The 60948-nt window shown below is 39.2% G+C and overlaps 1 protein-coding gene across 2 annotated transcripts; it reads left to right on the top strand.

Moving 5' to 3' along the window:
• The first annotated feature begins 387 nt into the window (after nt 1-387).
• AKAIN1 (A-kinase anchor inhibitor 1) lies at nt 388-55168 on the top strand. 2 transcript variants are annotated; one of them, NM_001330553.2, is made up of 2 exons: nt 388-627; nt 52324-55168. In NM_001330553.2, the coding sequence occupies exons 1-2, from the start codon at nt 591-593 to the stop codon at nt 52515-52517; spliced, it is 231 nt and encodes a 76-aa protein (NP_001317482.1). In that variant the 5' UTR covers nt 388-590; the 3' UTR covers nt 52518-55168. The 2 variants fall into 2 exon arrangements, with proteins under 2 accessions (NP_001317482.1, NP_001138666.1); NM_001145194.2 differs by lacking the exon at nt 388-627 and adding an exon at nt 822-1041.
• Nucleotides 55169-60948: the final 5780 nt, after the last annotated feature.

The following is a 60948-nucleotide window of genomic DNA, read 5'->3' as shown; positions in this document are numbered from 1 at the left end:
GTGGGCTGTTCACACTGCACAGACATTATTAGGGAATAGATACCTAAAGTGAGCAATGATTAGGAGGATGAAGTGAGCATAAGGCAGTCCCAGTACCTTTAAGGTAGAACTGGGTGTATGAGCGGGGCATGCAGACAGTTTTCAGCTGGGTGAGGATAGGGGAAGAACTGATGTTTCTTGATTGATCTCAGGGCTGTTCTCACACTTGCAGGGGGCTCTGTTGGCTCTTCCTTGTGAAGGGTGTATGCGTTATCTTTCCTGTGCCCTGGCCGGCCTTGCTTTTTCTAAAGTGATGACCTTGAGGACCTTCAAGCTTAGGAGCTTTCAGAGCCGGATTTGCCACCTGGGAGCGGAACCTGATAGTAGCGCCCTCCTCGAGCGCTCCATAGTCACTGTGTCCTTCCTCTTGCTCTCTTCCTGACGTTAGCAGAGGACTGGGACTCGCGAGAGAGGACTCACGGACCTCCAGGACCTATTAACTTGACAGACCCGCCCCTCTATTCGAGCCAGCCCAACTCGGAGAACTCAGAGTCATCCTCGAGAGTAAAGAAAGCTCTTAGAGTTTTTTTTTTTTGACAAATCTATCTTAAATGTCAGTCCAATATCCACGGCGACGAGCCACAGCAGGTAATTAAAAGCAATTCACTGTCCCCTGCCGGGAAGTTTACCTTTCTCTCTCTTGCTCTTCCGACCTTCGTCGCGTGAAAGCGGTGGAAGTGCTTTGCTCCCTAAGCAGCAGTGTACGTCGCCGAGCTGGCACAGGAATGAGGGATGGACTGAGCGGGGATTCACCCTCCTCCTCCCGCCGCCGCTGTGGCCGCATTGTGGAGGCAGAGCGCGCGGCGGCGGCTGGAGCTGCGGCCCCAGGATCTAGCGGCGGGAGCTGTCCGGGGTGCTGACCGCCCCGCCCGCCGCCCGCCCAGCGCGCCCTCCTGCACCGGACCCCGCCAAGTCCGGCCTTCTTCCCATCCTCCGTCTGCCTGTCTTTCTCTCTTAATCTGGGGGCGTAGCGGCTGGAAGAAATCATGGTGTTCGCTCCAGGTACACCGCACCTTGCTTTTTCACCAAGTGTCTAGGAGGGGAGCAGGGTAGAGGACGGAGAGGAGAGGGAAAAAAGGCCTCTTTACCTTACGGCCCATCTGCGCGTTTCGGAGTTACTGTCTGTGCTCATGGGGCGGAGGAGTGCCTCGGCGCGTCGCCTTCGCCCCTCTCCCCAGTCCCGCCCCATCTGTCCTCTAACAATCTCCAGCCCTTCCTCGCCCTCGTCCCGCTGCTTCTCTTCCCATCTGGCTCCTCCACACCCCTTCCGAGCTCAGGAGCCTTAAGAACTGGGACTTTCGCCAGCAGCACCGGCACCTACACGGGCAAGAGAGTGGAGAGGTGGGGCAAAGAGTAGTGGGCTTCGGGCTACTTGCGTGGGAATCTCCCTCACTGCTACTTCCCCCTCCGCAGAATTGGCAAAGTGACCCGGGTCCTCCTGGCCTCCCGAGGAGAAGGAGGCGAAGTGGGCGAAGCCAAGGGGAGTAGGACGAAGGGCAGAGGAGCGATACTTCTTAAGGAATTAGACCTGAAACTCCGACCGGAGGCTGCAGCACAGAGGCAGCTACTGCGGCGCCGCTGGAGGTTGCCGTGTCTTTTTGGAGCAGGCGGTGAAGGACCTTGGTCCCTTTGCTGCTCTCCGTGGCTACTAGTTGGCGAAGAGTCAGATTTGTCTGCGGTTGACCGGCTTGGCGGCGTGTGCGTGCGTGCGCATTTGAGTCCGCCCCACTGGAGCAAGGGAGGCCAGGCTAATCGAGGAAGCGGGGAAAAGCGTGGTCGTTGTGAACGTCCGACGCTGTCTCTAGGGGTAGATCCAAAGTATTTCTCTCTCACGCATTTTAGGGTCTGATTTCGTTAAAGACTGCTGTGGAAAACAGGGAGTGGGGAAGGCTGGAGGGGCCTAGAACTCTCTAGCTTTGTTCCTGGGGTCTTTAACTTGAAAGATTGGCATGTATTTGCTGTGGTCATGGGCTTCAGATGGCTGGGGAGAAAAGGCGTAATGCATTTTTTTTTAAAGGGAAGAATTGAGTCTTTTCTTCAAAAAATTCAATTAGCAAAACTTGAGAAGAGCAAGTCAGTCCCCTCCCCCTCCCCCTCAGAATGCTAGCTGGGGAGGGAGGGATGAGTTTCTGTAGGCTCTGGCTTTACCACAGGCAGTGGTTCTTAGAGGAACGCCTTAAAGGAATGCCCAGGAGCTCTTCCCATGCCCATCCTAAATAACTCAAGGGAGGAAATTGTTCCATATAGCAAAGGACATTCAATCAACACTGGAGCAAGGAAGTTGGAAAACAGCTCTTTGCTGCATTTATACAGCACTTAACACTTTACAAAGCAGTTTCATGCTGCTATCTCATTTGATCTCCTAATTACCCTGAGAGTTAAGGAATATCATTCCTACTCTACCATCCCCAGGGAGGCTGGTTCCAGATAATCTTGCTAGTCTCTAATGGAGTTTTCTGACCTCGAATTCTGTCTTTTTCTCCCACAACCTTTCTTCCTGACAAAATATCTCACTGGCTCCAGGGGTAGATGATTTTTGGTCCAAGGTCAGATGTAGCCAGAGACTCAGCATATCCTTTCCATTCCAAGGAGGGGAGGGATATGGTGTTGTACAAGAGTTAGGGTTGTTGCGTGATGTTAACTAGGCATTTTCTAAAAGCAAGATCGTGAGTGATGGCCACTGTAATGAACAGTGGGGAATTTCTGGAGTAGACTGGCTTGGTTTAAAGAGCCCACAATTTGGACAGGACTTTACTTTTCCATTTTACTTTCAAGTTTTGTATTAGTGTTTTGTTCTGTGTGGAAAGTAGAAGTTATTCATAACTGTCAGAGATGGCGTGAATTGACCTGGATAGGATAGATACAGAAACGTCTGGGGAAACTTTTTTTTTCATCACTTCTTCAATTTTGGGGTTCTCTTGAAAAATCATAAGCATTTGGGACAATAAGAACAGGATGCTAAAAATACTGTGTCAACTTACCTTCTCATCTATGGATCATTTGTTTTCTAATTCGTATAGTGATGTGTATTATTCTGAAAGAAAAGCAGAACAATGAATTGCTTTTGAACTCCGCCAGATTTTCAGCACTGCAACCTCATTTCTTGCCTATTGCTTTTCTAAATCTCTATAATAATCTGGGAATCCAGATGTTTTGTACTAGTTAAAGGAAATACACTCCCACCCCTTTCTTTCAAGCTAACCTAACACTCAGAAAGGGAAGAAACAGGGTCATGTGCTAAGATCACTCCAAAATTATTAAAAGGGTGTTATATAAGCCAAGATGAATATAACAATAAATTAACAAGGAGCTATTCATAAAATTGGGTCAGTGGGTACTGTGCCCTTCAAAACACATTGTAGCTTTTTTGGATTTTAGCACAGGAGGGCAAGAACCCTGAGGTACAGTTCTGAACTTGCCTCAGCTAACTGGTCTCCCTTTGAATGATTCTCCTGGCTCTTTACCTTAAAGGCAAAGGTGAAGAGTGACAGATATTTGTAGAACAAGTTCTAGTCCAGAAGTACAATGGAATGAGGGGGAATTAGAATGAGACTTTATTAACCCTATTTAGGATTTAGTCTTATATGCCATAACATATTCTTACATTTTTTTGTTTCAGTTAGTCTATAGATTGTAAAGAATACAGCTTAAATTGGACAGGGTATTTGGGTTGTTTTTCAGTTTGCATGAGGCAGACAGTTCAATTCTATTTTTTCCTCTTTCTCTTATTATTAATAGACTATAATTTAGGAGGGTTTTAATTTTGTGCATGCCAGTTTTCAAACCCCTTGAAGGTAAGGGGCATGACTACTAATTTTTTAAGGAGTTAATTACTTGAAGCCCATCATTTATTTATGCTTCTGTCTAAAGGAACTATACGAAATTATTAACAGTTAAATGAGGTATAAAGTATACATATATATTAATTTCTGTGTAAGTACCATATATACCTAAATAGAAGTTAAACTAAGCTAGGCTACATGACTTAGGCTAAAGACTAAAATGAGGCCTCTTGCTTCCTTTTCCTAAATTGCTTTATTCCTCCTCCTCCCACCCCCATAAACTGAACGTAGAAAATTTCAAAAGCAATATGAGAAAGCTAAGAAGCATACTACCAGGGCCAAAGGAAAGGGGGTGACACAACCAATATGGAGAAATATATTTGTCCCATAATACTAAACTGATCCAGGTTATTTAGGCTGTGGCTATAGCAATATCTTACATTCAGGAGGAAAAACATTTCTGGGAGGAGTTCTGTACTTCTAATACAGTGCTCTTGGTTTTGTGGGGAAATATCAAGGAATTATTACTAATTTGTAGGCAAAGTCAATGAGGAACAAGGAAGAAAGACCACTGACCATTGGTATTAAAGGTGACAAAGTACACAAGAGAATGTCAGGATATTTCTTGGCCTAATTCCAGGAAGAGAAAGAGGGAATGTTCACAAATTCAAATGCCTTTTCAGTACCATGGTTTCACCCAAAGAATTCCAGACTCTGAACAATCAGGTTTCTTTTCCTAAATTCCTTCTTCCTTGAGGAAGAGCTAAGAAGAAACAGAGTGTGAGGTGGAAAGTGAGGGCAGAAGTTACCTTATCCCTGGGCCATTCCCCACTTTCTTTCATGATTAATATATAATTCAGGGATTAGTCTATCTTTCTTGTGGATAGGCCTAATATATACTTGATTTGCTTGGATTGCCTTCAAGTCAGGTGAATTGCCAACATAAAAATATTTCTTTTCTTGCATAAAAATTAGGCAAGGTATGATAACAAGGATTTCATGGAGGAATAAAAATGGTGTAATTGTAAGCAAAAAGACAGCCAGTCTCTTGACATCTAAGCTTCATCTGAAAAATATTTCGCACCAATATTTCTAGAAAGAATTTCCAAATACATATAAGAAAGTATTTATTGCAAGGTATTTATAACTTTTATTCATTTATATAAACCTCTTAACAAATTCCTGACACATTGATAAATAAACAAATTATATATCTGACTGTCATAACTGTGAGGTTTACAATGTGCCAACACAAAAAAATTCTTTTCTGTTAGCATAGTCTTTCAACTTCTATTTATGTATTATTTTAAAAATTAACATACAGAAAAATTGGCTTTTTTGGCATAGAGTTATATGAGTTTCAACATATGTATAGATTCATGTAATGACCACAAAACAGTTTCATTGCACTTAGTTTTTCTCTTGTGCTACCCCTTTGTAGTCAAACCGTTCCCCCTTCCCCCTCACCCCACCAATCTCTGGTGACCACTGATCTCTTTCCTATCCCCATGGATTTGCCTTTTCAGACTGTTGTATAAATGAAACCATACCAAGTTTTAGACCACTGGGAGTGCTTCAACCCCATACCGTAGATAGAATGGCTTACAAATCATAGAAATTTATTTCTCACAGTTCTGGAGGCTGGAATTCCAAGTCCAAGATGTTGGCAGATTCGATGTGTGGAGAGGGCCCACTTTCTCATAGACAGCACCTTCTGTAACCCCAATACTTTGGGATGCCAAGGCAGGAGAATTGTTTGAGGCCAGGGAAATTTTAGAACATAGTCCTTGTCTCTACCAAAGAAAAGAAAAAGAAAGAAAGAAAGAAAGAAAGAAAGAAAGAAAGAAAGAAAGAAAGAAAGAAAGAAAGAAAATTAGCTCTGTGTGGTTGCACATGCCTGTAGTTCCAGCTACTAGGGAGAATGAGCTGGGAGGATCCTTTTTGAGGTAGGATTGAGCCACTGCACTCCAGACTGGAAGACAGAACAAGATCCTTTTCCTAAAAACAAACAACAACAAAACCTAATTGACTATATTTATGAGCATCTATTTTTAAACCTTTAGTCTGTTGAATTAATCTATATGTGTGTCCTTTCATTAAGACCACACTGTCTTTATCACTATAGTTTTATACAAGTGGAGCATGCCTAATCCAAAAATCTGAAATCCAAAATACTCCAAAATCTGAAACTTTTTTGAGCACTGACATGACGCCACAAATGGAAAACTCCACACATACTTAACACAAACATTGTTTGATGCACAAAATTATTTAAAATATCATTGAAAGCTACCTTCTGTGCGTATAAGATGTATATGAAATATATGTGTATAAGAAATATATGCGTATAGGCTATGTGCATAAGATATATATGAAATATGAATGAATTTTGTATTTAGACGTGAGTCCTAGTCACAAGATACCTCATTATGTATATGCAAAGATTCCAAAATCTGAAAAAAATCCAAAATCTAAAATGCTTCTTGCCCTTAGCATTTTGGATAAGGAATACTCAACCTGCAGTAAGTCTTAAAACCAAATAGTGTAAGTCCTCCAACTTTTTTTTTTCAACATTATTTTGGCTACTGTAGTTCCTTTACCTTTCCATATAAATTTTAGAGTCAGGTTGCCTATATCTACATAAAATCCTGCCTAAATTTAGATGGAATTTCCTGAAATCTATGGATCAGTGTGTGGAGAATGAACTTCTTAACTATGTTGAGCCCCAATTCATAAACAGATGTGTCTCTTAGTTTATTTAGCTCTTCTTCATTTCATCAGAATTTTGTAGCTTTCAGCATACAGATCTTGCATATGTTGCTATATTATACCTAAATGTATCTTTTGGGGGGAGCTATTGTACATGTAATTTAAAAACAATTTGATGTCCGCACATTCATTGCTAGTTTATACTATGTATGGTTCAATTTTGCATGTTGACCCTGTTTTCTATGTTCTTGCTTCACTCTTTTATTAGTTGTAAGAGATAAGTTGTAGATTCCTTAGGATTTTTAAATGTAGGCAGGTACTTTGAAAAAAGTTTTATTTCTTCTTTTCTAATTTTACGCCTTTTTGTACAGACTAGTGCTTCTAGTACAATATTAAATAGGAGTAATAAGAAGACATTCTTGCCTTGTTTACAATCTTAGGGGAAAGCATTCAGTCTTTTACCATTAAGCATGAAATTAGCTGCAGTTTTGTTTTGTTGTGGATACTTTTTATTAGGTTAGAGAAGTTTCCTTCTATTCCTAGTTTGCTGAGAGATTTTATCATCAATAGATGTTGAATATTTTCAAATGTTCCCTCATCACCAATTTACATATTGAAACCCTAACCTCTACTGTGATGGTATTTGCAGTAGGGCCTTTGGAACATAATTAGGGTTAGAAGAGGTCGTGGGGGTGGGACCCTTATAAATGGAACTAGTAACTTTACAGAAAGAGACATGAGAGATATTATCTCTTTCTCTGCCATATGGGAATACAGGAAGAAGGCATTCATATGCAAGTTAGGAAGAGAGCCACACACCAGGAACTGAACTGGTTGACACTTTGATCTTGGACTTCCTAGCCTCTAGAACTGTGTAAAATAAATGTCTAAAGTTTAAGCTACCCAGTCTATGATATTTTTATTATAGTAGCACAAACAGATTGGGCTACTATTAGAAAATGATGTGAATTTTTCAATTTTTTCTGCTTATATAAGACCGATTGTATAATTTCTTTTTTAAATGTTTCCGTCACCAGTAAAACTATATGGTTATAGAGTTTTGTTCATAGGGAGGTCATTAATTATAAATTCAATTTTTAGTAAATATAGGTTTATTTTGTTTATCTTGAGTGAATTTCAGTAGCTTTTTAGTAAAGTTGCTTATTTCATTTAATTTGTTGAATTTTCATGAATACAGTTGTTTGTAATATTCTCTTTTCTATTTAATATACATGGGTTCTATAGTAATAGCCCCTGCAAAACTCATGTTGAAATTTAGTTGCCATTATAACAGTATTAAGAAGTAGACCTTTAAGAGGTGATTAGGTCATGAGGATTCTCCCCTCATAAGTGGATTAATACCACTATTGCAAGAGTGAGTAATTAGTTATCGCAGAAGTGAGCTGTTGATAAGAGGATGATTTCAGCCCCATTACTCTCTCTGTCTCACATGCTTGCTTTTGCCTTCCACCATGGGGTGACCCTTGCCAAATATGAACACCATACTCTTGGACTTCCTGGCATCCAGAATCGTGAGCCAAATAAATTTCTTGTCCGCATAAATCACTAAGTCTGTTGTATTTTGGTATGGCAACACCAAATGAACTAAGACAGAAAATTGATACTGAGAAGTTGGACTGTTGCTATAAAAATACCTGAAAATATGGAAACAACCTTGGAACTGAGTAATGAGTAGGAGCTGGAAGAATTTGGAGGAGCAGACTAGAAAAGTCTGTATTGCTGTGAACAGAGCATTAAAGGTGATTCTTGTGGGGGCTCAGAAAAAAAAAAAGAGAGCTGTAGGAAAAGTCTGAAATTTCTCAGAGATTGTTTAAGTGGTTGTGACCAGAATGTTGGTAGAAATATGGATGGTAAAGGATAAGGCCTCAGATGAAAATGAAGAACAAGGGGTTGAAAATTGGAGTAAAGGCCATCCTTGTTATAAAGTAGCAAGGACATGGACTGAATTGTGTCCATGCCTGAGAGCTTTACAGAATGCAGAATTTAAGAGTGATGAATTAGGATATCTGGCATGGTTACTTTTAATAGCATACAGTGAGATGTAAGAGGAAAGGAATGACTTAAAGACAAAATTTATAATTAAAATGGAAGCAGAGCAGAAAAATTTGAAAAATTAAGAGCCTGGCTATATAAAGAGTGAAAAAGTGTGTTTGTTAGAGAATGCAGAGGGCAGAATGCTGTGGCCAAGTCATCATTTGCTAGAGAGATTACAATGGATAGAAGGATGCCAGGTGCTATTCATAAAGACAATGGGAGAAAGATTACAAAGGCATTTCGAAGATCTTCTAGGTTGTCCCTCTTATCCCTGGCTGAGAGCTTTAAGAGGGCAGAATGGTTTTGGGGGATGGGGATGAGGTGCCCTCCACAGGCTTGCTGCACAGAGTTGTCTTGGGTCTCTGCTCCCTACATTTCAGCATAACTCTCCTTGGCTGCTCCAGCCATGGCTCAAATGGGCTCAGGTGTAGCTCTACCTGCTGCTCTAAAAGGTACAAGCTGTAAGCCTTGGTGGCATCTACATGAAGCTAATTCTGCGAGTGCAAGAATACAAAAGCTGTGAAGGCATGCATTTTTCCACCTAGATTTCAAAGAAAGTCATAATTGTAAGGTCAGCTGAGAGAGAATGGACAAAAGAGAGAGGAGACCCAAGTTCAGGCAAGCCTTTATTAACCTGCTGGCTGCCCTCTTAACAGTCAGAGGAGCAGCTCTGAGCTTACAAAATGAGGGGTTTATATTGGGTAGGGGAGTTTGGGGGAGTTCTTTGGTATGGCCACATCCCGGGGTTGTTTGCTGGTTAATTTTGCCACATATCACTTTGTGACATTTATGGTAGAATTTACAGGAGGGTGTAGGTAAAATTTGTTTATGCTTCCCATGACATCCCCCTGTGCAGTCTGGATGGCTTGTAATTAGGGTTACAAGCAAGGGTTTGCAGCAAGGCCTGATAGGTAAAGTCTGCTGGCTTCACTGTGGCACCTACATAAGGGCTTAGAAGTGTAAAGGGGCTCAGGGGGAAGGATGGGTGGCACAGAGAAGAGTTGCAAAGCATAATGGGGAGGGGTGGGCAGCACGGAGAGGTTTAGGGGAAGTGTCAGCTGTACCAAGAAGCTTTTTTGGGGAGGTTTGTCCTTAACAATAATCAACCTTGGTGCCCAGGAAGAAACTTGCCCATGGGTGGAGCTGCCATAGAATTCCTCAGTAGGGCAATGCCAAGTGGATCCATGGAAGTGAGGCCACCCCTGAGACCACAGAACTGTAGGGTTACCAGCATAAAATGCCATCCTGGGAAAGATTCAGGCAAAAGACTTCAACCCAAGAGAGCTGAAGCATGAACTGAGCCCACCAAAACCATGAGGGAAAGGTTGTCCAAAGCCTTGAGGCCCAACTCCTGTCCCAGGGTGCCTAGGATTCAGGACATTGAGTCAAAGAATATTATTCTTTGGCTTTAACATTCAATGTTGTTTTCTGTTGGGTTTTGGACTTACATGGGGGTCAGTTAACCCTTTTTTTCTGGCCTATTTCTCCCTTTTGGAATGGGAATGCCTATCCTATGCATGTCCTACCATTGCATTTTAGAAATAGGTAACTTGTTTTGATTTCACAGGTTCACAGCTAGAGGGAATTTGCCTCAAGGTAAATCACACCTTGAATCTCAGCCATCTTTGATTTAGATGAGACTCTGGACTTTGAACTTTTGAATTGATGCTGGAATAAGTTAAAACTTTTGGGACTATTGGGATAAAATGAATATACTTTGCATTGTGAGAAGAACATGAGTTTTGAGGGACTAGGGGTGGGATCCGGTAGTTTGGATGTCCCTCCAAAACTCATGTTTAAATTTAACTGCCATTGTAACAACCACATTAAGAGGGGGGACCTTTAACAGGTAATTAAGTTGTGAAGTTTGTGTCCTCATGAATGGGTTAATGCCATTATTGTAGGAGTGGGTTAGTTATTGCAGGAGTGGGCTCCTGACAAAAGAATAAGTTTGGCTCCATTTCTCTCTGTTTCATATATGTGCTTCTGCCTTCCACCTTCCCACCATGGGATGATCCTCACCAGATGCCAGTGCCATGATTTTGGACTTCCCAGCATCCAGAACCATAAGCCAAATTAACTTATGTTCTTTGTAAATTGCCAAGTCTGTAGGTATTATGTTATACCAGCAGAAAATGGACAAAGACATTTCCCTTTCATTCTGGATATTAGTAATCTGTGTCTTATCTGGTTTTCCTTGTCTGCGTGGCTACAGGTTTATTAGTTTTTAAAATCATTTCAAAGATACATCTCTTAGTTTCATTGATTTCTTTATTGTTTTTCCTGTTTTCAATTTTGTTGATTCCTGCTCTTTATTATTTCCTTTTTTCTTCTTGCTTTGACTTTGTTTTGCTCTTGTTTTTCTTGACTTAAGACAAAACTTATATTGTTTATATTAGATCATTCTGTTTTCTAAAATAAGCAAATTTAATGCTATAAATTTCCAGCTAAGCATTGCTTTAGAGTATTCTAAAAATTTTGATGTTGTATTTTCATTTTCATTCATTTCAAAATATTTTCTAATTTCCCTTGAAACCTCCTTTTTGTCCCATGGATCATTTAGAAGTGTATTGTTTAGCCTCCAATTATTTGGGAATTCTCTGGATGAATTTTTGTTATTGATTTCTAGTTTCATTCTATTATGATTGGATAATAAACTTGCAATTGTTTCAGTTGTTTTAAATTTGGTAAGGTATGTTTATAAGCCAGAATGTGGTCTATCTTGGTGAATGTTTTACATGCACTTTAAAACAATGTATATTTTACTCTTTCAGGTGGAATGCTCTATAAATGTCATTTTGATACAGTGAGTTGAAGGTGTTGTTTACCTCTTTTATATCCTTACTGATATTCAGCCTACTTGGCATATTAATTACTAGAAGAGGAGTACTAATACCTCTAGAAAAAATTGAGGATTTTTCCATTCCTCATTTTGGTTTACCACTTTTAGTGGTATGTATTTTGAAGCTCTCTCATTAGATGCATGTACACTTGAGATTGTTATGTCTTCTTGGTGAATTGGCCATTTTATTGTTAGAGAGTGTCCCTCTTTATTTCTAGTAACCTCATTCTGAATGTTATTTAGACTGATAATAAATCCAGTGCTTTTTTTCAACTTTTATTTTCAGTTCAGGAGTACATGTTCAAGTTTGTTACACAGGTAAACTGCATTTCACAGGGGTTTGGTGTACGGATTATTTTGCCATCCAGGTAATAATCATTGCACTTGATGAGCAGTTTTTTATACTCTCCCTCCTCCCACTCTCCACCCTCAAGTAGGCCCTGGTATCTGTTGTTCCCTTCTTTGTGTCCATGTGTACTCAATATTTAGCTCCCACTTATAACTGAGAACATGCAGTATTTGGTTTTCTGTTCCTGTGTTAGTTTACTTATGATAATGGCCTCCAGCTCCATCCGTGCATCTATGGAGCTCCAGCTCCTACAGCTCCAGCTGCATCCATGTTGCTGCAAAGGACATGATGACATTCTTTTTTATGGTTGTGTAGTATTCCATGGTGTATATATACCACATTTTGTTTATCCAGTCTACTGTTGATGGGCATTTAGGTTGATTCCATGTCTTAGCTACTGTGAATAGTGCTGTGATAAACATACACCTGCATGTGTGTTTATGGTAGAATGATTTATATTTCTTTGGGTATATACCCATTAATACGATTGCTGGGACAAATAAGTTCTTTGAGAAATCACCAAACTGCTTTCCACAATGGCTGAACTAATTTACACTCCTACCAGGAGTGTATGAGCATTCCCTTTTCTCTGAAACCTCACCAGCATCTGTTATTTTTGTCTTTTTAAGAATAGTCACTCTGATTGTTGTGGGATGGTACCTCGTTGTTTTAATTTTCATTTCTCTAGTGATTAGTGATGTTGAGCATTTTTTATGTGCTTATTGGCTACATGTATGTCTTCTTCTGAAAAGTGTCTGTTCACTTCCTTTGCCCACTTTTTAATGGGGTTGTTTATTTTTTGCTTGTGAATTTGTTTAAGTTCCTTGTAGATTCTGGATATTAGACCTTTGTTGGATGCATAGTTCGTAAATATTTTTCTACCATTTTGTAGGTTGTCTGTTTACTATGTTGATAGATTCTTTTGCTGCGCAAAAGCTCTTTAGTTTAATTAGGTCATGTTTGTCAATTTTTGTTTTTGTCGCAATTGTTTTTGGCATCTTCTTCATGAAATCTTTGCCAGGGCCTATGTCCCAAATGGTATTTCCAAGGTTATTTTCCAGGGTTTTTATAGTTTTAAGTTTTACATATAAGTCTTTAATCCATTTTGAGTTGATTTTTTATATAATGCAAGGAAAGGGTCTAGTTTCAATCTTCCACATATGGCTAGGCAACTATCCCAGCACCATTTATTGAATAGAAAGTCCTTTCCTCACTGCTTGTTCTTGTCAACTTTGTTGAAGATCAGGTGGTGGTAGGTGTGCAGTAATATTTCTGGGCTCTCTATTCTGTTCCATTGGTTTATGTGTCTGTTTTGGTACCAGTATCATGCTGCTTTGGTTATTTGCAGCCTTGTAGTATAGTTTGAAGTTAAATAATGTGATGCCTCCTGCTTTGTTCTTTTTGCTGAGGATTACCTTGGCTATTCAGGACCATTTTTTGGTTCCATATGAGTTTTAAAATAGTTTTTTTCTAATTCTGTGAAGAATGTCATTGGTAGTTTGATAGGAGTAGCATTGAATCTGTAAATTGCTTTGGGCAATATGGCCATTTTAACAATATTGGTTCTTCCTATTCTTGAGCATGGAATGTTTTTCCATTTGTTTGTATCACCTCTGATTTCTTTGGGCAGTGTTTTATAATTCTTGTTGTAGAGATCTTTTACCTCCCTGGTTAGCTGTATTCCTAGGTATTTTATTCTTTTTTGTGTCTATTGTGAATGGGATTGCATTCTCAATTTGGCTCTCAGCTTCGAGGTTATTGGTGTATAGAGATGCTACTGGTTTTCATGCATGGATTTTGTATCCTGAACTTTGCTGAAGTTGTTTATCAGAACTAGGAGCATTTGGGCAGCGACTACAGAATTTTCTAGGGATAGAATCATATTGTCTGCAAACAGACAGAGTTTGACTTACTTTCCTCCTATTTGATGTCTTTTATTTATTTCTTTTGCCGATTGTTCTGGCTAGGACTTCTAGTACTATGTTGACTAGGACCGGCTTTCTTTTGGTTAGTGTTTGAATGATATTGTGGATCCTCATTATTTGTGAATATCATATTTGCAAATTTGCCTACTCCCTAAAATTTATTTGTAACCCTCAAATCAGTGCAGCACTTTTGCTGTCATTGTGGGGCATGTGCAGAGTGGCAAAAAAATTGAGCCACCTAACACATTCCTAGCTAAGGTTGAACACTCTCTCTTTGTTCCAGCTCTGATACTATAAACAAATGTTCTTTTCGTGTTCTATTAGTGCCATGTGTTTCATATTTTGGTGTTTTTTGTTAGTGATTTCACTGTTTAAAATGACTCTTGAATGTAGTGCTGAAGTGTTTCCAAGCACAAGAAGCCTGTGATGTGCCTTATGGAGAAAATACATGTGTTAGGTCAGCTTGTTCAGCCGTGAGTTACAGTACTATTGGTTGTGAAATCAATGTTAATGAATCAACAGCATATGTTAAGTAAGGTATCTTTAAACAGAAACATATATTAAACAAGGTTGTGTATTTATTGCTCAATTGTAAAAAATATTGTGATAGAGGCTCATGGGAAACTAATCCTGATTTTTCCTAAGAGCAATGGTTTCATATGATCTAATTAAGTGTTTGCAGTAACTTTATAGAAAATAACAACTGTGAATAACAGGAATCAACTTTGCATTATTTTCCTTCATTTTTACTTTTAAACTACCTTTTGCATTATAGTCAACACTGGGTTTTTTTTTAAATTTTGCTTTTTAAATCAACTGCATACAGTTTTAAAGGTGGTTTAAGTTGGCTACTGACTGCCTACATGTCTTTCTTCTCTAATTACTATATTTTCTGATTTTCCATTACCATTTAAAATTGAATTATATTTCATCATTTGAAAATTTTTGCTGTAGTTTCAGAAATTTTAGAAAGCATAATTAACCAAATTAAAATATAAAAATCACTCACAGTATCATTCAACTAGTCATTACTAATATGTTGAATATAATTTCCTATCCTTTGTCTGTATGAATATATCTTTCTATTTTTGTAACAAAAATTTTATCCTGACATGCATATTATTTTTTGATGTGATTGTTTACTCAATGTACTCTTAATTTTTTCATGTCATTCAGTTGTCTTTTATGTATCATTTTTAAAAAAGACATAGAGCAAAAGGTGCCATTATTTATATTTTTCCTTTCAGATGATAAAAGTGAGGCTCTAAATGCCTGACCTATTTTAGTTTGCAGAACCAGGATTTGAAAGTTGGGCCACTTTTTTCTGTATGCAGCACAGTTATTAACTAGGAGGCAACAAACAATTTGCAAAATAGAGTTAGGGACAAAAAAAAATATGTGCACTAGGTAAAACTGGTGTCTTTAGAAAGAATCTTCCGTATGTCCAGCACCTTTTCTTCAGAGTTAGAGGATATAAGATGCTCTTCTCTCTTGCAGAGAAATGGACTCTGTCCTTGCACAGTTCCTAGATTCTTCATGTACTCCTGGATGCTGCTGTCAGGGATGGAGAGTAAAAGAATAGACAGCCAGAATCACCAAAAGTTGTCTAGAAGACTAAGAAGACCTAATAAATTCACACCGTGCTTTGTAGTTTTGAAAGCATTTATGTTAATTAAGTGCCACATGCATGAGCTTTCTTGAGGTGAAAATCAATGGAATTGGACTAGTTATAGTCTCTCCTTCTCTATAAAACTGATAAGAGTATTTCAGTTATTCCATAGCAATTCAAATATGAAGCAAAGTTGGTTGTTGCAGAAGCTTGGGTTTGGGGACACATAGGTCAGGGTTCAAACAACTAATTTCTGTCACTTTCACATTTAGTGGCATTGGGTAAATTATCCAAGCTTGCTGATATGCCTATTTGAAAAATGAATATCATAATATCTGTTTTCCAGAGTGGTAGTGAAAATAAAGATGAATTGCCTAGCCCACGGTCGGCTAAATGGAAGCTATTACTGATGTTATTGTTGTTTTAAAGAGGAATAACTAATAATGTGCATCTTATATACATTTGCATGTGGATGATCTCAACATTGGATCATCAGTTAGGAGCTAAAGAGTTGATTCTTTCTGTGGAAAAAGACCCAACTTACTGGATCACTATGTTACCTGTGCAGACATTAAAACTTTAAAGCAAAATGCTACAATAAGCTAGGCTGATGATAAAGCAGATGTCTGAGTGCATCCTGAGATGAATAAGTTATGAATCATGGAAAGTTGCTGTTTAAAGGCTAGCAGCTGCATGCTTGAAAGCAGATGGCCATCTTGCTGATCTGAATAATTCTGATCTCGTCTATATTTAAAAGCTGAATACGTTTAGGTATGAGGATGAACGTGTAAGTACACTCAATGGCCCTGAATGATGATTTTCTGGTGAGGGTATAGTGCATTATGTTTTTAATACTTCATTACTTAGGTAGGGTCAATTTGTATTGTGAGGTATTAGGACCTACATTACCATCCTGTGGTCTTATATCAGAGCCAGATACATATATTCCTGGATACTATTCTTTGATCATTATCTTTGGTCTTGAATGTTCTTAGGAAGAAGCCACAAACCTTGTTGGTGAAACAACCATGCAGTCACTAGCTAGGGATTAGGAGAGGGTTGGTGTTTTCTTCAAAAGCAGTGACTTGCTATGTGACTTTGAGTTAGTTAATATAACTCCTGTGCCTCTTTTAAAATCTTGTTCCACATCATCATCTTCAGCATCCTTAGAGGTTTAGCATCTTAGCTCTCACTAATGACCTTTACTGGGCAGATGAGATGAATGTAAGAAAAGGCAAGGGAGCTAACATTTGTATAAGACCTACTCTGTGCCACATGTATCACATGTACTTTTCAGCAAGGAACGACTTTATATAAGTAAATGCCAAAGTAGAACTGTCTTTCTTTAACATGTGGCTAAAATGCTGTTCCATATTCCAAATAGTCACAGCTGATGGATTTGCTGCAATGAGCAGACAAAAGTAAAGTGCCTTCTCTCAATTCCTTTAAAAAATTATACTTCTTTTATTTTCTTTTTGAGATGAGGTCTTACTCTGTCACCCAGGCAGGAGTGCAGTGGTGCAATCACAGCTCACTGTAGCCTCAACCTCCTGGTCTCAATCAGTCCTCTTACTTCAGCCTCCTGAGTAGCAGGGACTACAGCCATGTGCCACCATGCCTGGCTAAATTTTACTTTTTTTTTTTTTAAGAGATGGGGTTTCACTCAGTGACCAGACTGATCTTGAACTCCTAGGCTCAAGGGATCCTTCCATCTCACCTTCCCAAATTGTTGCTATTATAGGCATGAGCCACCACACCTGGCTGTATTTTCTTTTTTTCAAACTAAGAGAAGTGTTGCTGTGGCACTCCAGAAATACCATGAAATTATGAATGTAATATCTCTATTCTGGACAAGTATAATGAGTCTGTTTGACATTTAGACAGGAGGGCTCTATGGAATCCACATCTTGTGTTGCCTGACACAAGTTGTTAATTTTTATCTCCATGGAATTTATTTCTAACATTCTTGTGCACTTATTCCTGCCTTCCCATTTTATTTTTGCATTTTGGGGGGAATAAAAAAGGAAATTATGTGTTTATTGCCATACTGTAGAAGAGATTTTAATCACTCTCCAACCAGGGAATTTAGAATGAAGTTCCCTACAGCCTTAATTGCAATCCGACTCATGCTTCAGAGTAGATTATTTCACCACCTGATCAGGTCATGCTATACAAGTTAATAATTAACAGTTACTTTACTCTAAAAATAACTTACGTCAAGAAGCACAACATGTAAGGCTTCTCTTATCTTGCCATTCTTTGTTGTGCCTATAGGACAGTGCTAGCTGAGTGGAGCTGTTGGCCATCAGTAGAAAGAACTGGTATGACCACGCCTCCATGTACCTGCCTTAGACAGGGGCAGGTCTCTCCCCATGAACCTCTCAGTCACATGCACCTGGCCTGGGAAAAGAGAAAACAGCAGCCTTGGTGGGAATGGAGCTGAAGATATCAGTTAAGGCCATAAATAGGTGGGCAGTATGGAGGATAAACACTTTATATAATTTGATTCATTTATTTCACAAATATTTGCTGCCTATCTTCTGTGAACTATGTACTCTGCTAGGTAGTAGGCAGGACTTTAATATAAAGAAGGACACTAAAGTGTCAGAGTGCTGTGATTGAAGGGCAGAGAACAAAGCAGGTTGGAGAGGAAGATGGGTCAATTCTTTTGGGAAGAAAGTGAGTGTCTTGCTCTGGGTCTGAGTCCTCCTGGGAAGCATGCAGTGGGGGTGGCTAAAGCTGTGCTCCAGTAAAGAAACCCTTTTCAACTGATAATCCCTTAGCACCACTGGGCCAAGCATGGGGCTCTGTTTGTGAGTGCTGGAGTGTGGGATGGGGACAGAGAAGCTACTGAAGGTGAAAGAGAGTCCTTTTGTCATGTCCTTTTAGGTACGTAAATATACCTTATAAAGAAATGGCCTTCAGTGCCTTTAAACAACAATAAAGATGTCCTCGAGGAAGGAGCATATTAAAGAGCTGAAAAGAAACTTTCTAAGGGGAGCAGATGTATTTGATGTGTGTCCTAACTTAAGCCCTTGAAGTTTATCTTCTACTTGAAGTTATCTTCTTTTAATGACCACTGCCACCACCAGAACAGGATGAAGGTGTGCCAGGCTCCTGATTTATCAAATAACTAAAACTAGAACTACCATTAGATCTAGCAATCCCACTACTGGGTATCTACCTAAAGGAAAATAAATCATTATAACAAAAAGATACCTGCATTCATATGTTTATTGCAGCACTATTCACAATAGCAAAGATATCAAAGATATGGAATCAACCTAAGTATCCATCAACAGATGATTGTATAAAGAAAATATGGTATACATATATATATATATACACACATACATACATACATACATATACTCAGCCATAAAAATGAAGGAAATCATGTCTTTTGTGGCAACATGACTGGAACTAGAGGCCATTATCAGTTAAACAACTCAGAAACAGAAAGTCAAATACCACATGTTCTCACTTACAAATGGGAGCTAAATAATGTGTATGCATGGACACAAGGAGAGAAGTAATAGACACTGGAGACTCACAAGGGTGGAAAGGCAGGAAGTGGGTGCGAGATAAGAAATTACTTAATGGGTACAATCTACTATTCAGGTGATGGCTACACAAAAAGCCCAAACTTCACCACTAATCAATATATTCTTGTAACAAAATTGCACTCTTATCTCCTTAGTCGATTTTAAAAAATGGTGCTTTGAGCATGGTTAGACATGTTTTCTCCTTAGTTTCTCTAACCATAGCTGAGGTTGACTTTTATTAAATAATACGAAGGGAAAACCCAAAGAAAATTGGCATACCAATACCTTTAAAGGGGCAGAATTTTTATCTGATTGCAAATATATTTTACTTCTTAGTTCCTGTTCCAGCTCACCCCATTACTATCTGTGCTTTGGCTCAGGGATTATCAGTGCTGGGTGCACCTGGAAAGCTCTGGGAACCACCCAGGCTGGTAAAATAAAAATCTCTAGGGGAGTGTTCTAAGCATAAGGATTTTTTAAAAGCTCTCCAGGAAGTTGACTGTGTGGTTGGGTTGAGAAGTTCAGATCTAACTTCTTAAGGGCAGGCACAACAGGCAGGTGGCTTGCCTGATTCTTTATTCTCCATCTCCTTGTGCATCTCCTCTTGGCACATACAAGTGCTCTGTACATGTCGTATAAATGAATGAACAAATGATCATCTTTCTTTTTATCTCATAGTTTTCCCATTAAGTATAAACTGAGAGAAGATTCTAACTCTGCTGCTCATATAGGGGCCTTTCCCCTCAAGCCTAGCCCTGGTTTGAAGAACACACCTTTCTGGTCATTGGCAGCTCTGCAGGATTGCCACTCTTTAGATACTGACAGTGATCTTGTCCCTCTTCCTTTTTTTGAGATGGGGTCTTGCTATGTTGCCCAAGCTGGTATTGGGCTCCAGTAATCCTCCTGCTTCAGCCTCCAGAGTATTACAGGCTCCAGCCACCATCCATGCCCAGGTTGTCCCACTTCTTCATGGTGAAATCTCAATAATTCAATTACCATAGCATGCACAAAACCATGCATATCAATAAGCAGGAGGGTCTGTCTGTCCTTAGGCAGATGAGTCCTGCTTTGGTTAGGCTAGTGGATGATGTACAGTCCTCCAAAACACAGGGCAGAAAGCAGGAGCATGCAGCCACCCCGAGCAACACCAACCTGGATGTGCACTGAGGACTTTAGGAACAGTCTTTCTTGCCTGGCTGTTTGCTTGCAGGCGTGACTCTTAGATGGATAAAGAGTCACAGTTGAGGAAGGAATAAGACAGGGCCCACAACATTTATGCTCAGGAATTCCTCAGGCAGTGTTGACACTGTGTCTTCTCCAGTGATGTTCTAAGCAGCTTTTGATGTTCCTTCAGACAATCATCCAGGTCAAATGAAGAAATAGGGGCAGTGTTCTTAGTGCCACATTTCAGAAGGGCATACCACTGCAGATTTCAAACAGGGAAATTATTGAGGTAAGTATATTATCAAGTTAGGTTCAAGGCTTCTATTTTTGTCATACGACTTAACTTAGAAGCAGTTTATATATGGGAAATAAAAACAGCATTTTTTATTATTTATAGAGTATTTATACAGTGCATGAGTCTGAAAATAAATATTTAATGTTATTTAATGTGCTAAGTATCTTACTTTGTTTAGAGGGTTCTGGGATTGAATTGCCTAAATGTTTGTCAAACTTCTATAAAAGGTAATTATAGATATAGGTATACATATGTATGCATATATATATATATGGAAAATAGAAAACATGTATGTAAAATGTCTTCATCCCCTAAAAAATAAGGCCGGTGTACAGGAATCATGGCATAGGAAAACATTGCTTGGCTTGAAATCAGAAACTTGGTTTTAATACAAGGTTTTTCTACTTACCTGCTATTTGATTTGAGGACAGTTACTTCATCTTTCTGAATCTCAGTTTACCTAATTATAGAATAGTAATAATAATTTCTTTCTTATCATATAGGGTTGCAATAATGATTTAAAGAGAAACATTATAAAATCTGCTTAGTAGAAGATACATCATATATAAATTTGAGTTACAATTTGCATTTAAGATTTTTAACTTTAATTGAAGGCTCACTTTGCATAAATCTGTAAGAAAGAGAATTCTATGATATCCTTAGGCATTTTAATGAGCAATCTTACTGAGCCCACTACTGCCACTGGGCTAGCTGAGGTTGTGATTCCATTGGGTACTGGCCTTTGGGAACTGCTGTATTTCATTGCATCCCGAGACCAACATATCCTGAAGCCACAGTGGGTGTCTGAGTTAAATTATATATACCCTTGGAAGTACATGAAGACTTTCCAGACTGTATATAGGTGCAGGGAGAATTTTAAGGGAATTAGTTTTTCTTAGAATTAGAATTTCCAAGCAGTATATAGGTGCAGGGAGAATTTTAAGGGAGTTAGTTTTTCTTAGAATTAGAATTTCTTAGAATTAGAATTTGTTGTTATCGTGTTTTTTCTTAAAGTTGCTTGAGAAACACCTACAGTTTTTATTATCTAGCCATTACTTTTCATAATTGCTCTTTTCTCTTTTTATGAAAGAAAGAGATGTGTCTCATCCTTTTCTAATCTCACATTGTCCTGACAGAAAAACACCAAACATTGGGAGGCACCAAACATTCAGGAAATGATCTTAAATGTTGGCATCTTATCATAACACTTGAATCCTACAGTGTCTACAGGATTTTAAACACTTGGCTTCCATAACACTTTTTCAATTGAAGTTCTGTCAGTCTTTATTTACCAGTTTGTTTTTTTTGTTTGTTTGTTTGTTTTTGAGACAGGGTCCCACTCTGTCACCCAGACTGGAGTGCAGTGGCACGATCTCGGCTTACTGCAATCTCCACCTCCCAGGCTCAAGCGATTCTCCTGCCTCAGCTTCCTGATTAGCTGGAATTACAGGCATGTACCACTACCACCCAGCTAGTTTTTACATTTTTAGTAGAGATGGGGTTTCACCATATTGGCCAGCTTGGTCTTGAACTCCTGACCTCAAATGATCCACTTGCCTCGGCCTCCTGAAGTTCTGGGATTACATGCGTGAGCCACCGTGCCCAGCCTATTTACCAGTCTTTATTTGTCAGTTTGGTAAAGACTGTCTAGGGCAGTGGTTCTCAACCAGAGGTGATTTTGTTCCTCTCTCCCTTCTCCAGGGGACATTTGGCAATGTCTGGGGACATTTTCCCTTGTCATGACTAAGGAGTACTACTGACAGGGCCAACTACATAATTTGCAGGGTCCATTGCAAAATGGAAATGTGGTGCTGTTGTTCAAAAAGCAGGACAAAATATCATTAAATGCACTAAAATCTAAAGTTTTTCTTACTTCTGTTAATCTCTCTGTCTCCTCATATCATGGTGTTTTGAAATTGCCGCTTCATGTTTAACTAAGTTAAAAAAAACCCTATAATTTAAAGTTATGAGCATGAATTTTATTATTCATTTTAATACTGTGCAATACTAGTTTCAAATATAAATTAAACTCATATGCTGAATCACTAAAATTGTACAAGTTGAGTTTCATAGCTCGTACATGGTTATGTATTTCTTACCAGAACAGTGGAAACGCTGCATAAACTTACTGAACCGTTTTTCTTTCACTTCCTGATATGCACATGTTCTACCAACATGCTCTACCTTTGGCTCACTGATGAGTTAGGAAGGGCTGAAAGGAAAAGGAACTAAGCACTTCTCTGCCATTCCCTTGCCTTCTATGTCACTGTTTTCAGTGTAAGTTGTTGGCCAATATAGGGAAGTAACAAGAGCAAGAAAGAACATGATAGGGTCCCTTCGTTGTTTATGTTTCCTAGGATGCCATGATCTCTTTTCGTGTTCTAAGCAAGTTATAGTTCTAATAGAAAGCATGGCCTTCCACCTACCTACAACTCAGTTGTCGATGTCCTGTGCTTACCTTCTACTAACTTTGAGGCTTTAAGTCTCACTGAACTCACATGCATCATGAGCCACTGTAATTCTGTGCTTGTGGGGCATTGCTAAGGCCTTATGAGTATACAAATGGGGAGGCAAGGAGTGACAAATTGTACACATCTCCTCTCTGCAGGTGGGGTTCCATTGTTCCATTGAATTTCACTTACAAAATGCAAGTCTTATGAAGATAAGATCATTAAGAATTTTAAGACAGCAATGGCAGAACATTAAACCAAGCACAGAGTGCCTCTGAGTGTGAGACCCTGTGCGGCTACACTGGCTACCTACCCCTGAAGCTGGCCCTGGCTACTGGTATCTGGTCAAGGGAGGCTAGGAATGCTGCTAAACCTCTTACTGTGCACAGGATAGTCCCTCAAATCAGTGACCACCCTGGAAAGGTTAGTATTCTGTCTCTGCAGGGAATCTGAGGCCTGCACATGAGGCCAGTTTCCTCCTCTTCAGTAGAGTTGTTCCCGTGGTGGAGTCTGCTCTGTTCTACAAATGTCACGATCACTCCATCTGAGACAATTGCTTTCTACATTTTTTTTTTTGACAGAATCTCCCTCTGTTGCTCAGGCTGGAGAGGAGTAGCCTAGTCTCAGCTTACCACAAACTTCACCTCCAGGCTTTAAGCGATTCTCGTGCCTCAGCCTCCCAGGTAGCTGGGACTGTAAGGGCACGCCACCATGCTCTGCTAATTTTTGTATTTTTAGTAGGGATAGGGTTTTGCCATGTTGGCCAGGCTGGTCTCGAACTCCTGGCCTCAAGTGATCTGCCCACCACAGCCTCCCAAAGTTCTGAGATTACAGGGCTTTCTGCTCTTTGAGAGGCTGTTTACTCTGCAAAGTCAGGCCCCCTCAGTGCTTTATACAAGTGGGCAAACTTGCTTACCACTCTTTGCCATCAATTTGCTGATAAGACCAGACAAGGTGGCCTAGCTTTCTAAGGTGGACCTTGACTGCTCCTAGCTGAGTGGTCCTCACAGTCCCTATAGGCAGTATTCCCTTGAAAGGGAATTCTATGTGCACTGCCTCTTCCACAGCACAGGACTTAGGGAGAGGCAGCCCTCAAGAGCTTGGATCTCCCTAGGCAATGGTCCTCAGGATTGTTCCCACCAGCCTGGGTCATCTCCATCATTGAGTCCGCAGCATGACTGCAACTTCCCTGCAAGTTTGAAAGTCTTAAAAAAGGATGTTCATGGGAGAAAAGCTGGCATAGGTAGCCAGGAAACCCAGGGCAGGAAGCAAAGAGCAGGTATGGAATGAATACAAGGGGAGGGCTCTGGGGCAAGGGCTCAGAGCATCTTCCTTAGACTTTTGTTGTCACAAGCCAGAAAGAGTGCTGGAGTGGGTGAGCAAAGATCCCAGCCTGCCCAGAGTTAATTTTCCACCCTCTTTTTGCGGCTGCAATTCCATTTCTCGGTCTCTAATGGCGCACAGCAGATGGCCGAGGGGGGATCATGCCAAAGACGGCCCAGAGACAAGCACTTCCATAGCACTTAATGCTACAGGCGCTATCAGTGCAACAGAGTGTTTAGAGATCACCAGCCCCTCTGCACTTCTGCACTCCTAGAGGTCAAAATGATTCTTTGAACATCATCTCCAAATTATCAGCAATTGAAACAGCTTGGTTCATATTAATTATTTATTAGTCAATCATTATGCGCCACACCTAGGCTAGTGCTAAACAGAGAGGACCCCTGCCCTCTGGGGCGCTGAATGAGTTTAGGCACAGAACCAAGAAAAACAACACCCCACCAGTTGTCTTGACTGTGTTTTTTCCTCCAAAGGAAAGCACATTATTTTATTCCAACTAAAATGTAACAAAACTCAACCCCTGATTTCTGTTTTGGCTCCCAGTAGAGCTGCCAGCTGTCCTTGTTGGGCTTTGAAGTCACTGATGGCTGTTCTTCTTTTTGGACATGGGGAAAATGTCAGTTTCTTGAATCAATGATTTGGAAAAAAATTACAGAAATTTGGAAAGCTATAAAATGTAACACATACAAAAAAACACCAATAATGGCCCATGATTTGATATTTTTAAAGTTTTGGTTAATTCTACAAAAAGCTTTCAGCAATTGTGTCCAGTTAGTCCCTAGGAAATTTGCATATATTATGTAGCTGTGTGATGGTCAGTAAAAGCAAGTTATCTCCTGAGAAGGAATCTGAGCATTTTCATGGCCATTAGTAATTAGTACCATTTATTAAGCTCTTTATTTTGCACATTACAATATCAGCTTGTGGGATTTTAATGATTCAATAATTTTTAACCAACTGTGAAATAAATATTTCCCATGTATTGTAACTTAAACAATGTTTAAATAAGATTTTTAACCAAATAATTTATCTTGCTTCAAAGTATCTAATTATGTTGCAAACTTTAAAACAAAAGGTGTGTAATTTAGATTCCACACCTATTTTCTTCCATAATAACTCTTTTCTTCATTGGCAGAATTCTAATATTAAGTCTTAAAATGTTCCTTAGAGGGGGTTTTATAAATATGGTATAAATTAATTGAGTTAAGCTCCTTAGAAATTGCTTCCCTCAGCAGTAAAATTTCAATTTTTTATATATTTTTAATAAATATAAATAAAAGAGACCAAGAAACAAGCTATTTTCTGATATAGAACTTTATTCCTCCCTAAAATATGTTGTCAGCAATCATTTAGCCTTTGGTAAAATAATTTCTTAGAGGCAAAAACACATAGTTACATAAAAATTATGTAAAAATATATTTTAAGTCATTTGGTTAGATAAGATGCACATTGCAATGCCACAAGAAATCAATATGACTAATTATCAAAGATGAGTCATTCTTTAAAATTTTTTTTAAATTTTTAATTTTTGTGCGTACATAGCAGGTGCATATATTTATGGGCTACATGAGATATTTTGATACCAGCACACAATGGGTAATAATCACATCATGGTAAATGTGATATCCATCCCTTAAGCATTTATCCTTTGTATTAAAAAATTCTAAGTATATTCTTATTTTAAAATGTACAACTAAATTATTGTAGACTAAAGTCATCCTGTTTTAATTTTTGTACCCATTAACCATCTCCAGTTTATCCCCACTCCCCACTACCCTTCCCAGCCTCTGGTAATGATTATTCTACTCTCTGTCTCCAAGAGTTCAACTGTTTTAACTTTTAGCTCCCCCAAATAAGTGAAAATATGCGAAGTTTGTCCTTCTGCATCTGGCTTATTTCACTTAACACAATGTCCTCCAGTTCCATCCATGTTGTTGCAAATGACAGGATCTCATTCTTTTTTATGGCTGAATAGTACTCCATTATGTATGTGTACCACATTTTCTTTATCCATTCTTCTGTTGATGGACACTTAGGTTGCTTCCAAATCTTGGCTTTTGTGGATCATACTGTAATAAACATGGGAGTGCAGGTATCTCTTCAACATACTGATTTTCTTTCTTTTGGGTATATACCCAGCAGTGGCATTGCTAAATCATGTGGTACCTCTGTTTTTAGTTTTTTGAGGAACCTCCAAACTATTCTCCATAGTGGTTGTACTAATTTACATTCCCACCAAATATGTACAAAGGTTCCCTTTTCTCCACATCCTTGCCAGCATTTGTTATTGCCTGTCTTTTGGATATAAACCATTTTAGCTGGGGTGAGATGATATTTCATTGTAGTTTTGATTTGCATTTCTCTGATGATCAATGATATTGAGTACTTTTTCATATGCCTGTTTGCAATTTGTATGTCTTCTTTTGAGAACTGTCTATTCGGATCTGTTGCCCATTTTTTATTGGATTATTAGATTTTTTTCCAGTAGTGTTGTTTGAGCTCCTTATATATTTTGGTATTAATCCATTGTCAGATGGGAAGTTTGCAAACATTTTCTTCCATTCTGTGGGTTGTCTCTTCACTTTGTTGATTGTTTCCTTTGCTGTGCAGAAGCTTTTTAACTTGATGTGATCCCATTTGTCCATTTTTGCTTTGGTTGTCTGTGCTTGTTGGGTATTTCTCAAGAAATCCTTGCCCAGAATGACTAATCATTCTTTTGATAATTACTTATTAAATGGAAGTATAGCATATTGTTTAAGAGTTCAGCCTGTGGACTTTCTTTGTCTCAGTTTCCTCATGTGTAAAATGAAGAGAAAATACTACCAACCTTGTTCTGTTACTGTATAGCAACCCACCACAAAATGCTGTGGCTTAACAACATGACCCCATTCTTTTGGGGTCATGAATCTTCAGTTTAGAGGGCAGGGCTGGACATGGATAGTTTGGTTCTGCTTCACTTGGCATCAGCTGGGATGACTTGAATGCTGGGGTCTGGAGTCATCTAGAGGCTTGTTCACTCCCATGACCGGTGGTTGATGCTGTTCAACCAGCCAAGATCTTAGCTGGGTTCTGTTGATTGGAACACTTGCATGTGGCATCCCCATGTGGCCTAGGTCTCCTTGCATCTGTTGTCTGGCTTCTAAGGTAAGCCTCCCAAGGGAGAAAAAGCCAGGTATTCCTTTTTATGACAGATCCTTGTCATTTTTCTTCTACCATATTCTGTTGATTGAGGCAGTCACAAGTGCCCACACAGTTCAAGGGGAGGTTAAAGACACTCTGTTTCTTGATGAAGAATGGCAAGGTTCTGAAGAAAATGGGAAAACAGGCATATTGCTTTGGTCATTTTGAAAAACAATCTGCATGCTATGGTTTTCATGAGAATTAAATGAGTCAACACACACATAAAATATAAGTGTGCTATTGTTATTAATGAGGATGTACAATGTGCCAGGGGACTGTACACTATCTTTGCTTAGCAGAGACTCAAAATTCTAGGGATGCCCCGTTATTTAAACATAAGGAAATTGGAACCCAGTGTTTAACTTGCTCAGTTATCCAATGAAAGAACTGGGGCCATGATATCAAAGTTGTGAATGCTTACTACAGGTCACATTATGGAAAATGGAAACATAGAGTTAGCAATCACATAAATAGACCTCTAAATAGTTAATGAAGACATGGAATGAATGCCTTGTCTGTGGAGATCCTTGGAACCTGATTCAAAGTTAAATGTGAGTCTAAAAGGCTGAGTCTTTCCTCTTACTTGGAGTATATTTGTATTCTGTTGCAAAGTTGGATTTTGCCTTTATTTTGTGATTGATAGGATCAAATGAATTTCTGCCAAAATTTCTAGTGCCACATATTTTGCCACATCACACACGATAGGCAGTATTTTTGTTAAAAATCAGAATATTTTTGAATATCCCAAATGTGTGAATTAGTAATACAGAAGGCATGCCAGTCTTACTGACAAGTATAATTGTACCCAGTGTAGAATTTCAAATGGTTATAGTTATTAAAACTTTAGGCCATCACAGGCCTGAAAGGCTGCAGGTGAAGAGTAACTGCAACCTACCAGGCATTAGCTATCATGTTAGGTAGTTTACATAAGCAGGTTTTAATGAGATAAAAATCATTTTGTTCCTAGACAATTATGTATGTAGATTATTATGAAGTTTTATCTTTTTGCTCAGAAGTATGTTAATTGGGACAAAATGTTTTTCTTGCTTTTAGTTTATCTAGATTTTCTAAAATCCATGTAAACTGGAAAACAGTAGTATTTTTAAAAATCCAGATAAACTAAGAGAGACCTCAGAGGAGACTGAGGCTGCCACATTAGTTGCTGGCCTCGTCAAACATTATCCGCGGTAATGGTACTGGACTACGTGGTCCAGGCTATGGACAACTAGTAGATTTCAACTCCTATGCCAATTGTGCTTGGATTTTTGGAGCTGAGCTGTGTAGAACTCACTGGAGAAGAGGGCCTTAGCTGATGAATGATATTTGTCATGGTCTCAGGCAGAGAGGGTGGATACATGTGCATGTGCTGTATTTGCTGTCCTTGCTGTGAATTTCACCTAACTTTTCTGTGATTGTGAATTTTGTGTCAACTTGGCTAGGCTATGGTCTCCAGTTGATTGGCCAAACACCTGTCTAGATGTTGCAGTAGGATATTTTTAAAGATATAATTAACATTTAAATTATTAGATCTTGAGTAAAGCATATGACTCTCCATAACGTGGGTGGTCTTATCCAACCAGTTGAAGGCTGTAAGAGCAAAGACCGAGGTTTCCCAATAAAGAAGATTCTCTTTAAGACTGCAACATAGAGTCTCTGTCTGATTTCCCAACATGCTTCCCTGAGGAATTCAGGCTCAAGACTGCAACGTTAACTCTTCCCTGGTTATCCAGATTGCCAGCCCGCCCTGCATATTTTAGACTTGCCATCCTTCACAAACACATGAACCACTTCCTTAAAACAAATATTTCTCTATGTATTGATTCTGCTTTCCTGGTGAATCCTGACTAAAACACCTCCTTTAGTTCCCTTATGTAGCTCCCCCATCCCTTTTTGTTGTTGTTTTTGTTTGTTTGCTTTTTTTTTTTTTTTAATGAATTGCCTCATATGAGGAAACAAGCACCTGTTTATTATGCATGTCATCCAAATGCCCCTTTTTATTATTATATTATGACCACTGTTGGGTAATGGTTTATGAGAGTCTGCCCTGTAAAACACCTCTGTTACAAACTTAAATGTTTTAAGCTCTTGAAGGGATGATATTACCTGGTCTGTCTGCAAAGTTAACATTTGTGAGTCAAGATTTGGTGGCAGGATCCATAAAGAAGGGTTCACACTAAGACAAAGTTACAAAAAATTTGTAGTGGGCTTCAAGATAAAGTAACACTTTAAAACAGTATAAGGTATGGAAATATAAAGACAGTGTGGTACTGAGGAGGAATGGGCATGAGTTTTGGATCTGAACTGTAATATGCAACTTAACTGGATACGTGGTCTTTCAAAAGGTGTTTAGCTTTTCTGAGCTCCATCTTTCCTCTTCTACAATACAGTGGAAATAACATCCAACTTCTTTACAGGTAGTAGACAGTGTAGGTGCTCAAGCAATGGTAGCCTCTTTGGCTGTCCTGGTTATTAAGAAAGGTTACATTCAAGCCACGGCAAAATAATGAAGTAGTTATGTTTTTCTTTATTGCTTCCCTCTGCTCTGCTATAACTAGGTTTCCTTCAAGTTAGCCTCGTCTCTTTACTTCACCCAGTGCTGCTTGGAGACTACTCATTCACATCAAGATTTGTGATAAATAAAGCACACATTGTTACCCCTTTGGTAACAGGGCTTAAGAATCAACAAAAGGAGCAAAATTCTGGTAGTAGCCAGAGTGCAAAGGAAGTTGTGTTCAGATGGGTTTGGGTACAGGGAAAGGAAATGGTGGTTTCTTCCACAGCCAGCCCATGCACGTGTCTCATTCTACCACTTGCATTTAGGGGAAACAAGATTATTTCATAAGGCAATTTAGAGAAATAGATGAGATAATTCATGAAAATGTTCATCTGTGTCAGGAACAGAGGAAGTATTCAATAAAGGTTACTTAGAAACATTAGCTATTGCAGCAGCAGCAAAGGCAGCACTGATTTTACTGCAAAGAATGGCATAGAGCACTGCTGGTGGGGTGAAAGTATGAAAAAAGGCTAGATGAAAAAGTAAACATGGTGTCTATACTGGCACCAACTAGACTAGACTAGCGAAAAATAAAATATTTAAGATAAGACCAGGACAATATCATAAAACTCAAAGCACTGTTACATAGCTATTATTACCACTGTTTGGTAATGGCTCATGAGAGTCTGCCCTATTAAACATCACCTCTGTTATAAACTCAATTGTTTTAAGCTCTTGAGGGGACGATATTACCTGGTATTTCTGCAAAGTTAACTACATTGATGTGGCATATACTAATGCTTGCTTAAACAACAGTAACTCCTCCTTCATTCATGTAGAAGAGTCCTGATTTTGTTGTCATGTCTACCTTTTGCCCATGTGACGCAGGCAGTTGCTCACAAGTCTAGGTTACAATGATGGTTACATTTCCATTGCCAGTGATTGGTTCAAGGGCGGCCATACGACGGAAGAGATATGAAAGGAAGCCTGCTGGTTGGGATGTGAATGTGTAGGGGTCATTTCACATTTCACCATTCCCTTCTCCCTATCTGCAGTTAGAGATTTAACAATTTTAAAAAATCTATCTGACTCTTTCAGTACATTTCTCTGCTCACTTGAACTGCCATATTTACCATATATCAAGTATCAGGCTTCTAAACCTGCTCCATTTATCCATCTGTGTCTGTTTTGGTGCTAACATCACACTGCTTTAATTATCATATAGTTTTTAACACGTTTTAGTATGAGGAGTGAAAAATCATGAGTAATGTCCTTCATGTATCATTTACTACTCTAAGAGAAGGCAGACCATTCTTTAATAATGTGTGTTAGCATAGCGGATTGCTAGTCACTGTCACCCAAGCCAACTATGTGCAATATTTTGCAGATGGTGAAAAATGTTATAGAAGATGTGATTTTAGGAGCAGAAACATGTTTAAAAAGTGTCTACAACTGATTCAAGAGGAAACAGATGCTCACATGTTTTTGTGAACTCTGGTTTGGAGTTATTCAAGATGCTTACTGTGATTAATATTCTTGCAACCTTAAATTATGCTCTGTCAACTTCTAAGGAAACAGTTTCAAATGCCTTATTGAGTAATGGTGGAATAACAAGAACTAAATCAGGTTCTGACCTTCTTTTCCTGCATGTTGAGCAGACTGTCATATCTGAAATGGATTTTTATCAACAAACTTTGTTTTCTTCTGCATATTTATCATTGAGATGTTCTTTAAAGATGGTTCTTATTTCATGAAGTATATAGAAGTATGGTGGCTCTGAGAATTGGATTTTCTGCTTTTGGACACAAAACAGGGCCTTGTTCTGTGAAACAGCACTGGATAGTGGTCCGTGTGTCTATATGGGAGAGGGATAAAAAGGGAAACAGAGCATAGCAAAGACATTTTCTATGCCTCCTAAGGCAAAATGAGAGGGGAAAAGTTGGTAACTCACTAGTGCCTGAAGAGTCAAATTTATTAATTCCGAAAATAAAAACCCAAACATTTTGTTGTGACAAAACAGAAAAAAATGCATTGCTCTAAGACTTGAACCTCTTAATTCCTGCCAATAATTAGTAATATAATAATGAATTAGAAGAAGACGTATACGTAGATGATAATATGGTATTTTAGGTAATTCTACATGTAATTTGGGAGACCTTCACACTAATAGATGCTTATATTATTTTTGGATACATTGTAATTAATTTAATAGAAATCAGGGAGTTTGAAAGTCATGAATATAATGGCTTTTCACAATCATGTGTAGCACATTTTAGAAATTTGAATATTGGAGGAATTTTTCCTTCCTAGAAAAGGAAGCTTGAACCCAGACATGACAAGTGAATTGTTGAAGTCACTTAGTAGGTTAGTGTTGAGGCTTGCTGCAAGCCTATAACTTTATTCTCAGCCCAGTGTGGGTTCCACCAAACTAGGAACTGTAAAATCCTTTTCACTGCAATCAGTGGGCAATGGCCGTTTAGAGAACTGTGTGAAGGATCCTGAGCCAAGCTCACTTTCAACAAGCAACAGGATGGATTAATAGTGCTTGCCTTAGAAAGAGGAGTGGTGATACATGAGGCCTACACCTGCTATCCTGATATCATGCCTTCCTTTTATTTTTAGACACCAATTTGTACCTATTCTTAGCATATCTGTTAAGGATTCCTTTTAGGCCATATTTGACGTCTGAGTCAAGCTCTCTATCATCTGATTTTAGGACCAGACATGAAGGTTGAACAAGTGATCATATTAGAATCCTGAGCATTTGCTTTGAAAACTCCCATCTGTACTCTGAAAACTGAGTGTGGTACAAGAGTGTCATTATTTTCTTACTGTGTTTATGGGTTTGATTTCATATTATAATTACAAGGAGGAGATGAGTGTGGCAAGGAGATGTTGCCATTGCTGTTCTTTCTTACACCTTACTCATTGTCTCCTACCCCCTTTGGAGTTTTGACAGGCAGACCTTGCCACTCTCCAATTACAAGTTAAGCATGGGTTAGAGTCGGTAGCTAAGGGACCATTTTATCTGCTTTTATTAGCTACTAATTAAAGTCTTGGGTGATATCTCCCCTTAATAAGTAGAAGATGCAGGTTGAAACATTCCAATAGAATGTTTTTCTGGGTTCCTCTATCTCTTTTAATGGGCCCTTGTACCAACCCATAATTCCTCAATTCGTTTTTATGTTCTGCTACCTACTAGCCTGGCAGATTGGCATAAACATAAGAGAGACACCAATTGTACACAGCAGGGAATGAAATAGAATGGAAAATTATTTAATTAATGGCCTAGAAAGGTAGCAGTAAATTCAAATCATAGAGGAAAATGTTATTTATACATTCAGTTACCTTTAGATATAATTGAATACATATTAGTGGCTTGTACTCCCAACTCTTTAATATTGATTTTAAAAGGCCAGTGATGTGACAATTTTCCTTACCCATCATCACCAGAAATGCATTGTCTGCACCAATTTATTTTTGCATTGTGTGGGGGTGATATAAATGTTATGAGCTGCCTTTGCATAGAGAATGACACTAGTGTAGTATGCATTACTCATAAGGCAAGTACTGTAAATATTTTCAAATGTCACGATAAAATTTTGTTAAGCTACTGAATCAACTTCAACCATCCCTTCTCCCATGACCATAGGGGGATACATTGAGGACAGCTTGTGTGACAGAGGTGTTATCTGTCGTCCTGGGAGGGACTCAGATTTCTGGCTCATTCTAGATTGTAGAAATGACCTTGACATTCTTAGCCCTATAAAAAACAGATGAGTCCATTGGTTAGAGATAATAAAGTAGAAATTACACCACATGTTTTAGTTGCTTTTCTAGAGGTAAATTTATTTTCCAGTGAATGAAGCATTCTATTGGTAAAATAAATACAAAATTGTGATATATCTTCAATCCACCTGTGGTCCTAAGTTATGTTAACCTTACCCCAAGTCACAAGAAATGAATTGCTTACTCTTCTACTTTGCTGAATTCTGGCCTGTTAAGGCAAAAGAACTTTGTAATAAGTGAAGGGACTAACCTGTATGTTTGTCATCCTTTCCATCTTTGTATCAATTTATCTATTCCCCTGGGGCAACATAATTTTATATAAAATCATTTCTACATGCATTTTAAATTCAAATATCACTTGGGTTTTTTCACTGTACTTTTTCACCTTGCTCTAGATTTTTTGCACATGGTTAGAGAATATTTTCCACATACAGGTGTAAGAGCTACCTATGATATATATTCAAAAGAGTAATGGTCATTTCTGTTCACTTGATAGAAGTACACCCTTCCGCCAGTTTTCTACAAAGGCATAATAGTTGTATTATTCAATTTTAAAAATAAGCTGCTCAGTACATGATGTGATGCACATAAGTATACCAGATGGATTCAAAAGATATTGAGTCATATTGTTCAGCCTTCTGAACACACATATCGATAATATTATTTGCCAGCATTTCTTTTTTATCATTTGCAAATGTTCTACATCGATTCACCTGTTAATGCTTCATGAGGCTTGGAAGTGTATCTTCTGATTTTTTCTTACTTCTTGGAAGCCATTTCAATTCAGTCCTATTAACTCCAATTAAGTATTGAAATATATTGCTTGAAGGCTGCCAAGAAGACAACATGACTTTAACATACAAGGAATTTCAAGCATATATGGGGGGAAATGTTTCCATAGATAAGAGCTTGTAATTTGACAGTATTTCTGACCAGTAATTTTTTGGCTTCACGATAAAGTAGAATTTGAATATTTTCCACTTGGTTTATTTCTATCTCTCAACAAGTCAAAAATTATCAGAATAGCAGTTCCATTTCCCTTTAACAAAAAGTTATTTCTTATATTGCACACGAACCTGGGTGCTTTGTTACATTCAATATAATTAAAGAGGAAAACCCTGGAAATGATACTAATCTTCATAATCCTGGTTTGAGGCCTGGAGAGGGGATAGATAAGTAATATCCAGAATTTTCAAACTAATGTTTTAAAACCTTTTTGAAGATTAGTGCTTGACTCTTGTTTCTCTAAATGCAGTGCAGATTTGGCAATTAGCTGGTTAAGTACATGGAAAAGGCAGAATTTGCACTTTGGGACTTGCACTTTGGGACTGCTTCGTTGTGCCCATTAATTAAATAGGCTGTAAAATAGTCACTTAGCTACCAAATTTCCTCACGGTCTGTGGGTATAGGCTGAAGTTAGCATTGAAGAACAGGGTGGCTGCCTGAAACCTGCACCAGAATTACCTGCAGTCATGGCTAAATATGTACATTCCTGAGCCGAATCCCAAACCTACTGAATTGGAATCTCTGTGGGTGGAGCCTGAGAATCTTCATTGTAACTATCAGTCCTAGGTGATTCTTATGGATACTAGATTTTGAGAGTCACAAACCAACAAGAAGCTCCATGACCTGCCTGAGGCTATCACTTAGACCTGACCTTTCCTGTAACTGGTCACCCTCTTTATCACTTTTCCCTTTGTTCTCTGCTTTCCAATGCCTATCCCAGGGCTGAGTGAGCCCTTTCCTCTTCACACTTCTGTCATTGATGATTTATTTTTTATAAAGAGAAATATGCAAAATGAGAATTTGTAACTCACAGTAGCTTTTGAAATCAGCCCAGCAGCTACACACACACACACACACACACACACACACACACACACACGCATCACATTGAACTCTTCATAGAGTTTGAATATTTACTACATATTTTTATCCTTATATTCATCCTAGGCATTTCTATTGAGATTCAAAGATGAGTTAAACTAGGCTAGGGAGTTAAGACCTGCTCATAGTTCCCAGATATTCTGTGCCTTTGGTGAACATTTTGAGGACCAGGAAATGTGGATTTTCTCAATCAATATCCCTAATGCCTGACATGTTGCCTGGTCTGTAGTAGATGCTGAATAGAAGTTGAAATGACTCCAGGTATTATCTACCTCCTCTAGCAGATCCAACCCTCCAGGACATGGGCCAAGAGAGCAGTCAGAGCAGCAGGATTTCTAGCTTGCTCAGAATCCTTACCTAGGGGACCAGAAGAGTGAGATCCACCTTTCCTAGCTCTGGCTTCCTGATTTCTGGAGTTTTCTTTCTAAGAGAAGAGTCTAGTAAATAGGCCAGGTGAGAAAATGTGGCCATGCAACTGTATCATTTGTTATTTTCACTGATTTTGACCTAAGTCCTTATAATCTCTTTAACAGTATACAGACTCAAGTTAGCCCTTTTACACATAAATCCTTCTCTTCTCAGTATCCATTACAGTATCAATTGTTTTTGGTCTGTGGTACATACGCCTCTCAGATCTCCCAAAAACCTTGAAGAGCTCCATCTTTTACTACTGTTCCCTTCGTTTGCATGTGGCTATTAGCAAACAAATCCAGCAATCTATGAAAAGAGTAATAGATCACACCTGAGTGAGTTTATCCAAAGAATTAAAGATTGGTTAGCATTAGAAAATTGGCCAGTGTGCTTTGCAATATTAATAAATTCAATGAGATTAAATAATACGTTTATCTCAGTGGATGTGAGAAAACATTTGACAAATTTGATAGGCATTTCTAATTAAAAATAATTCTTAGGCAGCAAGAAATAAAAAGGAAATTCTTACACTGACCAGTGGGACCTACCAAAAGCTCCAGAAAATATCACAGTTAATATTGGGATAGCAAAATCTTTTCCTCTGAGATTAAGAACAAGATAGGAACACCACTTTTTTTCAGTCTTCTAATAGAGGCTCCAACCAGCATAGAAAGGTGAATAAGTAAGTAAATAAATAAATAAATAGAAGGTGGAGAAATTGAAAGGAAGACAGCAAGTTGTCATCACTGGGAGATGCAATCATTGTATATGGAAGTTTCAACAGATTATTAGAATTAAGAGAAGTTGGTGAGTTTTCTGAATTTAAAATCAATAATTAACATAACAGATTTATTTCATTTCTATACATTAACAATAAACACTTAGAAAATACAATTTAAAGAAAAATATAATTTACTATGATGTGAAGTATCTTGGAATAAATTTAACAAAAGATGTACAATACCTTGTAAACATAATTTTTTTTAATTAAAGGAGATCTAAATAAATAGAGAGATACACTATGGACATGGAGCCGAAGAACAAAATATGGAAAGATCTAATTTTCCCAAGTGAAGCCAGTGAAGCTCCATGGAACTATGGAGTCCCAGCCAAAATCCCAACAGGTTTTTAAAGTTTTTGAACCTAATATTTTGATTGCCAAATTTACATAGGAATTCAAAGGGCCAAGATTAGCTACACTATTATTCAATAAAAATAGTAAAATGGAGAGACTTGCTGTTCCAGATGTTAAGGCTTATAAAGTACTAGTATTTAAGACAGAGAAATGGGTGCAAGTCAAGTAGTTCAATGGAAAAGAATAAATAATTTAAAAACAGCCCACCACATATATGGATACTTGGTTTATAATGAAGGAGGCATGGCAAGTCAGTAGGGAAAGGCCAAACGTCTCAAAACACAATTCTGTGGCAATTCACTATTCATACGAAAATACAGGAAATCAGGTCCTTACCTCACACTATGCACAAAAATCAATTCCAACTGGATTAAAGTACCAAATGTAAAATCAAAATTGCAAAGTTTTCAAAAGACAATAGAGGAGAACAACTTCATGATCTCAGGACAGAGAGCTGAAGACCACAACAAATTATTAACAAGAAATGAATAAAAAAACCCAGATTTGATTACATTAAAATAAACTTCTGCTCATTAAGAGAAACACAGAGGTTCTTTTTCTGAGCCACAAAGAGGGCCATAGAAGTATCTGCTGCACATATAATTGACAAGGAATATATATAAAAAAGTAAGAAAAAGGAAAACAACCCAGTAGAAAAATGGGCACATAACTTAAACGGGTACCTCATAAAAAGGGGAATCGTCATCATAAATCAATCTCTGAATAGATGTTCAACCTCATTAGTTATCTGGGAAATGCAAATAAAATCCGTGAAATATAATTGCATGCTTACCAGGTTGAAACTTTTAAAATGATGACACATACTAGGTATTGGTTAGAATTTTGAACAATGACAGGGTTCCTTGCTGAGGAGAGTGCAAATTTGCTGACCTCCTTTGGATAACAGGTTGGCAATACTTAGCGAATTTGAGCATGCTTATTATTCTCTACAATGCAGACAACTACTCCTATTTCTAGATTCTGGAAGTTCCTGCACATGTGTAGGCAAGGCCAAGAATGGTAGAATCATTCATAATAGCTAAAAAACTGGAATCAAGCCAAATTCTATTACTGATGGAATGGAAACATTGTGGTCTATTCATTAAATGGGGCACTATATAGAAGTAAAAATGATCAAACCAAAGATACAGACAACAATATAAATTTGTGACAAAATATTAAAGAAAAGCATGGAAATGATTGTGAGAAAATTCTGGAGATGATTTATCTTTCGCAGGATTAAGGGGACACGATTGGAGAGCAGTACTCAGGTGGCGTCTAGGATCTGGCCAATGCCTAGTTCTTAAATTGAGTGGTGGCTAAACAGACAAACCAACTAACAGATTATGTTAGAAGAGTTTGTGGCTGAAGAACTTAATGTTTCATGAAAAAATAAGATGAATTGAAAAAATGCAGCTGTTATTTTCACTAAATAAGGCAAAAATGACAGCACAATGACAGTGTTGTCATTGTAAGTTCTTGTATCTTAAACTAGTCAGTTCTTATGTCTTCTATAATTAATTTCTATTTTACCATAGTTTGCTTGCTAGAAACTTTTAAGCCACTATCTACAATTTCAGTTAGATAACATGTAATTTAATTTTATTTGAAGGTAGCTAATTTGCATCCTCAAAGGTACTGTTTCACTTTTCCTCCCTTCCTCTAACTCTTACCTCCCTTTCTTCTTGTCTTCATTTCTGGTTCTCAGACCAAAAGCTCAATACATTTGACTTGGAGTTTTTGAATGTGGCAGCCGAGGCTCCCTGAGACACAGGGTGAGACACAGGGTGAAACACGTGACATTAATTTCCTGTCACATAGTTCTAACAAATACTTCTAAAGTCTGGGTTTATTTTTCTTCAGCTACTTTTTTTCTTCTGAAATATCACTGGAAAAAAAAAAAGACGTAAAACATCTGATCTTGTTCTTCACTTCCTTTTCTATTTCAAGCCACCTGTTCTCTCTTTCTGATTAACCCCAACACAGTAAAAAGAGCCAAGATTCTCATTCTCATGGTTATAAAAAAAAAAGATATAATAAAAGAAAAGCCACATATACTAGGATAGGGAACTCATGGCTGGAGCAAGATTTTTGTATTTCTTTATCCTATTTGTAGGTGAAGCAGTGTTGACTCGTATTCTCATTTATCCACTTCAAAAATTAATCAGATGTTTTCACCTGTATTTTGTAGTTTAGTTGTAAGAAAACCAAGGCTTGTTCAGGTGAACTCAGAAAGGCCCTGAAATGGGATCCAAACCCAGTGTCTCTAAAACAAGGGCTTTCTCGGCACAGGCTCATGACTACAGAGCCTCAGAGTGTTGGCAGGACTTGGTTCAATACATACCCATGTGTGCAGGGTTCAGGAAGTTTATAAGCTTGAGGAGAATGTTGTCATGGCAAATGGTTGACCAACAGGAACAAAATTATCTGGGAACATCACTGGACCCAACTGAAAAGAGCTTATTTTCACACTTCTTTGTTCTGTAGTGTTTGAAACCAAATGGAGGGAGTGGAGAACTGACCCCTTTAGAAGTTTGCAGGCATGCAAAGGGAAGAGGAGGAGGGAGAAAACAAGAAGCTAGGAGATGGCAGAGATGAACTGGGTGTAACATTTTGAAACTGCTAATTGGCCTAGCCATATGTGGCCTGGAAATTGGAGCAGCCTTTCTAATATTCACGTTCTAGTGTGTTTTCTGCACCGTCTCTCATGCAGAGGGGCTGAGCTGGCACCAAAGGAGTGTCTCCTCAGCTGCTTCCTCTTGTGCCTTAACTCTCACTGCAGCGAATCAGCAAAACATAGCAAAGGAGGCCAAGAGCAGAAAATTAATGGGAGCAGAGAAATTGGGGGAAGAAAGAACAGACTGGAAAACAGTGACTTTCACAGCCACTCATTGAACCATACTTACAGATTGTGCACTGGGCACACGGGACAATGTTGAGTGACAACAAAGGGAGTCATCCCCTTGAGAGCAGATGCTCTAGGGGACACAGGCTGCAACAACCTTGTGAGGGCGTGCCATTATTGTACCCATTTTAGAGGTGAGGAAACTGACTTGTTCAAGATACCACAGTCAGTTGTAACAGAGCTGGGCTTGGTGTCTCACACCTGTAATCCCAGTGCTTTGGGAAGTGGAAGCAGGAGGATCACTTGAGGCCAGAAGTTTGAGACCAGCCTGGGCAACATAGTGAGACCCTATCTCTGCAAAAAGATTAAAAATTTAAAAAATTAGCTGGTGGTCGTAGCATGCACCTGTAGTCCCAGCTACTCAGGAGGATGAGGTGGGAGTTCAAGGCTGCAGTGAGCCATTATCATGCCACTGCACTCCAGCCTCGGTGACAGAGTAAGGCACCATCTTTGAAAAAAATTTAATAATTTTAAAAAAAGTTTCTAAGTCAAAATTTTTTAAGAAAATAAAGTAAGTGGTAACGAGTCATGCATACACACATGACTAGATTTTATCTTTGATGAATTGAGTACAGAGTCATAGGAAAGTCCACGTCTGCTAAGTGAGAGGACGGGTGAGGGCGTGAGGCTGCATAAAAGACAGGGACTGGTCACACATGCCCCTGAGGCCCATGGTGAGAGGTTGAGCTTTCTTTCCAAATGCAATGGGAGGCCAAGGAAGAGTTGTGTGCAGGTGCATGACAGATTGGATTTACATTTTGAAAAAGTTACTCCAGCTGCTGTTTGAGACAGTGGAGCAAATGGAAGCATAAACAAAAGTGAGGGGATACATTTATATATTTTCCATTTTGTGCAGAGAAGGAAATAATCTTTGGGTTCTGTGTCTGGACACCAGCTCCTTGCTTTCCTTCCTTATCCTGAAGACGGAAGCTGCAGCAGGAAGGTGTCATGGAAGGATCTCTGGCCCAGGGTGTGGAGCGCACAGATCTAATCCCGTGTGTGACTCCAAACAATATTCTGAGCCTCCAGTTTTCCACTTAAAAAATAAAATTGATACTTCATCTTGGTTAATCATTTCACATCTTAAAATATTTCATGATACTTAAAAATTGTAAAAAATCTTAGTTATCACATTGTTCCTGATGGTGAAAACTCGGCCTGCCTTATGCAAACCTAGTGATGTTAGACATTTAATTAATGTTTATGAGTGACTATTTAGGAGAGGCCAGAAATTGAGGATAGCTGGAGGAAGGCTTCTAGTTTCACACCATGTCCTGTCCCCTACCCCCATTACAGCCTTGAAAATTCATCATTAAGAATTAGTTTACAACATCTGCCTGCTTTTTATTGCTCCTTCTAATGCCTCCAGCCTGGTGTGAGAGCAAGAAAGACCCCCAGGCCATGGAGCTGCTTTAAAGCACAGCTATGCCTTATTTGCCCCTCAAAGTTTCTGCAGTCGGAATACACTGTCTCACATAACTCCTGCAATTTTTCAAATGTGCTGAATATGGAGGCTGTTGTGATTAACAGTATTAATCATCTAAAAGCATTACTGAATTCATAGCCTCTTCTTGTCATTGTGTCATGAAGGGATATGGGAAATATTTTGACATTACAAAGGAATCGTCTTCAAAAGGTTGGGAGCTGTTCTTTCAAGGAGAGTAGAAAGGATTTTATTTTATGGCAGAGGATAATTTTCCTCTGGTTAGCCCCCTGAGATTCTCCCTCTATACTCACTTCCTCCAGGGACTAAATATTACTTTTGAGAGATTATTTAGTTAAATTCTAGACTTGCACTTTCTGATGACTTGTCACATCTGGGAATTTGATTCCTTCTTTGGCAGAGAAATGGTGATTGTGAAGATTGCGCTGTTTATTTCAGGGAGAACAGTGGCATACGGTGGGGGTGTTTTTTTTGTTTGTTTTTGAAGATTCCTTTAAAATCACTCATAGTGCTCATATTGGTTCCCTCCCTCCTTCCTTCCCAGGAAGGGAGAGCATGTCCTCACCATGCCCGGGAACTGAGAATCTTTCGTTAAATATTTAAGAGTTCTGGTAATACGGTCCAGTAATTCTTATCTGAGTGGGGACAGGAAACCTCTGGACTCCATTTCCAGCTGCTTCGGAACTCCTGGGAGGATGAATCTATAAATGGCCTAGTAAGAGTTTTTGTTGTCAGAAAGTGCTGTGGATGTACTAGTTACTCTAAGTATGTTTGATAAAATAAAAACAGCCCTTGTCTCATGAGTCAAGGATTTTCCCTATCTTCTTACCTCCGATGTCCTGGTCCCCCAGGAGGCCACCACTAGGACATAGCAGAGGCTACGGAAGGTCCTGCAGTGGGAAAGAAAGTATGCAAGCCTCTGGCTTCCAAAATTTGCCTTGCATTCTATTAGGACCTTGGTACTGTGGCTTCCTTTAGCACATGAGATCACACAGTGTCTACTTTTGCTGCCCCTATAAATAGCAGACTCCTGCATCTGGGAGTCCTGAGTTCGGGCCAGCCTGGTGGTTTGGTGGCTCTGGATTGCTTTTCCTGAACTTTCTGTTTGTCAGCTGAAGAATGACGCGGTTCATACATTTGGAAAGGAGAGCTTGTTTCTCATAGAGGGCTACAGCCTGCAGGGCAGCCATTCTGACCGTCTGGGCAGTGCAGCCGCGGATGAGAGGCCAGAAACGGACACTTTCGGGGAGGGGCACAGGGAACAGGAATTCTGGCTGAGCAGGCCAGATATACATATTCAATAAGCTACAGGAGGAGTCATGAATATTTACGAAAAGAGAAACCTACGCATGCGCAATTGAGATTCATACCTCTCCCGGGTCCCGATTTCAAAATACAACCGAGTTAGCATGAGCCCAGAGTGGAGTTTTCAGCCCCCTGACATCAAAAGATGAAGCACAGGATGCAAAACCCTCACTGCACAGCCTGCATAGACTCACGGGAGCCACTCCATGGTCGATGGTCTCTTATCCCAAAGGAAGGCTGGCCCGTGCAGTGGCTCGCGCCTGTCATCTCAATACTTTGGGAGGCTGAGGTGGGCAGATTACTTGAGCCCAGGAGTTCGAGACTAGCCTGGGCAATGATGGGATGGGAAGTGGGACAGGTCTTGTTATACCTCCTCCTTCGCCAACCCCGTTAGGCTTTCTTCCCTAAGGGTTAAACAGAAACCAGCCCTGTGGTGTGGCAAGACACTATCTCTACAAAAAATACAAAAAATTAGCTGGGCGTGGTGGCGGGCGCCTGTAGTCCCAGCTAGTTGGGAGGCTGAGGCGGGAGAATCGCTTCCAGGAGTTTGAGGCTGCAGTGAGCCAGGCTAGCGCCGCTGAACTCCAGCCTAGATGACAGGAGGAATGCTAGTTGGTTGTTTTGTTGGAACGTAAAAGGGAGGGGCAGCATCAGTTGATTGACTGACATCAGGTGGAGTCTCTTGAGAGGGCTAGTTTCTGTTTAATCGTTAGGGAAGAAAGCCTAAAGGGGTTGGCGAGGGAGGAGATAGAACAAGGCGTGTCCCACCTCCCATCCCATCAGGGTCCAGAACTCAGTTTCCCAGGTTACTCTGGGGTCCCCTTGGCCAAGAAGGGGTCTGGTCAGTTGGTTGGGGGAGGCTTAGGATTTCATTCTTATTTCTCATTTCATAGATTTTCTAGAGTTCCTACTGACTGCAAGAAAAAAGAAACTCTTGGGAGGAGTTTGATTTCTGAGTCTCTTGGGGGTAAAAGGAGGAAAACCTACATTTCTGCTGAATTTTGCAGAAATGTATGTGGTGGTCAGAACAGCCTTTTAAGTCTCTCTGAACTCATAACACAGTCTTGGTTGTTATCTACGTGCTCAGAAAAAGGAAATATTTAAAGGATTTCCAAGACAGTATTTTCATAAGCATTCTCTGTGCCTCTACCTCCAGTGAAAAGTCTTTTTCCAAGTGTGTGTTTCCCTGGTGAAAACCAATTATTTTAATGTAGCCCAATTTGTCCAATTTTTTCTTCATGGTTGTTGCTTTTTGTGTCCCGTTTAAGAAATCTTTGTCCACTCCCAGGTCACAAAGACATTCTTCTAAAAGCTTGATTGCTTTACTTTTTATAAATTTATTTTTTAATTTTTCATAGAGATGAGGGTCTCACAATGTTACTTAGGCTGGTCTCGATCTCCCAGACACAAGTGATCCTCCCGCCCCAGCCTCCCAAAGTGCTAGGCTTCCAGGTGTGAAGCAGTTTTAAGTTCATAGCAAAACTAAGCAGAAGGTACAGAGATTTCTTATATGCCCCCTTCCCCCACACATTCACAGCCTCCCCCTTTCTACATCCCCCACAGAGTGGTTCATTTGTTACAGTTAAACCTACACTGACACATCATAATTACCCAAACTCCACAGTTCATAATAGGGTTTACTCTTGGTGTTGTACATTCTATGGGTTTAGACAAATATGCAATGACGTGTCCATCATTATAGTATCTATCATACAGAGTTGTTTCACTGTCTTGAAAATCCTCTGTGCTCCAAATTATTTTACTTTTCAGATCTAGATATGAAATCCATTTGGAAATTTTTTGTGTGCAGTATGAAGTAGTCACTTTCATTATTTTTCTGTATGAATAACTACTTGGCCAAGCCCTAAAGACTGAAAATACTGTCCTTTCCCTACTATACAACAGTGTCATGTTTTCCATAAATCAGGTGTTCCATATATCTGTGTGGTTGTTTCTGGACTCTTTAATGTACTTGTCAATTTTTGTATCCCTGTATTATTATCACACTTTCTTAATTGACATAGCTTTGTAACTGGTATTCATAGCTGGTAAATTAGATCCATCTTATTGCTTGTTTTGTTATTTTTCTTTCCTTCAAAATTAACTTTGCTTTTTCTTGGCCAAAATAACTCAATAAGCATCTTGATTCCTAGAGTAAAATTGTCTTTTCCTTTGCAAGTTTTATTGGCACCATTTTTATGGCTTCCTTAAGGAATTACAATCCAGTAATATTGTATCATTTAAATTATGTTCTAAAATAATTCAGCAGCTCTGCACATAAAAGCTTTCCATGACCCTGTTAGTCAACCAGCCGCTTGTCTGCCCTGCCCTTCAAGGCCAGGGCAAGAATTCACTTCCTTTTCCCCTTGGCCTTTCCAAAGTCCATCTGTGTTTCAAGGCCTTCTCCAAATCTTGCATATTCTTGCCTTAATTATGTAACTCTCCTCAGACTACTGAAGCTATGCTGGGTGGCACAGATATGAGGAAACATGGCTGCTTTACTATCAGAAAAAGGCTCTGATACCTCCCCAGGACCCCAGGCCCAGGCTGGCCTCCTTTCTTCAGCGCCATCGCCCGTCTCCCTCCCTGGTGGGCACTAGCCACTCAGGCTGCCTTGAGTTCCTCTCTGGCCCTGCTTTTGTTACGCAGATCAGGGACTTGCCACTCAGGGGTGGATCTTTTTGCTTGTAATGTTCTTGCCTTCCTGCTCCCAGCACCTTCCTTTTATCAGTTAATGTTCATTAATCCTTAAGTCCCCTCTCTGGACATCTTTCCCTGACACCTAAATTAGATGAGTTCCCTTTGTGGTATTGTAATCATAACAGGTTCATTGTCTGATGCAATGGCAAGTCAATACGTGGAGACACTGGGTTGCAACAGAGGAAAACAGGTTTAATGGTAGAGCTGCTGATGAGGAGATAGGAGGAAACCTCAAATCTGTCTACCCAAGGAGATTAGGGCTATGGATTTTAAGGGTGTGGAGTGGGCTGAAGTGTTTGGAGATAGTTGATTGGTCAAAGAGTGCAGGGTGAAGTCATGGGACAGGAGGATGAAGATGTTGCATTCTCATACCGATCCTGTTCCTCTGTGTGGGTTGGCATCCACTATTTTGCTAGAATTTGGGTTCTGAAAAACCTGTTAAGTGATCCTTAAACAAAAACCTCATTATTGTAATGTCAGCTATCCTGTCTGTAGGAACAACAGGATGCACTGGCAGTATCTAGTGTTGAGTGACTTTCAGCATCAAGTAAGCGGGCCAGAGCGCAGCCTGACTGATGCTTAATTAACTATATTTCTGTCCAGAGCCTGGCATTCAATTCCTGTCAACCTTGTGGGGATGGTTTCAGTATGCTCCCCATGCTCCCTTCATAGCACATGACATAGCTCCCAATTATAAACCCAGCTGATTAGCTGGTTAACATCTGACTCTTCTAGATTGTAAGCTCACATAGGGTAGGGACTATGACTGTTCTGCTCAACATTTTAGTCTACAATACCTAGCCTAGTGTTTGTCATGTAGTAAGTGCTTTGTAATTCTTTTATGAATGAATATATGTATGAGTGAAACATTTTGGCCTAGTGGCTTATGTTATTCTCCATAGTACCATACATGTAGGTCCTCCATAAATATCTTTCTGATTCATGTCATCTTGTTGTCTAGGATGTTTTAATAAAGAACTCCATATAATTTATAAGAGTAGCTGGCTACATTATGACATAATGTGACTGGCCATTGTAGGTAGAGTCAGGGGTGACTCTTAATTCCCTGTATCTGATTTGATAAGGGTGGCGGTGGTAATAGACAGTATCACTCAAATATGACTTAGAAATGTCCTATGCCTGCTGATAGCTGTCTTGCTTTCTGCATCTCAAATCTACCTAAAATGCTTCTGATTTGGTAATGGTGCACAGGGGAATAGCATGCTCAGTTGGGCTAGCAGCAAGCTGGAAGCTCAGGGGCTGTGGCTTTTCATTGCTGGGAACTCATGTAACTTTAGCTTGCTTGGTAGCAAAGCAGGGCTCCTGGGTTTGCTTTATTTGCAGTTGGTGTAGATGAGTGAGATTTAACATCTGGTCCTTCAGGGAAAATTCCTGTAGTTCCAGAGCTGAAAGAACAAAACTATCATTCTATTATTAAAGGGCCCAGAATTAGTTCTTGTTCTCTGTGTTCCATGTGCTCATCATTGATAAATGATCATACTATCTTTGCAGTCTCAAGCCATCAGAAGGGGAGATAAAATAATTCCTCCCTGTTTACCAGCAGCAGCCCTGTGTATTACAGTGTGTGTGCAGGGAGTGGTGCTGGAGTCCTGTCTTGCCCTGGGAGGGACTTCTGTAATTTGCATACTTAGTGAGTCAGTGGGGAGAGATGAGAGATAGAGATGCCATTTGTGATACAACCTCTGGTGCCCTATCTGTGCAATCTAGAAAAAAATCACTAGCCAGAGTCTGTCTCAAAATGGAACACTGACCTTTTCCAAAACCCGCCTCACTGGAATATAACAGGGCTAATGTAAAAGAAGTAAATGACACTTAGGTTCTGGGGGGAAAATTGATGTAAGTTTTTATCAGGATGGTCATCCAATGGTCATTAGAAGCACAATTTTAATACTTATACATAAGAAATTAGACCAATTATTAACCATATTGCAATTGAGTTCCTTAGACACCTTCCACTGGAGAGGCATGAATGGGATATGGGGCAGAAAGTTCTGAGGGGCGTGGTGGGGAGCTGCAGAGCTCACAGTGGTCTGTGGAAGGCCGGATCCCCATGGGGGAGCACTGGGTGATCATAGAGAAGCAGGACCATGTGGATGCCTGGGGATGAGGAGAGGCAAGTAAAAATCCGAGGTGGAAAGACACTGAAGACAAATTCAGTTACACCACGTTCTCGATTTTGGTTTATTTATATTGGGCATTTAAGAGTTTATAGCCAATTAAATCAATTCCTCATTTTTTTGTGAAACATGAAAATGATGTTGTAAATGCTAATTAGGCTAGAGGATGTTTGCATCATTTAAAGCTAGGCAACAGTCTGCCTATGACACTAAGTGATTCATTACATTGAAGTGAATTCAGTGCATAGAAATCAATGGTGAGTCTTTGAGGATTTGGGTGGCTGGCCCTGCCTTCTGTTGGTTGTAGTGTACTTCCTCACATGGTACTTGTATTATTATAAGAGACTCCATCAGGAGTTTCTCAAATATCTTGTCCTTACAAGTGAATGCCATAGGAACGCCAGGAAGTATGAGTGTGATGCCGCACAGAGACTAACCTGTGAACACCTGCTCTCCAGGATGCTTTGCCAAGGCAATGGAGCTAAGTGGTTCCTTCCTCCTAAGTAGCTGTGTTCCCACCTCTTGATCCGAACTTTTTGGCCACAGCAAATTGGGCCAGAATAAACCTTGTTATTCAACCTATTGCTGGCTTAAGAAGTGGCCTGGAGGCTAGTGTGGTGGAGTGTGCCTGTAGTCCCAGGTACTTGGGAGTCTGAGGCTGGAGGATTGCTTGAGCCCAGGAGTTTGAGACCAAGCTGGTCAACATAGTGAGACCCCATCAGAAAAAAACAAAAACAAAAACAAAAATAAAACACTGCCTGGTATAAAAGTGCTGCTTTATAAGGATAATGGTGATATATGGTGAGTCTATTAGGCTCTCTCTTTCAGGAATTTCAACTGAAGATATGGCAAAGGTCAGTCAGTTGCAAGAACATTGGCCAGGAACTTAGCTGGAATGACCTCAGAGGGAAGGAGATATGTACAGTCATGAAGCAATGCACGTCGTGAATATGCAGAAATAAGAATGAGTGAATGCATAAAGTCAGAGAGACTCTAGAAGAAGCGGAGAGGTGCTTGGTTGGTAGCAGCAGATGGAGAGACGAGGCTCGCTCATGGCAGAGGATAACCTAGGTGGTACAATAACTGGAGTATACTGGATTTTTCCAATATCTGAGTTGTAATATGAAGCTCAGCTGAACGGTTCCTGGACACTTGGCTACGACATTTGTATCTCTATTTTCATGGTCCCCTCCCCTCTGCCATAGCTTAAGGTAACGGAAGAGAATATTATTCCTCTCATACCCAAGAGCCTAACACACAAGTAGTATGTGTGCTTTGTGCAGCTTTTTATTTGGCATGTATTATCTGTTAAGTGCTCTGGGTGGCTTTTCTCCCAACCTTAATCCCTCTCTTTCTCTGCTCCAGGCTTCGCTGCTCTCTTTGTCCCACAACCTCCCCTGCAGGTATGTGTGATCCAAAACGAAGTGGTAATGAGGGCAGTGAGAGTTAACACGCATCTAGTTTGGCTAAGATACTTTTTCTAGGAGCAAGCCTAAACCTTTTGAAATTGTTGTTGTTTGTCCTTACACTTATACACTGTACAGTGGTAGACAGAGCAACCTGGGTTTCGCATTTGTCCTGCTGCAAGTATATACTGTATTCTACCTTTTCAATGTAGCCTTGGCTTTGCTTGGAAGTAATTTTTTGAACTTCTTAATGGCTTATTTGTTTTAGCATTAGAACCTTATTGAGTTTTATTTTTATTTATTTTACTTTTTTTCTTTTTTTTGTGACAGAGTCTCACTCTGTCAACCAGGCTGGAATGCAGTGGCATGATCTCAGCTTACTGCAACCTCTGCCTCCCAGGTTCAAGCGATTCTTGCACCTCAACCTCCCAAGCAGCTGGGACTACAGGTGCTCGCCACCACGCCAGACTAATCTTTTTGTGTTTTAGTAGAGATGGGGTTTCGCCATGTTGGCCAGGCTGGTCTCAAACTCCTGAGCTCAAATGATTCGCCCATGTCGGCCTCCCAGAGTGCTGGGATTACAGCTGTGAGTCACTGCACCTGGCCCCTCCTTGAATTTCAGAAAGACATATGGCTGCCCAGCCTGTGAATGTATTTCATAGCCTCCCACATAGCTAAGCGTGGCCATGTAATTAAGTTTCCCTCAATAGAATGTCAGAAGAGTGATGTTTGCAACCTTTATGACAACTCTTTAAAAAGAAATTGCTTGCCCTCCATTTTCTCTTTTGCTCTCTTTTGGTCCCACATGGGATATTGGTTAACCAGCTTCACTCAGGTAAATGAGGGCAATATTATAATAAAGGTCAGAGCAGTAAGATGTAAGGAAGTTAGAGTCCTTAGATAACCCATGCAGCAGAGCTACTTACACACTGGAGTACCTCTGAACTGTTACACGAGAGAGCAATGAATTTCTCTTGTGTGAGCTGTCCTATTTTTGAGTTTCTCAGTTACAACAGCTTAGTCTATTCCCTAACACACAATGGTGGACACTTACAAATGCTTACTATGTGTTAGGGACCACACTGACTGCTGAATATTCTTTATGTCGGTTAATTCTCCAACAACCAACCTAAATTAATGATACTTGCCCATTTTACAGATATGCAAAGAGGCTTACTGAGGTGAAGTACCTTACCCAAGATTGCATGAATGCAAGTGGCACAAAGGACTTGAAATCTCTGAAGTGATTCAAAACACATATTCTTGATAGCTATGCCTTCGTGACTCTTCATATAGAAAAATTTCTATTCTTCTTGGTCACTTCACAGCTTCAGTCTATTGCAATTCATGCCTCCAGACTCCTCTGCTCAGTTTGGTGTAGATTGATCATTTTATCCTGTTTTTTAAAATATTGTTCTTCGCTCTCAATAGGTTTATCTTGCTTTGTTCACTAGATTGCAAATCCCTCAATGGATGGATAAAAATGCTCAATAAATGAAGATCATAAGTCTTAATGGATAAGAACTGTCTGATCTTCTAGAATTACTCAGTATTATCTTTTGTGATGTTTCCTCTTAGGTGTATAAATTCTGTTGTTAATTAATCAACCCCAGTGAACGTCATCCCTCCAATCTTAAATACATCTTCATGGTAGTGAGCATATTCGTGTAGAGGAAATATCCAAAAAGATTATTTTAAATAAGAAATGATGTCCATTCTGTTTACCACTATAAATATAAATAGGTGGGATTTAGGGTTTTCCAGATTGCCCTTCAACCAAATGGTAGATTCATGATCAGTCTACCATGCATGAGTTCGTATTACATCTACTGCACAATTAAAAAAATACAAAAGAGCAGTTGCCTTAAACAAGGTATATTACTTTTTTCTAACATAAAAAGAGGCCTGGAGGTGGGCATCTGAGAACTGATATGGTGGCTTCTTGGTCATTGGATACCAAGCTCCTTCTTTTCCTTCTGAAATCCCTGAAAACAGTTTGTATTTTAATGGTTCTAATGGCTCTGGTCCTTGTAATAACTATCAGGCCAGAGTTGCAGGCAATAGGATGGGGAGAGGACAAAAGGCCTTTATCTGACTTTACCCTTCTACATCCCTTTTCCAGAATTTTTACTAAATGAACTTCCACTTCTACCACAGAACTTAGCTATGCCTAGTTACATAACTACTCAAATAAAATTAAGATTTTGTTTTTAACTAAGAAAGAAAGCAGAGAATCAGTGCTGGGTAGACTGCCTTGCCTTCTAATTAGAAAGTTCCCACCATTCCAGATTGGGGGTTGACAAACTGGCCCATGGGCCAAATCTGGCCTGTGGTCTGTTTTTTTGTAAATAAAGTTTTATTGAATGAAAGCCATATGCACTCATCCATAGCTGATTTCATGCTACAACAGCAGAGTTGAGTAGTTGTTCCAGAAGTTGTACGACCCATGAACTTAGACTGTCTCCTATCTGGTTCTTTAAAGAAAAGTTTGCCAATCCCTGCTCTAGATCACCAGGCGGGGAGGGGGGCAGGTTCTGATGAAAAAGTTTGCCAGTGCCTGCTTTAGATCACAGTGGGCAGCTTCGGATAGTTTCACTGGTTGTGATCCTATTATAGGAGCAAAGTTGACCTTGATATGGATTCAGTCATCATTTGTTCTCCAGCCCCAGCGAGGTTATATACACTAGGCATGTATTTGGCTGCAAGTAACATAAAACCTGAATAATGTTGGATTAAACAGAAAGGAAATATTTTCATCACATACATGAATGCCCAGAAGTACGTGGCCCAGGGCTGGTACAGATGTTCAGTGTTGCCTTCAAAATTAGTCTGCTTCTTTCTGCCCAGCCATGCCCAGAATGTTGGCTTTCATCTTCATGCTTACTGGAAGATGAATGCAACACCTGAAGGCGTTTAATGTCTGCATTTCCTGAAGGAAGTGGGGAAGGTGCGAAAGGGCAACGGTCTGTTCTTTTCTAGAAACTGTCTCTCTAGCAGCTGAGGATCCTAGGATTCAAACAACCATGGAAGAAAAATATTGGAAAAAACCCAATAAAAGTAATAACAGTACAGCAGTGAAAATAATACAATTTTTAAAATATAGTATAACAACTATTTACATTACATTTATATTATATTAGGTATTATAAGTAACTGCAGATGACTTTAAGTGTTTGGGAGGATGTGTGTAGATTATATGCAAACACTAGGTCATTTTCTATCAAGGACTTTGGTATCCACAGCATGTCCTGAGACCAATCCCCCAATTGTATGTGCTCTAGTGGGCTTCTCATAGTTAACTGGTCCACTCCAGTGTGTTCTTACAGTCTCACTCTTCCCTCCCATCTTTCTCCTCTACCTTTCCCTCTCACATTCCTGAAATTAATTTCTCTCCTTTTCCCCTCCTTTTCATGTTTTTGGCTAGGTGAGAAACCTGGAAATGAGCCTGAAGAGGTGAAGCTGCAGAATGCCAGCAAACAGATTGTGCAGAATGCAATCCTGCAAGCTGTGCAGCAAGTCTCCCAGGAGAGTCAGCGCAGAGAAGAGAGAATCAGTGACAACCGGGACCACATCCAACTGGGCGTTGGGGAGTTAACCAAGAAGCACGAAAAGAAGTAACATGGTGGATTTGGCTCTTGACATGTGCTTGGTTTCTAGCCTTCCTCTTAGTATAGGACGCATCTCCAAAATGTTGCCAGTAAAGCAAACCGAAGTGTCACCGGCACCTAGCTGTAGAATGAATTCACACTAGCCCCTGGCTGAGAAGCACTGTTTTGAAAAAGTGCATTAGACGATTCTGTTCATATTTATGCAGTGCCTCTGAGACATAGTGGGGCCAAATATGACACTGTAATTGCAAAAGTAGTTTTGCAGGCCAATTTATTTTTAAAGTTCTTTTATTTGAAAAAAAGAATTCTATGTCTCGTTTATTTACTTCTGCCTTTTATGCGTTCCTTCTGTGAATTTAACAAGCAGCCTTTTTGCTGAAATACTGAATACAGTACTGAGTTCTTTATGGTATATTAAAAAGACATGCTAGAAAGGTGAGGGAATGCAGTTTTAGTTACCTTCAAATGTGAAATTGAAGGCTTTAAGTGGGTTCAGGTCTAAGATCAAATTAAGAAAAGGGAAATTCTAAGGCTGAGTCCCTCGGGACCATACCAAGGCATTTACTAATATTTATGTTATTTTAAGAAAGGGAGGAGTTTAAGTTTCTCAAGAACTCAGTCTTTTAGTCTCAATTCTCTGAATGATTTCATAATTGGTGTTTATGCTCTGTGTAGAAATCTTTTGGGAATATTATGGATTTCTTTTCTCAAGATTAAATAAAATAAGACAAGTGAGTCTACACATGTGAGTTGCCAATGACTCATTTCCTTAGCAGCCTCATGGAGAATGGCTAGAAGTGTAGATTTCTTCAACAGCTGCCTATCATTAAGAGACTTACACTTGGGGCTGATTATGGGGTGCAACATCCTTGGAAGGGATTCTGGGGTCCTTAACGAATGCTGTTTTGCCACTAGGCTATGCATTTGCATTAGGACCTTACTAACTTTTCCCATTCACACATTAAATTTTTTTTTTGAGATTATGAAAATCATACAGGTCAGGAATACATGAGAACACAATGGGGACAGTAAAGTGACAGTGTTTTGAATGCAGTGACAGAGATATGTGTGTGTACACGTGTAATAAAGTTATCTGTGCAGCAACAGGATCAATCCCTGCTCCACTTCTGTGAGGATAATGCACATATTTCTGGAGTATCTACAGTCCCATTTCCTGGGCTTCACAAAAGTTATTGAATTGGTGCTATTGGGGACAGAGGAAGAATTTGACCTTGGTTAAAAACCTTCTAGTTTCAGAGTATCAATATCTACATTTGATTTTTTTTTAAAGCAAAGTATTCGGGTATAAATTGTGACTGATATTAAGATATACTTCTAAAATTCCAATATGCTACAGTTTCTAGAATAAATAGTTGGATAATAGATAATGAATGAAAAATATCTTACCAGCTTTGTTATGCTATCTCCCACAGTGCACAGGTGGAATAAATTCACAGGAAACATGGAAGGAGAAGGAAGCAGAAGGGCTTAAAATTTAAAGATTGTTTACTCACAAGTATTTCTTTTAGCAGAATTCATGCCAAGTGAAGAGTGAGTTTAAGTCGACCAAAAGTCATATAACTGATGTGATATAATTGCATAGCATACATAGTGAGAATGAAGGTATTCAGGGAAATTATTCAGGAGTGCCACAAATAAAATAAATAAATAAATCTAATGCTTGTAGTTTGTAAGTGATCTGGTACTATGTCTACTCAGATATCTGGATATGACCAGCCTTTGTTTTTGCTGTCAAGTGACAGAAACATATAAACATACTATTTTTCCTCTCTGATGTGTCTGTACTAAAAAATTGGGAATTTTTGGAACATCTTATTGACCTCTGTGTCTAAATGTTATTTATAAATAAAACACATACAGCTTTGAAATATCTTAAGCAAAGTTTTCTAGACTCTGCCGTTTGGCTCATTTTGTACGTGGATCTTACCATTATTTGGAACCATGAGACTTCCAAGGCTATTTTCAAACCCCTAGATATCATGACCAGGGGAAGTGCTTCCTTAATGGGCCCTTCACTGTGACTGTGTGAGGACAGCCATGGGATGGTGGGTCCTGAGGCTTGAAGAGAAAAGGATGTATGCTAAGAAGTGGTCTTTTGATCTAAAAAATTCAAGGTAAGTGGGTCTGGAAGGTAGAGTGTCTGCCATAATTTTTGAGATGGAAAATCGACAGCAAGGAACAGAGATATGACTAAGTTGTTGGGAGGACAAAAGGAGGTTCAGCAATGCCTGTCCTCAATAGGTAGGTGCCATATTGGCAAAATTCTAAGAAAGCTCAGTCATAAAAACAAACGAGTTAAAGACCTATAAACTTTTACAGATCTTTCAGTATGAAGAAAAAGTTACTAGATTTTACAAGGGGCCTACAGAACTTCATTTGACATAGGATTAAGGTGGATTTCCACTTGATTATCATCATAAACCAGATCACAGCTTTTAGTTTCAGAAATGAGTGGGAACATTTACTTAGTGTCCTTTATCTTTCTGATTTACTGCATACACAGGCTTCCCATCTCTGTGTGTTCAGCTGTTCGTCTTCTCTGTTGCCTGCCCCTAGGGTGGATCTAAAGAAAGAAATCCTTTCATGTTACTTTTCTCTGCTGTAATCATCTGTTCAGTGCAAACAGTATTGTAAATTGATGCAAAATGACTAACTCGTTCCCTTCATTTCTTTTCTTATTTATTTTTTAGCCGTTTAGGTTTCCTTTATGGTGGAATTTCAGGTTACAAAGAAATGAATCTATCATTTAAAAATAATCATTGAATTTATGCCATTCAAAGATGAGTAACTGGCCATCTTCCAGGCTGTTTTAAGGTTTCTATGATAAAACAATACAAAAGAGAGGGATCTTTAATTTATCCACTGTAATAGCTTAGTCTAGTAAAATACAGTAAAATAATAAAATCTATGAAAAATCTGAAACTAGTTTAGCCCCTATAATACCAAAACAGATGTAGAGACAGGAAAGAGGAAATTACGGTAATAATATCTTTCTTGAGCATGTGAAAGTTTTCGAAAGATATTAGTACAAATTCCCTCATTTATCTCATTGCCACAACCTCAAACTAAGGTGTAGCCTGAGAAATCTTGATATAGTTTGGCTGTGTCCCCACCCAAAATTTCACCTTGAATTGTAATCCCCACAATCCCCACATGTCAAGGCTGGGACCAGGTGGAGGTAATCGGATCATGGGGGCGGTTTCCCCTGTGCTGTTCTCATCAAAGTGAGTGAGTCTCATGAGATCTGACGGTTTTATAAGCATCTGGCATTTCCCGATTGCACTCACTCCATCTTGCTGCCCTGTGACAAAGGTGACTACTTCTCCTTTGCCTTCTGCCATGATTGTAAGTTTCCTGAGCCCTCCCAGCAATGTGGAACTGTGAGTCAATCAAACCTCTTTCCTTTATAAATTACCCAGTCTCCAGCAGTTCTTTACAGCAGCGTGAGAACGCACTAATACAGATCTTATTCTCCTTTTGCAGATAAAGTCACACTGAGGCTCAGGGAGAATAAATATAACCTAGATGGAGAAAGTGAGCACTATTGTGCACAAAAATACATGAAATCAGTAATCTCAAACCCTGTGAGCATCTGAACACAAAATTTAAGAATATAAATTCTAGGGATTTTAAGAATATAAATTCTAGATGTATCAGTGTTAAGATGTAAGAATGCAACTGCTTTAGATAAAACATTTCTGCATAAGAAATTTAACAAAAATAGTAAAGAGTCAGTGAAAACATTCAATAGAAAAAACTCAATGCCATTCAACTAAAATGTGGTAGCTAAGGAAAGAAACAAGAAACTTCAGAGGGAACAAAATAGAAGACCACAGTAGGGTATGAGAATACTACTAATCTTTCCTCCATTCCTCAGAAACCATATTAGTAAGTACACAAAATCCTGATCCAGGTGTGAGAAAAACAAAGTGAGTGACTTTGTCCTTTGTCTTCTGGCTACAGTGTAGTGGAAATGGCTGTTGGGAAGAAATAGGTGAGATAGGAGACGGGACTCCTCTCAGATGAAAGTGGCAACTTTGGCTAGGTGCGGTGGCTCATGCCTGTAATTCCAGCACTTTGGGAGGCTGAGGCAGATGGATCACCTGAGGCTGGGAGTTCAAGACCAGCCTGACCAACATGGAGAAACCCCAGCTCTACTAAAAATACAAAATTAGCCAGGCATGGTGGTGCATGCCTGTAATCCCAGCTACTCAGGAGGCTGAGGCAGGAGAATCCCTTGAACCTGCGAGGCAGAGGTTGCAGTGAACCGAGATCAGGTCACTGCACTCTAGCCTGGACCACAAGAGCAAAACTCCATCTCAAAAAAAAAAAAAAAAAGAAGAAAGAAAGAAAGTGAAAACTTTCTCTTACAGAAATTTAAAAAAAAGGAAGAAAATAGGGGAAGGAAGGAAGGGAGGAAAGAAGATAAATCCCCACAGCATATTCTAGGAAAATAGATACAAAATGCTCAACAGCAATAGTACCAGAATAAAAGAAAAGTTATTATGTTCTGGGCTGTGAGCAAGTCATTTACGATGGTAAATTTTCATGCTAGCATCAGATTACTTCTTAGCAACATTGAATACTCTAATATAAGGGAGAAATGGCTATAAAGGAGCACTGAAGAAAGGAAAGTATGAGGGAAGGATATTATTCCCAGCCAAGACATCAATTAAGAATAAAGGCAAACATTTAAAAAAAATTAAGAATTACAAGTACTCAAGATTTCTTTGTGAAAAATCTGCTTGACCATGAATTTCAGCCAACAAAAAAATGAATAAAAATAAAGACTTTAGGAATGGAGAGGCTGCAACAAAAGGACTAGTGAAGAGCAGTATCTTCACCTAAATATAAAGTGAATAATACATAATTGTGAAAATTATGGCCAAAAAGAAGTATGTAAATTGTTATATCTTGATAACAAAAAATATAATAAAAAAAACCAGGAGGTAGGCAGGGAAATGACATCATGCTAATGACTTTATCTGTCAGAAAGGAAAGATAATTTATATGATCTCAAGTTGAATGATTTAGTTAATGAACTCCAAGGTTGCCAATCCCTTATTAGATTTTATAATTCCTCTTCTTAACCTTTGAGGAATGTTTTGGAAACTAATATGATACAGAGTTATTTAAAGTTTAGCAATTTCTTTAGTTTCCACTTAGTATTTTTTCTTTCATTAAATTAAAAAGAAATTAAGTATTCTATTGGTACCCTTTTTTCACTTTTATTTTTTTGAGACAGTGTTGCCCAGACTGGAATGCAGTGGCTTGATCTCAGCTCACTGTAACCTCCGCCTCCCGGGTTCAAGCAATTCTCCTGCCTCAGCCTCCTGAGTAGCTGGGACTACAGGCACGTGCCACCAAACCCGGCTAATTTTTGTATTTTTGTAGAGAGGGGGTTTACCATGTTGGCCAGGCTGGTCCCGACCTCCTGACCTCAAGTGATCCCCCCGCCTTGGCCTCCCAAAATGCTGGGATTACAGGCATGAGCCACCATGCCTGGCCTTTTATCTGTATATTTTTACTGTGTCCTTTTCCACTGGAATAATCCCTTGACATCTTATGTGTCCCACTGTTAGCTTATTTCCACTGAAGCTGACCTGGAGGACTCCTGCTGCATGTGAAGACCTAGGGTGACTTTGTTACTCAGAAAAGCAATTCCTTTGATCATTCAACTTAGGCCACAAGTGGTACATAGTTTAAGTAATAAGAGAACAAAAGAATAGCTTTATTCCTATGGTGTTTTTCCATTTTTAAAGCAAGTTACTATTCTTTTCTTAGCTGATTTCTACTTAATCAATTAACCAGTGTTTTAACTACATGCCTGACACTTGTGTCTAAGAACTGATGCTCTTGCATGAATGCTCCACTAATTGAGTTATATGTGCAGCCAGTGTTGTTGCCGCCCATCTGTATGCCCTCAGTATGTGTCATTTCCTTATTCAGAGATGGCTTCTGGCTGCAAATAGCTGTCACTTTTTGCCTGTGGGCCTTTTCTAGGTATATCTGTGTGCTCAGCCTACACAAGGGCTTGGCTAGAACTACCAGGGAGCTAAGGCCCCAGGACAGCCTTCCAACAATAATGGATAGGAGATGGTGTATAAATACTCCGGCCTTCTCACCGCTCCGGTGGGCCAACTCTGAGGCGTGTCCCATGGTCTCCCATTGGTTGAAACCTGATGAAGTCCCTGGTGTGCAGCCCCTTCTCTCTCATTTCTCCACTTTCCTATTGGTGCTTCCTATGAGCTACTTTCTCTTAAATTCTTGTCTCAGGATCTATTTCTAAGGGGACCGAAGTTAAGACAATGATGTTACAGTGCTTCCTATCAAAGAAAACTGAGGTTACTAATTATTTGTATCTTGTTGCAGAAAAATTGGACCAGGCTTTCTGAAGAGACAATCTGCCTCAACCAGGTATTGAGCAGTAGGTGATGTCTTTCAAAACAAATGCCAAAGTAATTGACTGTGAGTTGGTTAAGAAATCAGATGTGTTGTGTATTTTAATTTTATTGTGGCTATCTTAGCTGGCTTGCGATTGATTCAATTTCAGTTCTGTTTTCTAAACTGGCTAATTTATACCCATTGAATCCACAGAAATATCACATGAACAGGTACTGGAGGCTGCTGTACTAAGGAAAAGTGGTACAGAGACTATTGCTAGTCCGTACAACTTATAAACCTAAAGAACTGAGATTTAAAATGCAGGAGACAAATATCAAGTCCAGTAATTTTATCAGTACCTTCCCTCCTGAGACTAGATATTTTTGGCAAGTTTTGGCAGAGCCATCCCTTTAAATTTGTTTACTGCTTTGCTTATGCTTTACAATTAAAGGTTCACCTTTGAAATCAGAAAAAATAAATATATGTAGATCTAGAATTTGTTTCTAGTTTTGCAAAATTTAAAGTTTACGGTAATGTATGAGAGTTCCAAAAAAGGCAGTATTGTTGAAGTCAAGAGCTCACCACTCTGAGTCAAGTGATCTGGGTTCCAATTCCAGGTATAGTTACTAAAACACTTTGTGATAGTCCTTCAAAAAAATGTATCGCAATAGGCAATTATATCTCTATTTTTATATTATTTAATTTATCTTTCCATAACTAAGGAGTAGGCTTCATGAAAGCAGGTATAGGTCTTTCTTGATTAACCTGTATCCTAAGCAAAGAGCAAGCACTTGTTGACCAAATGGATGTTACCTGTGTGACACTAACAAGCTTTGTAATTTTTCTAAGCCTTAGTTTCCTCATCTGTGAAACAGAAGTTGGCTAAGGTGACCACTAAGCTTCTTTCTAGTTGTAAAGTTAAATGAATCTGTGGTATTTTTATTGAGGCTTTACTTCAGTGCACAGCATGATGAATTTTTATATAAGAATATAACCAGGTAAATACCACTAGTTTGATATACAACATTTTCTCCACCATAACACATTTCCTTAAGTCCCTGCCAGTTGATACCTCCCCCAAACTAAACAATAACTGACCTATATAATCTTAGATTTGTTTGTGAACTTCATATAAACAGAATCATGCAGTACACACTCTTTTGGTGGGGTATTGTTTCCTAAATATTTTGTCTGAAAGATTCCCTCATGTTATCGCAAACAGTGGCAATTTGTTCTATCTATTTGCTCTCTTGTTTAAATATACCACTACTTACTTATCCATTCTACCATTGACCAAGGGTCTCCTCCCACCAATTTTGGCTATTACAAATAAAGCTGCTGTAAATACTCTTATACATATCTTTGGGTGGGTACATGCCATTTCTCTTGGGTAATTTCCCAGAAGTAGAATTTCTGGGTTACAATGTATATATATATTTACTTTAGTAGATCCTGTGAAAGAGGTTTCTAATGTGGTAGTTTTAACTTATCCTCCTGCTAGTAATATATGAGAGTTCCAAATTGCTTCATATGTTTGAGACAAGCTTAATCTTTATAAAGGAATTTTGTTTCATAAGCATCATAAGGTTATGGGAAATTTCACTCTGCCTTCAAAGCCCTTGGTTCCCTGGCCTACAATGGGTAGTGCCAGAATTCAACAAGAGTCCTCTAGGCAGAAACTGGCCTCATTTCCACTCAGTCCACCTGCCTGCCAAAATCCTTGCTGATATCATTTTCCTCCGACTTCACCCAGATAACACACTCTGGAAGGCGCTCCCCTGTTGCTGCAATTCCAGTTCATCTAACTCCTATTCCCTCTACTCCAATCTGCTTTATTTAAAGGCTGCTTTTTGTCATTTATTCACTCTTTTTTCTAACTGCAGGAGCATTGGACTACATCTTTTGGAGACCAGAGGTCCCCTGATTCTATGAATTCCTAATCCACATACTTTGGTACCAGTAATAATGTACCAGTTACAGATAGCATTTATGACATTGGGATCAAATATAGGAGCTAAAATCTGACTTTCACTTTG

Source organism: Homo sapiens, chromosome 18 (assembly GCF_000001405.40).
Source record: "Homo sapiens chromosome 18, GRCh38.p14 Primary Assembly".
Lineage (NCBI taxonomy): Eukaryota > Metazoa > Chordata > Mammalia > Primates > Hominidae > Homo > Homo sapiens.
The sequence above is the reverse complement of the archived record's forward strand: the minus strand, read 5'-3'. Positions and strand labels throughout refer to the sequence as shown.

Bases quoted from the DNA above. Each gene is read 5' to 3' on its own strand.
- AKAIN1 (NM_001330553.2), top strand. From the start codon at position 591: ATGTCAGTCCAATATCCACGGCGACGAGCCACAGCAG. The intron at 628-52,323 runs GTAATTAAAAGC...GTTTTTGGCTAG, and splicing joins ACGGCGACGAGCCACAGCAG to GTGAGAAACCTGGAAATGAG.